At 41.6% G+C, this 60948-nt stretch overlaps 4 protein-coding genes across 5 annotated transcripts; 1 reads left to right on the top strand and 3 right to left on the bottom strand.

Moving 5' to 3' along the window:
- The first annotated feature begins 891 nt into the window (after positions 1-891).
- On the top strand, positions 892-13439 carry LOC106485754 (probable glutamate receptor). Its single transcript, XM_013944204.2, has 10 exons — positions 892-970; positions 4077-4108; positions 5798-5857; positions 6658-6837; positions 7969-8195; positions 9254-9351; positions 9894-10111; positions 10671-10896; positions 11529-11776; positions 12231-13439. The coding sequence occupies exons 1-10, from the start codon at positions 898-900 to the stop codon at positions 12330-12332; spliced, it is 1464 nt and encodes a 487-aa protein (XP_013799658.1). The 5' UTR covers positions 892-897; the 3' UTR covers positions 12333-13439.
- Positions 13440-13725: 286 nt separating this feature from the next.
- On the bottom strand, positions 13726-40211 carry PANK4 (pantothenate kinase 4 (inactive)). Of its 2 annotated transcripts, none has more exons than XM_013944202.2 (19): positions 40047-40211; positions 36189-36271; positions 35053-35261; positions 32715-32898; positions 31857-31949; positions 30291-30444; positions 28789-28970; positions 26931-27012; positions 25644-25744; positions 23589-23744; positions 22494-22606; positions 21920-22007; positions 19808-19959; positions 18176-18231; positions 17619-17668; positions 16171-16278; positions 15633-15733; positions 15105-15173; positions 13726-14521 (listed from the first exon to the last, which is right to left on the bottom strand). In XM_013944202.2, exons 1-19 carry the CDS (start codon positions 40204-40206, stop codon positions 14308-14310), a joined length of 2355 nt encoding a protein of 784 aa, XP_013799656.1. In that variant the 5' UTR covers positions 40207-40211; the 3' UTR covers positions 13726-14307. The 2 variants fall into 2 exon arrangements, with proteins under 2 accessions (XP_013799656.1, XP_013799657.1); XM_013944203.2 differs by lacking the exon at positions 40047-40211 and adding an exon at positions 37625-39655.
- A 1725-nt stretch (positions 40212-41936) lies between these two features.
- LOC136994252 (transcription factor HES-5-like) lies at positions 41937-43887 on the bottom strand. The gene is made up of 3 exons (XM_067311166.1): positions 43654-43887; positions 43354-43519; positions 41937-43247 (listed from the first exon to the last, which is right to left on the bottom strand). Exons 1-3 carry the CDS (start codon positions 43705-43707, stop codon positions 43003-43005), a joined length of 465 nt encoding a protein of 154 aa, XP_067167267.1. The 5' UTR covers positions 43708-43887; the 3' UTR covers positions 41937-43002.
- Positions 43888-51554: 7667 nt separating this feature from the next.
- Positions 51555-52679, bottom strand: LOC106485755 (transcription factor HES-5). The gene is made up of 3 exons (XM_067311165.1): positions 52579-52679; positions 52047-52227; positions 51555-51820 (listed from the first exon to the last, which is right to left on the bottom strand). Exons 1-3 carry the CDS (start codon positions 52642-52644, stop codon positions 51555-51557), a joined length of 513 nt encoding a protein of 170 aa, XP_067167266.1. The 5' UTR covers positions 52645-52679.
- Between the last annotated feature and the right edge of the window lie 8269 nt (positions 52680-60948).

Here is a 60948-nt window from a genome sequence, read left to right as displayed (position 1 = left end):
TAACGGTATGTAATCTGAGTAAAGTATGCTGTTTTTCAGCCTCTCCCCCCGCCTCTATATCTTTGTTCAGTGGAGTAGGAGGCTGAGACAAAAGAGGGCTTCAAAAATAGTTTCTCATGTCTATTGGTGCAGGATGAAACAGCTTTGATTCAGATCTTTTGGTGACAATGAAATGAACACTTCTGCTTCCTGCAACCTTAAAGTGCAATTAGCATTTGTTTTTAAGCCCCCCAAAAGTGACTGTTTCTACACTGGGGTGTGATCTAAAGGAGTATTGCAACTCTGAGTGAAGTCAAAAACACTTGGGCTTCAACAGCAGCTCCTGAATGAGCTTCTTTTATCCAGTGCCTAAACTGGCTACATCTAAACTTAATGTAATAGCACTCTCCTATGGCTCAGAGCACAGGAGCCTATTACTCAGGAGCACTCCACTTCTCTTGTTTCCTTCCCTTCCCCTGCTAACCCATCAGTGTGTGCCTCTTCTGGCCCCTCATTACTGCACACATCTACAGCTGCCTCCTTCCAGAACCTCCAGAGCACACTGAGTGTGGCACCTGAGGAGACCTTGCCTCTCCTTTGTGGAGAGCCGACTGGAAGAGAAACAGTGCAAGAATACCCAGTGGATAAATCCACTTTATAGGTTTGTGGCATCCTTTTTGGTGCAGTGGAATGTTCCCCAGAAACTATTCCTTGGTATTTGTTATGCCTGGTCTCAGAAGTGACTGTGCTTTCACCTGGAGACCTTTGTTTGAATTGGGACTCCTCAGAATGCAGTGCAGAATATTCTAGACATTCTGACAATTTACCCAGCACTAATGAACCATAAAACTGGCTTTAACTACTTGCCTTTCATCTCTAGCAGGAAGTTCCCTCCAGGCACAAGTTATTTCTGCTCCAATGGACAAAGGTCTTCACTTCATGCTCTGTGTGATTATAACCATGCTGCTCCTAAGAGAATCAAGCCACACAGGTGAGAACAACATTAGATCCAGCAATGCTGGCTCCATCCCAATGTGGTTTTGTTCTTCTTTGCAGTGTATTAATTCTTTCATTCTTTAATTGCTAGCGCCTACCGGACTCTGTCTTAGTGCAGGAATTTGGCTTTAGATTTGGTTATTAAGACACCATCAGGAACTACCTTGTTATAACTTGTAATGATGGTTGTGACTCTGTGAGGTTATGAGTGCTGTTACTAGTGTCTTTGTGGTTTTAGTTGTGAACCAGATAACAGTGATCAGTGAGGGTGAAGAAGCTTTGGAACAGGGAGGTTAGATGTCCTTGAACACAATTGTTGTGGTTAAGCTATACTCTTTTAGAGTCTATGGTCCCTTGAATTGCAGCAAGTTAGGCTGATTAACTTGTTCCTGTCGTTAATGATTTCATGTTACTTGTTTAGCCCCTCTGATCATGGTGTGTTTTGGAAGGAGAGGGAATTTAGTGCATTGAATTTGTCAGCTCAGTGAGGCCCCAAGTCTTTTTGCAGCCAAAAGGTAATACTGCATTCCCCCTAAGGTGTCTAGGGGACAGTAGTAGGAGCTTGGCCTGGACTTGTGCACAGTGATCAGCCAACTGGATCACACTTTACTGTCAGTGTGAGGAGTTGGCAGGCTTGCTCTTTTCTCTGGGGATTGCAGCTGCTGTGGGCTAAAGAATAACAAATGCTATTATTTCAATCCTACTGTGGCTTCTGGGTATTTTATTCCTGGAGTCCAAACTCAGGCTAAGGAGTAGCTTGGGCTTACAGAATTATTGGGAGACAGAAATTGGCTCTTTGTTCAGAGGGCTGGTAGAGCACCTTCACTTCCTCTGCTGGCTTACCTGTTGATCTCATCCATGCACCTCCTGTTTAGCTGAAGCTGGTAATTGCATAGCTATGGTAGTGGCTGTTCACCTAGGTTGCTCAGGTTTCATATACTTCAATCTTTTGCTTCAGTGATCATGGTCAAATTCTCTCATACTCTTATCCTGAATGTCCAAGTGTGCTCCAGAATTATAATTCACCTGACCTATTGCCTCTTCTTTTAATTCAGCTAATCCTCCTGGTCAGCAGCTGCAAAAAAGGAAGTATTGGCAAAGGACATCAAGGCAAGTCTACTAGACTAGACAGGGAAAAGGGGGTAGAAAATTGGGATGAGGTGCCCAGTTCTTAACAGTGCTACAAGCTTTTTCACATCATGTCAAACAAGGAGTCATCTCCCATTAAAAGGCTGTTTGTGCTCAGAGTCAGTAGTGTGGCAAACCCCCACGTAGAAGGGGTAAGGACAAGGCTGATTTTTTGCTAGCATAGTTATTTCCTGCAGCCGCAGGCTTTTGGGGGATTTGAGTGGAGGGATGAGCCCCTATTCTTTGTGTTATGTTTTTGTGGGTTTTCACAAAGGATTCTCATGATATGTACTTGGCTTCTGAGCAGTGTCACTGCCATGAACTTTGAGTTAGTGCTGCAACTTGATTACTTATGGTCCTTTCAGGAATTGGTAGTTCTTACAATGGGGCTTTGAACAGCTGCATCCAGTGCCACTGTGGGGGAGCTGAAGCCCTCAGTACAAACTGTTTTCTTCCAAGAGACCCTAGCAGGTCTTCAGAAAGGAGCCAGCTTTTACTGGCTCTGATGAGTTTCCAAAGGCAGACAAGAGAACTCCTTTGTGAAGGTTTCCAGCTCCCACGGAGAGCAGTATTGAAGAGGAAAAAAGCAGGTTTTGTTTCACAATAAAGTAGAGTTCAGCAAAAGACCAGAAAATACAGAACCAAAGAATGAATAATACATAATGAATGATTATGCTATTAGATTTAATGAAAAAACTCTAAAAGCTTTTGCTTGAGGGATTTTGGGCTTTTGCTTTTAGACAGTTAATTCTTTGATTCTAAGGAGTAATATATGCATACGTTCTAGAAAAAACATTCTGGGCAGTTAATGAATTATATATTGACATAATTTTGGTTTTAATTCTGCATCTCAATCATTTTAATATAGCTCTCCTGGAGTTTGGATGGGAAGTGAGGTACTCTCCTGAGTGTTATGAGAAGGGAGGCCGAGGATCAAATAATTTGCCATGACAAGTTATGCATCAGAGCAGTGAATAGAACCAGAAGCATGGTTAACCTCAATAATAATACTTTTACGGGTGAATCATGGAGTTTTTATCCAAAAGGAAGGTATCATTCCCTATGTTTTATAAATTGGAAACTGAGGTACAGAAAGGAGAAGTAATACAGAATAGGTCAGTGGCAGATTTGACAGCAGAGTCCCTGATGTTCTTCACTCCAGTGCTGTCTACAGGACTGTGCTGTCTCTCACCACACTTAAACTCCTTGCCAGTTTGATTTACTCTCTTCGCTGTCTTTTCCTTGATGGGGCACAATGAAAAGGCAACATAAGACAGGCTTCCTGGTCCCTCTTTCTTTAGTGCCGTCACTGTTTTTCCTGGTTTTGGTCATGGTCCTTTTGGAGGCTTTAATTTTCCCTACTCACAGGAGTGAAAAGTCAGGGTACTTAGAATTTTTGGGGGAGGAGTGCAATAGGATGTGGTGGAGAAGGATTTCTGTCTCAGTGGTTGCAAGACAGCCTCCTTTTGCTGCTTTGACAATAGGAACCTGTCATCAGTAGGGGAAGGGAAAAACAAGAAAAGCCAGTAATGGAATTTAACGGTGATGAACCTTTTTCCCTAGGGGTACAGGCAAGGTGTTGCAGGAGTTAGGGGGGAATCTTGGTGTTGTGAAGTAGCAGGACAGCTGGCTTTTCATCCTGTTGGGGGGCAATAAGGGTGCAATTCTCCAGAATCCATTCTTCAATGTATGAGTGAGAGCCATAATAATGGAGTTGCAATTAGAAACTTCCACAGCCTAAATTTTGGCTATGTGTATTTCTGCTTTGGTTTGCTTCACACTAATACTGTTCTGTGAGTGAGGAAACAAACCTGACAAAATTGCTGTGAGTCAACTGCACTATGAGCTTTTGAGTCAAGGATAATCGTTCTGTTTATGGAAATACAACATGAAACGAGTTTATGAAACTTCACTTTTAAGGAGCTGTAAATGTAAGTGTTGCAAGAAGTTGATTTTTGTTGTTGTTTTTTCAGGAACTAGCAAGAATGATGATGCCCTGAGTAAGGTATGTCCAAGTTTATTGGTGCAGAGCTATCAATGAAGGCGTATGTGAGGAAGTCTTGCATTTTAAAATGCTCTAACATGTAAAGAGCTATGATTTTTGAATGTACTTTTCACAGCTATTTCTAAGTCTGTCTGTGTCTCTCTGGATTTTTTTTTTTTTTAACTTGAATTTTTTTTCAATTTTCAAAATTCAGTCATGCCCCAAGGAAGAATCTGCCTTTAGCCCTGGCTTCATGGCTGTAGAATTTAAATCTCAGAATTATTCCTTTGCTTATGATCCGTATAAAATCCTTAGCATTGACAAGACACACAGACACATATGAGCATGCAGAGGTACCATTTTTAGTTCTTAAGATGTGTTTTTGACTCCCCCAAATTTGCATTCAACTTAAAGAGGTATTTGTGGGAGAAACTTCCTCAGACTTTAGAAGAAAGATGGCACATGTCATTTAAAATCTAACCTTCTCTAACATGTAGATGTTCACAAAGGGCAGGATAGTATCTATTCTAAAGATGTTACAATCAAAAATGATGGGTGGCTGGGTCATGGTAGCGTAGGGAGGTGAATGGAATTGTCCAAATGGCCTAGGTAGAAATGGAACTCGCATCTCCTAAATGTCAGCTCATTTCTCAATCTCAAACCATACTGCTGCCTTTCTGATATACTTACAAAAATTGTAGTACATTGTTGAGATTTTTTAAGAACCATTTTGGAACCTTCAATAATTGATAGGGGAAACCAAGCTGAGAGGCTAGGATTTTTTTCACTTTTGTTCTATTCACCCTCTCGGTCAGTGTATGTAGATATTTTAAACAGGTCTGAAAAGAAATGTTGCTGGTACTTTGGCTTTTGTCTAACAGCAAGTTGTGACTCTTCTGACAATAACAATACTGCTTCCAGAACACCCTGCATTAGTTAACTGCTGATCACAGCTTTAAAGATAAAGCTCATCCCTCAAAGTCCTTCCATTCCAAAGAGAGTATTGAGATGTTTGTTCAGCTCATGCCAGAGCTAGAACTTCTTTTGCAGATCTTGTAGTATGCACACAAGCTCTCTCATTCTGTCTAGAAATCTATCTGATGGTTTTAGAAGAAAGGGATACACTTAAAACCAACTAGTCTTACAGAATTAGACAGCTTTACTGATAAAAGTTTGAATTGTTCTGAAGTTGTTCTGATCAGAAACTATCACATGAAGTTGTGTGACTCTGCAAGGTTGGATGAGGCACTCTTTAATCCAGCATTCCATGCAGAAGTGAGTCCGTTTCCTGTCCTCCTCATCTCAGGTTCCCTGATGTTTTGTGTCTCCAGGAATTGCTCCCTAATGAGGCCTTAATTGGCTGCTAGCTGTTTTGTCTGCAACATAAATTAATTTCCTTGGAAGACTGTATGCACTGCGTAATTGAAGAAATGTGGCAACATTTAAAGTGATTTTTATTTGGATAAAGTATGCTGGCAACACACAATCAAATGAAATGCTCATGAGTTGTTAATTACTGTGAGGGAACAGTGATGCATGAAGCAGGTAGAGTAGCAGTGAGATGAATTGTTGCAGATTTCAGGGGCAGATTTATAGCTGGTTTAAAACAAAAGCCCCTGAAGTCAGATAATAATGTAAGCCCCAGCTCAGTGGGGCCTTGTCTGGGACTTTCAAAATCCAGTTATTTCTCCTTCATTTTTTGACCCGCAGGGCACTGACCCAGAAAGGCCAGAAGAGGACCTTCCAACTTTGACTGTCACCACAATCCTGGTAAGGCAGAGTGACATAACACCAAGCGTGGCAGGGAGATAGCTGGGATTATTATACATCCCTTTTCATGTTCCACCCACATATTTGCAGGTGCTTTTTTTGACTTTGACACTGACACCCCTGTTCATCACATACAGTATTTTCAGAGTGCTTGCCCAATAGTGTGGAGGTACAAGCCCTCTGTAGTTTGCAATGGGAGGATTTGAGCACTAGCAAGCTCAGCCCATAAAAGGGGCTGGGAATGCACTTCTGTAAAAGCCTGCTATGTGAAGACAGCCCTCTTTACTCTGTTTAGCTATGTTTAACAGTTGTCATGTTACCTGTAAGTTGTTGTGTCCTACAGTAGAAAGATTTATAATATAAATTAAAGATCAAGCGTGCAGGAGTTAAAAGCAGGCTGTAAGAAAGGAAATGCATTGCCACAAGCACCAAATGAGGAGGACCATTCAGAAGAAGTCTCCACAGTAAATTTTCTGACTTTGCTGTCAAGGTCCTGCACCTGCAGGTGACTCAGCTAATGCTCTGATGGACCAAATGAAATGCATTTGGACTTCTAGACTGAGAAGAGATTATCGGTTGCTTCTCTGGCATGTGGCTTGCAGAATACAGCTCCCCTGCTGGAGGACTAATAGTGACGTGTGACTCCAGTGAATATCTTGTACGTTTGGAAATGTTGTCCCCATGGTAATATGAGGACTGGTCTTTGGGGAGGGTTTGCCGAAAAAACGGTTTGATTTACCATCAGTTGCACTGGAGACTGTTGAGAGTTTGTAGTTCCATATGTTTCCATCTAAATGCAGGAAGATCCCTATGTCATGGTGAGAAGTGCAGACCTGGAGGGATACTGCATTGACTTGCTGAAAGCACTCGCTGCAATGCTTCACTTCAGCTATAAGGTGAAGGTGGTGGGAGACGGGCAGTACGGTGCCATCTCTTCCAAAGGCAACTGGACAGGGATGATTGGCGAGATCATGAGACAGGTAATTTTCAACTTACATGTTTGAGGAACTGCAGCTGTAAGAAGGAAAGAACTGTGCCAGTAGGCTCTTGGGTTTCAGTAGAATTTGCTCAGGGACTATTTGGAGTCATTCTGTCTTTTGCTTAAAACTGATGACTAGCAAGGAGCTTGTAGTTAGTTTTGTCCTACCAGCATGGAAGCTAAGGAACAAAAAGAAAAAAATGCCATAGCCATGGCAAGAATCGTTACAACAAGGCAATCCTGGTGTGGTGCTTGTCCTGTCTCAGAGACTGTCCTGTGTCTCTCTGCAGTCTGAGAGTCTGCACAGACAGCTTAGTTCACTAATGAGCCAAAGCTAATGGCTTCAAGGAAAACTTGCCTTCAATTTAACGATTAGGTGAAATTTGCTTGAGATGAGCTCCATTCCTTACTGATAGGTGAAAGGATGTGGTGGCTTTTGTCTGACAATTTTTAAAAGTCTACATCAGTGTTGATCATAAACCAAAGAGTGTTAACCTTTCGTTACCTTCTTCACATTCCAATAATCTCCCTGCATGAACTGATACAGTTGTTCCAGGAAAAGGGTCACATTTAGGGAGTTTAACCATGGAAATAGGAAAAGCCTGTTGATGATAGGAAAAAGCAGGCCTCTTTCAGAAAGGTAATCCATTAGACTGTTCAAGGAGATTCAAAAATGTGCATCTTATCTGATCATTTGCTGTTCCCTACTGCTAATATTCTGCCATCTGCTGGTAACATTTGATATTAAACCCTCTTTGCTCCTCTGAATTCAGTGTCCAGCTGTCACTCATGTAGTTGCTGCAATCAGAAGGGGCACACCTGTTGTTCTTTTTTTACCAAAACCAATGTGGTTTAGAGTGCACAGCCTCAGCTTATGTGTGTGACACTGCTTGCATGTGTTGTAAGAAACCAGAAGCTCCACATACTAATCAGTACCCTACTGTGAACAATGCAAAACATGGTTATTCTCTTTCACAGAGCTCACTGTCTAAGATGATAGCTCTTTAGTGGGACAGAGAAAGGGGTTTGCAATGTAGATATCTGCCCATTGAGCCTGGGAAGCATTCTATCTGTGTATCTTACAGAAATCAAGTACATTGGATGGGTGATTGTTTTTTTCTCTGTCTTACAGGAAGCAGACATTGCAGTGGCTCCCTTGACAGTCACATCAGCAAGAGAAGAGGTGGTCTCCTTCACCACACCGTTCCTGCAGACTGGGATTGGAATCTTGCTTCGAAAAGATACTGTCTCTCAGGAGATGCCTCTCTTCCACTTCCTGGCTCCCTTCAGTAAGGAGACCTGGACAGGCCTCTTATTTGCTTATGTGCTGACATGCCTCTGCCTCTTTCTTGTTGCCAGGTAAAAACAAATTTTTTTCACAGCCTTTGCTCAAGTCAACTGCTTTCCCAGCTACAAAGAAATCGCAGCTCTGAAGTACCAGTGTTCCCTTTGCATAGATGAACCCTCTGTACAGGTCCAGAACCAGGGCTAATAAAGCTTAAGTCACATCAGATTAGAGACAGTATTAAGAGCAGGATTCCCCCATGGAGAGCACCACAGAATCACAGAACAGTTGGAGTTGGCAGGGACCTCTGGAGATCATCTGATCCAACTCCATCTGCTCAAGCAGAGTCATTTACAGCAGGTTGCCCAGGACCATATCCAGTCAGGTTTTGAATATCTCCAAAGATGGAGACTCCACAGCCTCTCTGGGCAACCTGTTCCAATGTTCAGTGATCAACCCCTCTTACAGTAAAGAAGTGGGACCATGATCTCTTGATGTGCATTATATCCAGGGTTGCTAAAAGGGCTGTGTGTTCACACTTTGACTGTTCTTTCTCACCATCATTAGAGTCAATTTCTTTGCCTTGAAGTATGACCGTGTTTCTATGTGTGGTTTTTCCCTCCTGGTGTGTTTTTATGCACTCTATCCTGCACTGACTTTCATGGAAGAAATTCTCTCTCCTCCCCTCTCTCCTCCCATGGAGCAGGGAAGAGGAGAATCAGCCTTCTCCTCCTGTCTTGATCAGGCTGTATTGCAGCTCACTGCAGCTACAACCTTGAACAGATGCTCTGTTGCTGCTTTTCTAGCTTTAGGCACAGTCATAATAGTATACAGATTTGCTCTAAGGAGCCATCTTCAGCCTGTTATGAAGGAGCAGAGCCATATTATGCAATGGTTCAGAAAAAAGGCATCTGGCAAACCTGTGACAGGAGCCCCCTGAGCCTTAGCTGTTGTGAAGTACTTAAGCCATTGAGCAGGAACACTTTGCATTGCTTAAACTGGAACGCAGGCAAAGGAGGACCTACCAGGGAAGGAAAGGGTATTTCCAGGCTATCTGTACTGTTGCAGTCACACTGCAGGATTTTTTTTTTTTTCCCTGTGTGTCTGGTTTTATCCTGTCATTTTCCCACAGACTGAGCCCCTGTGAGTGGAATGAACCAAAGAATGAAGAAAACCACTTCACCTTCCTAAATAGCTTCTGGTTTGGAGCAGGAGCACTTGCGTTGCAAGGTGAGCTGGGAGGACTGCAATAGATGGGCACTGGGAGTGGTACGTTTCTGTGAGATGATTGCATATCCAGCTCTCATTTGTAACACTGGCATGCTGTGCTGTCGAGCTGGGGTCCTTTTGAAGAAGAAGACATTCTAATTGGGACACTTGGCAGCACCAAAACTCTCAGTTTGGGGAGTCTTTTGATTAGAGCTTGCTAGATGCGTACAGATGGCTGGCTTCAGCTGAGGGCTGGATATTTTTTGCTGTAACAATTGCTCTAGTGGGTGTCAAGATAACCATTGCACTGGTGCTTGAGAGAGCAGACTCTTTGTTTCTGGCTACTGATGTTGCTTCAACTCTGCATGCAGTATTGATGCTGTTCCAACCAGCCACAGTAGGTCTTTTCAGGCTTGTGTACTGCCTAAATATCTGCGGGGCAAGTTTTGCAGTTTGGCCCTTACATAAAAGGCTGAAGTCAGGCTCATGGAGCTAAAGTTTTCGGGCTCTCTCTTACTGTGCATCACCTCCTACACTTTTTATCGACTCCTCTGGTCGTGCAGGTATCACCCCTCGGCCCAAAGCGCTCTCTGTGCGGGTCATTGCTGCCATCTGGTGGCTGTTCACCATAGCCTTGCTGGCTGCTTACATTGCCAACTTCACCGCTCTGCTGAGCTCTGGCAGCGAACAGCTCCCAATCCAGACTTTTGAAGATCTTGTGAAGCAAAGGGAGCTTGAGTTTGGGACACTGGATGGCTCCTCCACCTTCTACTTCTTCAAGGTGCGGAGAATCTAATTGTGAACATACACACATGCCTTACAACTGCTAAACTGCACTCAACTTGTTTAGTTTACCTTTATTGGTTCTTTTACTGCCCTCATCACTGTAGACAGCATCCATTTCCTATTATATTTTAAATAACATGATTGGTATCTGCTGTTTTGTTTACTTTCTTTCACCTTTTCTCAGAGAGAAAAGCATGCAGAGGGCTGTATTTTTATAGTGCATTTTATTTTAAGACAATGGTGCTAGTCTTCAGGGCTTTACTGTGAGCCTTGTGTACCTTGCACAAAAAGATGATTTCTGGACACATTAACTGGATGCCTGTAAAGTTTTTTTTGGGGGGGGGAGGGGGCAATATTTAATATTTATATCACTATAACACTGTATTATAGAGGAAATTTGTGCTAGCTAGATGCTAGTCTTCAGTAGAAAGGGCTCAAAGGGAAATGGTTTAAGCTCTCTTGTTCTCAAAACTGGTTTGCACTCATTGCGCATACATGCATTTTTCAGATATTATTTTACACTTCAGTTTGACACTTGCATTTTTGGGCTGCAGAACTCCAAGAATCCTATCCATCAGCTGATCTATGAATATATGGACAAGAGACGAGACTATGTTTTAGTCAAAACCTACCAGGAAGCAGTTCAACGTGTGATGGAATCAAACTATGCCTTCATTGGTGAATCAATCTCTCAAGACCTTGCAGCAGCCAGGCACTGCAATTTGATCAGGGCCCCTGAAGTTATTGGAGCCAGAGGATTTGGCATTGCCACTACAAAGGGTTAGTCATTGTGCACAACTTCTGTCCCACTTCTTCACTTAGATTTCATGGCCTTGTAGTAGCAGATTGACAGAGCAAAGAGACACAAATTCCTGGCATGGATAAGTCATGAAACTCAGGATATTTTTTCTATGCATTGAGACAATAGAGTATGAGCATATCTGTAACCCTGCTATCCAATGTTTTCATTCGATGGATGAATTATCACTAGTGCTCACTGACTCATACTTTGAACTATAATAGATGCAAAAAATTCCAACTACCATTGGCATCATTGGTTCCTGTAATTTTCCCCCCCTGGGTCCCAGTAATGCAGAAGAGCTCCAAATGTATTTAGCAGGGCAGACTGTTTTGTTTTGTTGTGAGCCTGACTGCTTGTCTTTTTCATAGACATGTCACTCTGTCATTATTTTGCAAGTATTATCATACTTATATGGATAGGATAGGATAGAAATGGTTGCTACATAAGAAAGGCACTTCCCTTATTTCATGGCATTCCGTTTGCAGAATGACCACCTGAAAGGTGAGAAGCTGCATCCTGCCTGGTAGTGTAGCAGGCAGATTGCTAAAAACATTAAAGCAGATGTGGCCTGTCCTATATTCTTCACTCTGTTTCATTCTACTGCTTCCAGCATCCCTATGGACTAAGAAGCTTTCCATTGCTGTCCTCAAACTGCGTGAATCAGGTGATCTTGACTACCTGCGTAACAAGTGGTGGGAGAGCAGCTGCCTTCACAAAAGTCGAGACAGATGGAGTCCTCTGCAACCCCAAGCTCTAGGCGGGCTCTTTCTTACTCTTGCAATTGGCCTTGCATTGGGAGTGATTGCAGCTGTGGTGGAGCTATCAAATAAGAGCAGACATACTGCTGGACACATAAAGGTAGGTGACAGTCATTAGCTTCTATCCTGCTCCTTGCATCCCTTCTGCTTACCATAGGCAAGCTAGGCATCAGTGTCCCTGTGGAAAATGTTGGACTTCTGACCATAGTGATCCTGCTTTTCCTAAGGAAAAGGAGGGTGAGGGGCAGGAAAACTGCCATGTATTTATTTGTTAAAGCGCTGAAATTTCATAGTTTAGAATGTGTGATAGCGAACAGGGTTTAAAAAAAAAAAAAATCCCCCCAAATAAAGTATTAAGTAGAAACATTTACTGTAATTCCTAGGCAGCACCAAGTATGAGCATGTAGGCTGAGTATGTACAGAGGAGAGTAAATCATCAATAACAACTTTATTCTCAAGTATGGCTATTCTTAAGTGTTTGTGCATGGGTTTGAAATGTAGATTCTATCATACAGAACAATTCATCTCTGTGTTCCTCCCCTTTTGTTTTTCAGAAATCTTGTTGCTCCATTTTCACAGAAGAAATGTGCACTCGTTTACGTATAAAAGAAAATACAAGACAAAGCCAAGAGACTTCAGGGAAGGCAAATGCTTAAAGTTTTTTTGTTTAAGGAATGGGCATGTATTAGTTTTCTATCCTATATATTTTATAGGAACTACATCACCATAGAAAGATGTTTTTCTGCAAGTCTAGAATGTTAGTTTCCTAACTACACCCCCCCCACACCCACACCACTTTTGATCAGAATTTAGGGGCTTGGAGGAATCTAAATTGATAAGGGATAGAAGGTAATCTGAGTGCAATAGTTAAAATTAATGGAAGTTAACACCTAGAGAAAATAAAGTTGAGATGGCTAAGGTGCTGGATCCATATTTAGTGTAGAGTTTACTATATAAGTACATGAATGCCTGTAGAAGTGACTTGGAATAGGTTAATATGAAGCCTCTGCTTACTGATTACAGTATGAGGTACATTCTGAAAATTAAAGCTCTCACCTGACTGTTCTAAACAAGAACTGCCTCTTAAATGTTTTAGTTACAAATAGACTGTACTCTTCCCTTCTCCTGGGGGAACACGCTGGTCATTGTGAAGGCCACTTCTGAATCAGAAGAGATAGTTACATAGCAGTTGCATAAACGCCCAGAATGCGGGACTTAACTGCACTCTCTTCAATCACCTAAAACCAGAGAAAAGGAGAACATGGTCCAAGGTACTGGACTTAGAGATGCAAGACCTGGACCTCCTTTCTGAGTAGGCAAGCCATTTAGCCTTTGTCAATTTATGATCATAAGATGAGAAGTTCCCCTGTTTAGCTATAAAGGATAGTTTGTCCTAATTAAGCTGATCAGTAACTTAGGAAAAAGAGAGTCATAGTTAAAATCCAACAGCACTGGAGCATGAAGTTTAGTAATTTGTTGATTAAAAAAAAAAAAAAAAAAGTCCACCAGCAAGAGAAGCAATGAGCACTTTGGATTATTCTTCTCTTGCTGTCAAAGAAGAATCTTTGAAAATCAGGGAGAACAGTTCTCTCAACTGCATATTACACAGTTCTTCAATTAAGCTGTTTTTCATTTGGAATAAATCATGCCAGAGCTGGAATGACTGATGCATGCACATGCTGGTTTGCAAATTAACAGTTAAATCACTGCATTTATGTATTCTACATCTGATGGAAGGGAGAGGAAAAAAAAAAAAAGGCAAATTATTTAGAAGTGGTTTTAACTGCAGTGCATGAACAAAAAAATTCCTACCAGTCCCACCATTAAATAGCTGCAGGTAACAGAAACTAACTTGCCTGTGACAGCAAAATAGCTAGGTATTCCTAAATAAAGCAGTACAGATTCACTTTGAGGGTAATTTAGATATACTAAATTACTCGGCAGTGATTAGAACTTAAGAGGGTCTAGGTGCAGAATGCTTTCCTCCCCCCATCCTTGATTGATTGTTAATAAACAGTGGAAGTAGTAAAAGTTAGGAGTTCTTCCAAATGTTGGTAAACTAGCATTGTTCAGATATTTACCATGCTCTCAGATCATGACAGTTCTATTTTAAATACAGCTTAAGCAACATTTGTTAGGTTAGAAAGTGGACCAATCCTTTAACCGAATTAACTGCAAAGAGTATGAAACAATTTAGATAGATAGCTTTAAAAGCTAACATGGCAAATGCAACATCAAATTCTTTCAGCACTTTAAAAACTATTTGGTACAGGCCATGTCATTGCTGGCAGAGTAGGCAGAGATGTATAAAAGGTTTCATTGACATTTAAATATATTTCTATATGAATGTCTCACAGAACAAAAAATAAAGTATTTTCATCACAAATACTGCAGCATTAAAATAAACACTTACCAAAATAAACAATGAGTGATATACATATATATATTTGAATGTGTATACTATATAATGAATCATATTGTTGCTTTTTAAGTCACAAAAGCACAATATAAATACGGAATTTCCTGTGAACTCTTTTCCCTGTTGTAATAAAAATACATTCTTTACAGTTAAAGTAAAACTAGTGCAAGTCCATTCTGCTGCTCCTGTTCACACAGTTTGCCAGAACTGTATCATTTACATGGCACTTCATACTTAAAAATGACACTGAAAATTTTCCCTCCAAGACGATCAGCAAGCCAGGAGTTTTTGATAACAGCAAGCTTGAGGCTCTCGCACTTCAATGCCGCATAATAATTTGTGTGGATAGCACGACCCATGCCTTCAATGATAACCAAGTCCGTCTCCCGTTCTCTGACCAGCACAGCCAAACCTTTATCCAGGCGGCTGAAATGAGAGGTTTGACTTAGAAATAGTCATCCTTTTACACGCGAAAATGAAAGACAGGCTGTTCTAAGGGCTTTATCATTTATAGAAAATGTGGTGGAATATGGAATTTCTGATGGAATTACTGATGTAACAGCAGCACTTAAACTGAAGAAAACAGGCTTCAAATGTAACTTTAAAAACCTTCATTAAATGTATGCAGAAATGGGATTTCCCACAAAACACAGGTAAGTTTTGCTTTCAGTAGAGAAACTTAAATAAAACTAAATAGGCTAACAACATGAAACACTCTTTATAGTCGAGTTCTTGGTCTCGTGCAGGATTTCACCTCATCATAACTAAGCTGCTCATGAAAGTGACAATGTGCAATTGCTGAAAACCAAAATTATAAGTAAGATGTAGAACAACCAGTAAAGCTTGATCAATATTACAATTCTGTAACTGCAGACTGAGCAACTCTAATAGTTTTGTGGAAGTGATTCATACCAGGACATATCAGGAAGGGCAGCCGAGATACTCCAGAGTACCTGGGCAACCTTTATCTGATGGAGACAAATAACAAATTGGTACTTTGCCAATATACCTTAGATCTAGACATGGAGAACTTGAACCTGTCTGGACCAACAGCAGCTTCTCTTCCCTCAAGGCAGATCTTTATTTAAACAAACAAACAAACAAACAAACAAACAACAACAGTTACATTGCTACCCCAACAGGGTCATGGAAATCTGGTAACAAGCCAGACAGTTCAGACAGTGAATATTTAAGTGTTCTTGCAAAGTCGTCTTTTCCTGCCAGGACTTCTCCCAGAAACATTTAGTGTTTTCTTGAGTAACAGGATTTAGTCAGCTACTTATCCTCTACAGGATATAGAGGTTACCAGGGAAAGCAAAGTCAAGAAAAATAATATGCTTCTAATTATGAAAGTTCAAGAAAGAGTTGATTTCTAAATGTTTCACCTTAATGAAAACAACAGTAAATCAGCCCGCAGATCTTACTTTCAGGTTGTGTATTTCAGACACAAACAATTAAATACAAACTACATATGTAACAAGGAACTTGCTTTTTCTGTCTATGTATGATACACAATGAAGACCAGTTATATACTTACTGAATGACAGGATCCATTGCTGCTATTCTCTCAGTAACAATCAGGGATTCACTGTAGGTAACATCATTTAGGGCAGGGCCAGAGTTACAAGCCAATATAACCTGAAGCAAAATGTCAAAATATTCCCCTGATTAATGCAGGCCAAGTATGGCATTAGAGCTGCTTGTTTAAAATCACCATCTTTATTTCCTGATTTATTTTACATGAGCAGACAAGAGAAGAGAAAGGCTGGAGGCCCAAACCACATTTTCCCTGAGTTAACCAGTTATTTCATATCTTTTGAAATTATAGGCCTTTGTTTAGCAAGTTTAAGTCTTACAAAGGCTCCCTTTTCTTGTTAGCTTTCACGGACTACTCAAAATTAGACTGTGGAGTCCCAAGGATTTGGGGCCAAACCCTGAAGCTCATTGACTTAAATGGGATTATTTCCAAATTAGATGCTAGACTGGCCAAGTGAATTGCTGATAGGTATTTAGCAAACCCTTCACCAATTACAAAAGATCTATTACATATTGCATGCACAATGGAAATCACTTACCTCTGTCCCTCTAGAGAGGAGCTCTCTGACAAAGGGAAAGACTCCTAAAATTATGTCTATGCCACTGTTATCTGCGAAAATTAAGGCACATTTATGAGGAGGCCCCTCCTGTAAGAGAAAACCAGTGCATTCAGGATTAAGTTCACAGTTCATTTCAGTGAATAATTTGTGTTGTCTAAAGCCTTTAATTACTTTCCTCCATTTGAGAAAGATCTTTCAAACTACATTGCTAAATTAAACCTAAAACTGCCAACTAACAACATGCCAAATTCCACCAGCTGTGAACAGGAACTTACTTCAGAGGCTTCTGAATAGCAGGTAGCTAGGCCTATATTCCTACTGTTTGGGGGCTAGATTATGGCTAGCATCTTGTTACTCTATGCAGCTGTTAGCTGAAGAAGCTGAAGTGCTCTAAAATAGAAGCAGCAGCAGCAGCAGCAGCAGCAGGGGACAGCTGTCTAGGTCTTACATGAACTGGTTGGTTATCAGGGTAAGTCTACCTTTGTGGCTGGGTCAAGGTAGCATGCTGTATGGTGAAAGGGATTGCGCCTTCTACCAGGAAAAGGCAGGATGGACTGCTGGGGGCAGTGACATCCTAAAATGACAAGGCAGTTTCTATTCTCCATTCACCTTTTAATTTGTTCCAAATCTGATGCTATGAAACTCAGTTCACTACTAGCAGAAGCATATTCATAGTGAACAGGGCTTAGTTCCTATCAAAAATTCCCGTCAGGATAGTGCTTGAACCTCCTTAATTACCACTGGTACACAAGATGCATTTGACTAGAAATTAGCTGATAAAAATCATTACAAGTATTACATCTTAAAGAAAAAGAAATTATTAAAGCATACCAAGCTTTTTCAGTACCATTTCCTACAAATTTTCAGACCTATAAAACAATCAAAAACTTTAACCTTTTCTATGAACCTTGATTAAATAGTAATAGACATCTCACAGACCAAAAAAAGCTTTGCTAATTGACAAGTTAATTATCTTCAGGAAGCTCCTAAATTAATGTAGTTTTGAGATTGGCTACGCAGATGGAGGAACAACCTAAAAAATACATTTGCGCCCAAGCTGTCAGAATTGTGGGTCTAACTGCATAGAAATAAGTGCCCTTATAAAGAAGGGACACAATATGGTTATGTTGGAAGAGCTTTGAAAGCAGCCCAGTTCCAAATGCTGCAGTTCCTGAGGGAATTGAGCTGAGGAGCTTAGCAAGTAATGAAATGCTGGACTAATTCCTTTTATTCCTTTCATTCTGGTACGGCTGCTGAATTATTGGTAGTGTGTTACTAGAATTCATTTTGAATTGCCTGAACAAAGTTCTAACGGTTAAATACATTAGTCATAAAACAACATTATTAATCTTGCACTCTTTTTTTAAAAAAAGTAATGTATTATGTCTTTAATTATTCAATGGTTAGTAAAAATAGTACAGCCGTACCTTCAGTCGCTCTAGCCATTGACTGTAGGAATCTTCTAACCACGGACGTTCTGTGTCACAGACAAAACTGTGTTAGCATTATTTTTTAGACAAACAGTCATTCTGTACACTATGGGGAAAAAAAGCATGGGGAGGGTATTTTTTGTTTTTTATAGATGCTTAAGCATTAAAGCATCTGAGCTCAGGTTCCGAATGCTAAACCTGCATATTCAAAGATGTCCTAAGCTCCTAATTACGGGAATAGCTCAGTTACAGCAGTCTTGAAGTGAAATTTTTATAATAAAGTAATGGAATCATGTAAGATACTTATCATAACTGATCCTAGGAGGGCTGATGTTGTACCTCAGGGGACATTATCTCCTTGACAGGATTAGCACAATTATTAAAAATAGCAAGCATGGCAAGATATTTTGAGTATCTGGGTGGCTAAGACTTAGGAGAGTGATTTTCAGATTTCAGTTCTTTTGGAACACAAAGAGCAACATTTCAGTGAAACTCTGCAACCTTTATTTCAGGTGACCCTAGCAAGTACTAATAACAAATATATTTCCCTATACCTTGCAGTTTTGACTTGGCTTCTTCAAATCCAAACTGTGGCTCAGATTCCAGAACACTGTATCAGAAGAGAAATAAACAGTACACAGTTAAGGCAGCTTTATCGCATATAAATGTATCGTTCAATCATTTCTTTAGCAGATGGCCAGCAATTTTATTGCATCAGGTGTAGTGCAGAGTGTGGATAAGCCCAATGACTGAACACACGATACTTTTTATGTTTATGTTAAAAAGAAAAGGCTCAGATGTACATTGAACCAGAGAGTTTTTATGCCAAAATAAAAAAGTTTCAACATACAACTGTTTGCAGGCACTAAACGGTAGGCAAAAAAAGAAACCTTTTTGATCTGCAGGCCACCATAAATGTAGTCATGGTCTGAAATATCTGCATGGTAAAACAGTGCTTTACAAAGTCTAATTTGAAGACTGGACTATAGAAGTTTTTTTAAAGCTGTACCTATGTGGGGGGAAAAAAAGGTATTAAAATAACTAGATATGGATGTTAAAAGGTACTGCTACTGGCAACATGTATTACAAAGTAGCCTCGAACAGTTAGGTGGTAATGCAGGAAGACATAAGGAGATGGCTGGATTCTTAGCTGTCAGTTAAAATATTACACCATGCTGTTTTGCTTCATGAAATAAATAGACTATTCCTCTGGCATTCTGTGAACAACGCTTGCCAATCAAGTCCCATAAAAGATAAAGTTTCCTGGACCTACTATTAAGTGACATTTCACTTAGGCTGTATCTCTTAGCTCCTCCTTGAAGGGAGGGAGAGACACACTTTCCAAGAGCGGCAACTACGCTAACTACCCTTACTGCTGTCAGTTCAAGGTTCTGTGGTTGTGGGCAACATCAGAAGCAATGCAAGTTTAAAAATGCCCGTCTAACCTTCAATCATCTCATGTTGAATGGACCTTTGTTGATTTAATCAGAAGGAAAACGCCTCAAATAAAAGCATAGAAAGGGAAAGTGCTGAATGTCAGCTTCAAAACAGCACCCCTCCCCCACACCCTTGGATCTATATTAGCAGCCTGCAAAAAAGAAAGTGGGAGTTCTAGAGCTGAAAAATCAAAAATATTTCAAGACTATTGGTATTCATATCCTTAAATAAATTCATGACTGCTGACAGGATCTATAAGGAAAAAAAATTCTCCAAATGGTAATAAAAAAAAAAGTATGTTAATCAAAAGCAATATTTAGTCATTATAGGAGACCACCCAACTTACCACATTACATATTCAGGGGGTTTAAGTTATCAAGACAACTGTGGGTTACAAAGAGTAGCATATTTTCTATATTACAGGAACATAGTATCAGATTAAATAGAACACATACCCAAAAGCAGTGCTAATAACAATGTCTGCTACAAGCAAAGCAGCCAAACTGTTGAATATTAAATGCTGTGCCACTTAATTCAAACATTCACATTAACATGTTTTCCAAGTTTAAAGGGTGGAAATATGAAATTTGCTGCACCACAACAATGCTTGTAAATAGACAACCAGCAATGGATGAAGGTGAAATACAAACTACAATTAAAGTTAGATTGGTGCACTTATTTATTTTTTTTAAAAACAATGGGATATTCTGTGTCTTAAAAAGGGTGCTTTTAAAACATTTAACACCTACTCTGAGACCGCTTTTGCTCCCCAGTCAAAGACATTCCCCGCAAGAAGTCCTTTCACCAGAGCAAACTGTCTCTCCTCCCAGCCTAATGAATCCAAAGATTCGATTACGCTTTGAAAACATTTTAAGGCTATGCCATTTTCTTTCTGCTTTACCTGTAAAAAAGACACGAAACATTGGATTTACAGATGAAAAATTCTTACCCATCATTGGTTGTCTCAGTCCCAAGACCACCTCCAAGCATTCTCCTCTAGGTTCATGGCCTCTAATGGACCAACAAGTTACTGTTATCAGCATGCTTAGGATCAACAAGAATTTTTTTTTTCCCTGGGATTCTAACAGAAAGCTTCATTATTAATAGGATATATTCTATAGCTTAAGAATTACTTTTCTAAATAAATCAGAGGTGCAACAGATTTTGGGCAGCCTGGAAAACGGGGAGTGGACCCAAGAAAAACAACTTCAGTAGTAACACGATCTATCAAAAAGCAGATAATTAGCATGAGGAGGCTTACCACTAGCATTGTGCAAAAACTGGAGAAGGGTGGGTTGGGTTTTTTTTGTTGTTTTGGGGCAGTGGGTTTTCTTTTTGTGCCATCAAGAGGTTCATCATCCCAGAAGCTTAAAATCTTTCAGTTTTTTCCTCCCCTTCTACCTCCAGTAAGATCAATACTACATAACTAGTCCATTGAAAAATTTAAAGATGATGTAAAGGTGGTACTCAATATGATTACCAAGACCTTATCTTGGCAATATCTTGTTTGAATTATAAAAAAGCAAACACAAATAAAACCCACCTCTCACCCATTTTTTTGTCTTGTTCTTAGAAGTGAATGTAACATTTGACACCACAGATCCAAAACAGCAGGGAGAAGCTTCTATGTATTTTTCAAAATATGTCAATAGTCAAAAAAAAGTCTCCAACCAGACGCTGGCAGTTATCATTTGCATGTTCACACTGAAAAGTGGCAAGGATCAGGCCTACAGGAAGTTATTTTTGAGAACTATTGACTTCAAATACCCTCTCCCCCAACCCTGCTACATATAAACCACAGGGAGGAGTAAACAGCTGCACAACAGCAAGAAACATTTTTAAAAATAAAAGTTAGACATTATGTATTTACATACACCTCAACCCAACTTAGCTAAGTATGTGAATGATTACAAAAGCAATCAAGAATCCTTTCTTAGCACAGCAGGAAATTAATCCAGAGACAATAGCTAGTTTAAGGAGAGACTGCCTCAGCAAGAAACAGAAGGGGTGGAGGAGGGTTTTTTTCGGGCCTTTTGGAGGGGTAAAGGGGAAAGAACACAAACACGCTATGCATGAGCCTCCCCCCTTCCTTTAAAAACAAAAACAACCACCCTACCCCACCACGGACGCACTTCAAGGTAATTAAAAGTACGGAAATGCAAGTTCACAGCATTGGTGACTTTTGCTTGCTGCTGTTGAGACTGTTAACTGCTCTAAGTGTTTTTTGCAATTGTCTGCACTTACATGCTTACTGGAAAGTACATAAGTAGCTACACATAGCTTTCTTTAAATTTGAAAACGGCTTCTACCCCATGAAAACAATTACAAGAAAGAGAGCGAAAAAAACATTCTTAAAAATCTGCCAGACTGCAGTAGTAGCCTAGGTATAGGGGAAGTAGACTGACAGTCCTCAAGACAGAAATTCTCAGGTCACTGGTAAGGTACTCCTTGCCCAGGAGAAGCACAGGCTTCTCCATGTAGCCTTCTCTGCTATAAACGGAAGGAAGCACCTCCTCACTGAAGGAGCAAGTTACAATAGTATCTGGTGACAGACATGAGACACTCATCAGGAAAGGGACTGGCAGCATCAATTCACTTCTGAAAAGTTCCCAAAAGGTTAGCACTATCCTCACCTCGAGGGGGACGAGCATTTCAGAGGTCAAAGGCTCCATATCCCATTAGCTATTGCTGTTCCTCCTCAGAGCAGCAACCACCAACTGAGTAATAATGTTGCAAGACAGCCAGTTACTTATCTCCCCCCCATAAGCCATTACTTATACAAAGTTTCAGAGTATTAAGAAAAAAAAAAAAAAAGTCTTGAACTTACATGTTGTCCACCCTGTAAAGCAAGAACAACTTACCTTTGAGTAGGGATCTGGAAAATTGAATTCATTTAAACAGTGTTCCCTTGTATCCAAGAGACTTCTAACTGTTAAGGTACCATATGCACTTTAAAAAGGGAGAGGGAAAAAGAAGGTTAACTACTTCAGACAACAGAGAAAAATTATTTTCCCCCCTCTTTTCTCCCAACTTAGGATGAGTTCCAACAAGCCATAGCATGTCACTTATGCACATTAGATAAAAGTCTTTATACGCCACATGCACTTAATACTGGTTTTAAGTGGTAAACATACTAAACAGGTTATTTAAATAGAGAGAAGGCAAATGTTCGGAGCACCAAAGATGCTAGATACTTGAATTAGTATGTTACCATTTTTAAAAATTGTAGGCTATTGATCATTTTTCTGTTGAGATGGAATTTTTTTTTAGTTAAATTCTAATATAGGAGATCCCAAAGTTCTGTTCATAGAGGACCTGATATTTGGACCATCAACTTGCTGTAGCCTCCAGGCTAGTTAGCTTTTAGTTATCTTTCAGTTTGCTCTGCTCAGTAAAAGCAGCCAGTGCTGAAAACAGGAAAATAAAGACCCTTACAAAGGCTGCTGCCTGAGTGTCTGGAGCTTATTCCAGTATTTCTGTCGGAACTTTTCAGCTCTCTCAGACGCATCAATAGAGTCTGGTTGACTGGCTGCAGCACGCTTTGCTACCTGGTAGAGAAATGAGGCAAGACTGAAATTACTAAATGAATTCTTCCTCCATGTAACTAATTGGAAGTTCAGTCTGAAAAATATCTGCTATATTGTTCAGTGTCTGCATACTAGCTAGTCCTTTCTACACAGTATCTTCCATCTTTCCTCTTCTCTAGCCACCAAAGAACAATTCTAAGTATCTCCTCCCCTCCCAAAAGATTTGAAGTTTATTTTCAACACTGTGCTTTCAGAAATGAAGCACAAGTTCTAACTACTTGGAGGGAGAGAGGGGAAGAAAAGCAGAAAAAATTAAAAAAGAAAGAAAAAAGGAGAAAGTTTACATAACAGAAATTAAAACAGTCCACATTAAACCCTTGTTTCTTTTTTTTCTTTATTATGGTAAGGTCAAGTTAATAGGTTGCCCCTGTGTTTTTCCCAGCCCTTCTCCTCCCCCCACACAAAGTCATGGATTTTCTGATTTGGATTTGCTTACTAAGTATACATAGCTCTTAAGTGCTAGCATGCACTGTCTGACTTGGGAAAACACAATCAGTTACTTAGTGTAAAAAAGAAATAATTCAGGTCTGATTAAATCATGCTTTTTGGATGCAAAAGTGTCTCTAGGTCAGCAAGACTGTTCCCAAGAGCAGAAAACGATAGAAGTATCTTTGACCATTGCCTTTTTGGCCTTTCATTGTGTAATCATCATGCTCACCAGCTCTGCAAAGAGAAATGACATGTGGTGTTTAAGAGATGCTTTGGAAACACCTCAAAAACAAGCCACAAGAGAAGAGCATTTCTGTCTCTGAAGATACCACAGATCTAGGAGACTTGGATAAATTCAGATGCCTCTGTTAAAAGGGGAAGATGAACTGTACTTGCATACAATAGGTTTGACACATGCAGGTATATTTTGCAGGCTAAACACATCAGTTCACAGAAAACTTATTCACTAAATCTTTGCATCATTCAAACACATGACTGCATTGCAACAACTTACCCCATCCAAAGCCTCTTCAAAGCAAGTTAGCCAGTATTTTCTGGCCATGGCATCATCTGTGAGGTCAACAGTATCTGGAATATAGGTGGATGGGTCCTTCAGCAGTGGCAGGTTAACAAGTGGTCTCTCCAACCTATCCATTTCGAACATGTCAAACTAGATGAAAAATTGGAAGAAGAGTTTGTTAGAATTTATTCAGAAATTGATCCATTGCAAATTAAACTAGTAAAAGGTCTGCTGAAGTCCACCCATAACTAAAACTGATGGATTTGTAGACAACTGCATTAGAGTTTATGCTATTATAAATAACACACTCCCCTGCACGGATTATTTATCCTGCCCACCTCACAGAGGTTATCACTGCCTCATAGCAAGCTTTCATTATCTTCCTTCCCTGCCTCCCCTCTAGTGCAGAATCTGCTGTTATCAGGTTCAAAGACAGGAGTGAAAGAGCTGAGCACAGGCTTTGTTCAGAAAGGAATGTTGCTACACTGCTTTACAGCTTCATTTTGTGCTCCTGATTATGTCTCCAAAATTTTGCTTGTACCTCGTGAAAACAAGCTTTAGGACCAAATTTCTAAGGATAAAGACTAAATGGATGCAAAATATGCATAGTTACACAGCTCTGTATATATGATGTGCCTTATTTCCTGCATCTCTTCAAAAAAAAATTGTGCATGTATATCTTTATATGTTATACAGTTATTTGCTCACATGGCATTTGTAAACACAGAATGTTCCAGTAAAGTTCAGACTAAGTAAAGATCAAAACCTACAGTGTGACAAAACCTTGTGTAAATAAACCAAAGCAGTTGCTAAATAAAGATAGCCTTCAGTATTAATTTCAGTGCTGAAGACTGGACTTTTCTAAACTATGATTTCTGCAAAGAGATTTCACTTTATACAAATAAAGTGAGTGCCAAGCAATGTAAGAATTCAAAATGAAGCAGCTGTGGACAGTATGCTACATCTGGTTTAAGATGCCTGTACAAATGCCTACATGAAAAATCTTTTCACAGATTAAAGTGTTGACAAACAAGAGGAGATCATTACATTTGCACTTTTTTTTTTATCTGTCCTATTTTATGAGTAAGAACTAAAGATCACAGTATTATTTTTTTGGTCATACTTGTAATCCACAATTTCATTACAATAATTCATTTAAGTTACAGCAAACCTTAAAATTAGATTTTTTCGTATATAGACAAAACTCACAAATTTCATTATTTGCACGTCAGAGTGATTAATCGGTTGGTCTAGGAAAACATTCAGTAAGAGTTCTAGTAACCAACAGAAAACAACTCACTGAAAACACTGAAAACTGTGAACTTTACTCACTGAAATCTGTGAGCAGATAAACCAGTGATGGAAGAAATTAAAAATAAAATAAAATAAAACAGAAAAAAACTCCCCAAACATACTTGACGTGAAAAACACTGCCCAGCAAAAACAATAGTGAAATGAAGACACTGAGCGCCACTATTCTAGCTTTTTTTCGAAAGCACTTCAGGAGATGCAGTATTGGAATATTTTATGAACCTTAATGTATTTTCTGATTGTCTGTTGTATGCTAGTTTCACTGTGAAATTGGAATTACTGTACTGCCAGTATATCTGAGATGGATGCGCTCATGCTCTGTTCAGTTTTATAGTTCTCCCCTCACAGAAGATAAATAAATACTACTTAAAGACAGAGGAAGATCAGATTCAGAATTCTGTGGCACAAAATTTCAGCTGTAGCAAAACCCAGATATTTCAGAGAAAGGGTAGGAGAAGAACATTTCCTCCTTTTGTGAGGCAAAACAAGACAAAGCAGAAGCCACAATCTCTATTTATGAGACACCAAAAAAAGAACTGATCCACATTTTAAGAACGTGGGATGACTTATATGAAATTATCAAACCTTCACACACAACCTAAGACACCATATTAGTCATTCCTTTTGGTAAGTAGCATAGTCCCGGGGCAAGACGCAACTAGCTTGAGAATAATCATCTAGGTTCCTATCTTCATCACTAAGGGAGGGCACTTAATTCTAGAAAATACAACAACGTACCGTACCACTCCTTGTTCTCTGCATGGGGAAAACATCAGGCGATGTACTCATAAGACCAGAACTCCCAGCATAATTCTCTCCCCAGCTATACTGATTTGGATCTAGGAAAGAGAGAGAGAGAGAGAGACATAATCTGAAAATACAACCGGAAATACTCCCATGAGTGATTCTAGAGACAGCATCCCTTCAGAGAAGCTGCTTCACTGCAAAAGCCATTTTTCCTTGTGTCTTTATAAATAAAGACTACTTTTCCCTCTACCCTCCACAGGAGTGTTTTTACTACTCAGTAGATTACCTAGCTCAAAAGAGCTTCATACTAAACTGAATGAGACACAAGACAATTAAAGTTCTAAAATCATTCTATTTTTTACCCCCTTTCCTTATTATTAAGTGCTATAAAGAGCAGGATGTCTTCAAAGCACTACAGCTGGTTAGTTTTTCTATCACTATCATAGAGACCATTTCTTATTTCCAAATCTAGATCCATTATTAACACAATACACTACAAAAATCTTAATCAAAGTACATGATATGTTTTGTATAAACACTAGAGTTACTTCTAGAAATTTCTTTCATTTGAAAGAATGTCAGTCAATTTCCTGATGTACAGTACATGCTACAAAAGCAACATGCCTTCAGGGGCACTGGATTAATTCCTTAGTAACTGGTTCCTTGCCAAAATCCCTAAATTGGGTATGAAATTAAATCCATTGTTCTGAAGTGCATTTGATATTTACTAAAATTAAGTAGCATTAATAAATCTCACTATTGGTTCCGCTGTAACTAATGCACTGAATGGCTTGCTTGTATAGCAACAAGACAAAAAAAGTTATATAAAAGGCAGAATTCAACCAAAGCAACCTATACCCACAAAATGCTAGAAAGAAGTGTCTCATTGTTCATAAATACCTGTGAGGCTTTCCACTCTCAAATCAATATAGTTTTGAGATACCATTCTTCTTAAGCACATTAACTGAATTCAGAAGCTGGCCTCTTTGAAGAAGAAAGTTTTCAGAACCCCAAATTTAGAGGTACAGCTGCTCTTTGCAAAAATGCGGAAAAGAAAATAGCCAAATCCTCCAGGCTTATCAAAGGAGAGCAGGAGAACAGTGAGAAATTAAGATGTCCTTGCCAGAATATATAAAAGCAAAGCCCAGCATTTGTGTTTTTAGTGCCAAATGTATTTATTTAGGCAACAATTCACATGCAGCCTCTTAAGAGAAGCTTGGACATTACACTGACATTTCAGAACACAGCATATACAGAACATAGCAATGCTGTACTTACTGTCTTGTTCAGCTCCTTTTAAAAATGCCCCAATGGCTCCCAGGTAGCCTTCATGTCTCAGGAACAATGCCTGAACCTCTCCCTGCCACAATATGAAACATTGCAATTGGATGGTCCCTGATGGCTAACATGCACTTCTTTGTCACTAGTTTTACACTTAAATTTAATAGAAAAGACTAGAATATAGTAGTATTCATTTGTGCTACATTCTAACACATTCAGTAACTTCAGTGATGCGGCAAAAATGGTGTTCCTGAAACACAACTTCAGGACGTACTGCTTACACACATCACTGCACAGTTATAAGACAGCTGGGAAAAAACACATGCAGAAGTGGTGCGTATTCTAAGCCTGTGCAGCCACAGAAGCATAAGGAAGCCAGTACTTCACTAGAAAGACCACCACATCATTCCATGAATATTCAACTCCTCTTGCTTGAAATGGCTGGAAATACAAGGTCATCTGATTTCTAGGTCTTCAACATAAATGTGTGCCACTGTGCATCCAACACATTCAAGCCATTAGTCATTTCCTTTATCTCATTACACTGCTATTTAACATTCAACAATATACAGACACCCTGTATATTATCCATAGGCAAGCATTCCCCCCATCAAATTGCTAATAAAATACAAGAAAGCTAGGGAGAACAGAAACATCCCCCATCCTAGCAGCGGGGTCCTTTAGCTTGCCTAGGCAAGGCTGGGCGAGACACTGTCTTTTCTAAAGAAAAGTCAGCTATGTCTAGAACAGTAAATGTAAGAAAACTTAATGCTCGGGTTACCTAAAGTAAAAGATCAACTAGAGCTCTCAGAAATTTTGCATAGACTGAACCACTGATAAAGCTGTGCTTACAAGAATCTAAAGCTGTAGTTTTGTAATAGTTTTCTTGAAACCCAGCCAAGTTTTAAAGAAAGGGACTGCAATGGTGAGACAAAGGAAAATAAAAGCAGCATACAGAAGTCTCCTGGCTGAAGCACTGAGATGAAAAAAAATCATCTAGATATCCATATACCATCAGTTCTGTAAGACTACAATATAAATTGTAAAGGTGCAGGAACTAACCTACCTCTAACAAGCACTAAGTGAGCTTTTGGGCTTGATGACATTTCTACCGAAAAAACTTTAATTTTTGCCACAGCTTCAAAACCAAGAAAGAATTACAGTTTGCATTTTTTGTTTTGTTTTGTTTTTAAACACTGATATTAACTGCTAACTATCTCAGCAGAACAATCCCACATTGCACAGCCTGGGGGAGGAAAGAAATAGATGAGAGTCAGCAAGAGGAATTGAATAACAATGGAAGCTATCTAGGAAGATAGTGAAAATTCATTATATGACAGCTAAAGGAGAGCCTGTCAATCAAAAAAAAAACAACAAAAAAGGAATGGAGAGAGAGAGAGACAGGACAGGTGCGTGCGTGGGAGAGAGGGGGCGGGCAGGGCAGGCAGTGCAGGCGGGCGGGCGAGAGGGCGCAAGAGGGGCAGGCAGGGCAGGCAGGCGGGCGAGAGGGCGCAAGAGAGAGAGAGAGGAGCAGGGTGGGCACACGTGTGAGAGCAATAGAGAGCAAGAGAGAGAGCGAGAGGTAGGGTGGGTGCATGCGTGTGTGTGTGTGTGAGAGAGAGAGGGAGAGGGAGAGAGAGGCAGGGAGGGCACAGGCAAGCGAGAGGCAGAACTCCCAGGCCATTCATATTTATTTTATCCCTCCCGCAATCAATCTTTGTAGCTGTGCCTATGTAAACAGCAGCCCTTTAAGCTTACTTAATTTGCTAATCCATTTATTTTAGTCTCTGAATTGCCAACGAAAAGATACCTAAATGCATGACTTTGCTATTAGGAAATTCTCTGCTTTCTTTACCTTGGAGAAGAAGTTGATGCTGTAGGTTATTGTGCGCATGGTAACAGGGTGACCCCGAATAAAGAATCCTCCAAAATATATTTTATCTAAGTTATGGAGTTTGGCATAGAGGCAGGCAAGTTGGCCAATGTCGTTGCTGATCATATGTAGTAAACTTTTTGCCATATCTTCTTTGGAAAATTCTTAAACAAAGGAAATAGTAAGCGAAATTAAATACAGTTGAAGAATGCTCAAAGAGACAATATTTTTCTAACAGGTGGCCTACAGCTGGCAAAAAAATACCTTGAGTAGATTCAACGATTTCTTCAACTAGCAATAAAAGGGATGAATTCAATTACACAACTTAAGAGAACAAAAAATTCAGCCCTCCCTTTTACTACTAGCTCTCTGCTCTAGGGATCAGTCTACCTGGCTTTATGATAAAGTCAGACAGCTTTTATATATACAAATATATAAATTTTTTTCCTGTGATGCTTCATAATTAGTAGGAATTCTAAAGCATCACAGGAAAAGGATGGAGAGAGCTCTTTATGCTTGACCAGTTTCTTTATACATGTAAGAAGTGTTACCCCAAAGATCTTTTATTAAAGACACACAAGCCAAAAAACACCCTTCAAATAACAAGCAAGGCGAAAATCTATTTGACTGAAGGTACCGTGGAAAAAAAAATGCACTGAGCCTCTGTGAAAGAATGCTAGAGAAAAACCTTGTTGAAAGGCCAACCTCGCATGAACTCCTTTTCTTCTCTCTAGGAACCATGGATGACAAGTCATCTTGACCTGAGATGCACTTCAAGCACTTTAATAATTTGGAATTTTATTATTTGCAATATTATAATAAAAACAAACAAACAAACAAACAAAATCACTACACCAAGTATCCAGCATGCCATATGTCCTTTCCTGGACCAAAGAAAGCCACATTATTTCCCACATGAATGAATTAACGTTGGCTTAACTAGGTAGCTATTTCACTTTCCCTAGGTTTACATAATCCCAAACTGAAAATTTGAATGCCTGCTTGTAAGACAGTATTATATAAATATTTTTAAATCAATAAAATATTGTATGGGCAAGATCAATAAACTACTGTGCAGATAAAACACGTGCAGGCAAGATCATGAAAAACAGATTATGGTAGTTTCAAGGCAATATTAGATTTGGTGGTTATTTGTCAACTCTAGCTGCTTGGAGACCATTACCAACCTTTGATTTCCAAGGGTCAGAGGAGATGGTTGCATTTCTTCTCCCCATTAGCTTCAAAGCAGAACTCTAAATAACCAGAGCAACTCAGGCAGTGCTTCATGTTCCCTCCCAGTCCAACATACATAACACAGGGAAATGGGTATGGCAAGATATGTTTATGCTGATGAAGTTGGCAACTACATTTCCATCCTTTAAGTGTTAGCAGGAAGCTCTCAAAAGAAGGAAATCCCTGCTGACCGGCAATAAAAAGTATTAACTGTATAGTAAATCTCGAGTAGATCTTTTCTGTACTGGTACCTTTATCTGCTGTAGTAGATTTCCCGAAGCTGCTAGCTATTAGATTGCCGCTTAGCCCCAGGGTCTGGTAGGCCCCTCCATACACATCTTTCACCAGCATGTCTACATTTGTGTGCTGTCCCTTTGAAGCAAGCTGCAGCAATTCATCAAATTTCTGAGGAAGAGAAGCAAACAGTGTTACTCCAAGTTTTCTGGATGGCCAGAGAACTTTGTCCATAAACCCAGACTTCTGCAGCATCTTTATTGAAAATAAATGAGGGGTTTGGCTTGTTTTAGAAACATCCTCACCAGCAAAAGACATATTATTTCTAGTGACAAAGACTTACCCGGAGTCCGTATCTTAATCAGATGGACTGATCTTGGAGCTCCTTTAACCACGAAATGCACAGCCAGTGCTCTAAAAACTAGACCTCATATAGTTATCTGCAAACAGTTTTCTAAATTTCCCCAGAAAACTAGAGATGGAGCGCAAGACTGATCTTCTTGTCTCTTTTGCAGTACTTTGGAGAACTGAAAACCATCTGGCAGAATGCAGCTATCCAAGACTAGCAGAGCATAAAATAAGACAAAATTCACCAAGTTCTGCCCTGCATACAACCCCAGTGAAAAGTTAGAACATGAAATTAGGTTATAGAGGCATAAATAAAAAGAAGTTGATCCAACATCACCAAAAAGCTTGGATTTCATAATACTTCAAAAAGTACTCCTAGTTATATTTCTTCTCATACAGATTAGCACATACAGAATTCTAGTCAGGAGCCTTATGCACCTCTTGGAATGAAGTAAGAAACACAGTAACTAAGAACAAGTAGAACTATGTCTTGAGGCATATGAAAAAAGTGTCCAAAATTCAACAGACTAAGCTGTAGAAATGCATTAATGTCACTGAAAATAAACTTGCACGTAACCTGCATTCTCCCAATACTGACTAATAATTGGTCTCTCTCTGTTTTGCTTCTGCAGGTACTACAGCAGGAATTAGGTGGGCAATTCATGTTGAAACAGCACAGAAAATTAACAGGCCACTTGGAGCAAGCTGTTCTCTGAATTATATCCAGTTTTAAGAGAGAAAAAAAGAGTTCATCTCTTCCTATAAGCTTGTCCTTGATGACCACCTCCACAACTCCAAGTAGGATTAGTATTTTGTCACTGACAAGCATCTTTTTTTTGTCCATGTATTCTAGTAGTGTCTTTTTGCATTTCAAATTTGCTTGCCTTTATGCATTAATACCATAGAAAATATGAGCATAACTCAGGGACTCAGCCTAGTTATCTAACAGTCTAGGAGCATAAGCACTTAGTGGAGAGTACTAAAACCACCCCAAACATCACAAAACTGCCTGGTTTGTTTTTGCACAAGGGCAGCAGTTCTTCAAATACAAGATAAAAAACCCACAGGAGATGGACACAGTTTTGTTCATCTTCAAGCAGCCTAATTTAGCTTCCTGGTCTCCCATACAAACATCACTTAAAATCATTATTTCTCCCTATTGAAAGGGTATGGTATTGCACCATTTTGAGCTTCCTCTCAGCATCTCATTTATTCTCATTCCCCTTGAAAGATACCTTTGTTTTTGTGAGCAGTGCTCCAAGACCCCAGAAGGTTCCGCCTCCAATTGAGCTCCCTCCAATCCATTCAAATTTGTCTTCTGTTTCTACCTGTCAATAAAGGCAGATTTTGCTTAGAAAGTCCTATTGTAACTATAAACACACAGTTAAACATGACAACACTTTTTTTTTAAGCAGGGGGATTGGTGCAGGCAGAACTATTTAACTGTGTAAACAGCAGGTGAGAAGTTCTCCAGAGGTATTCCACAAACTTAAAATCCTAAGAGCTTTCTGCTCTATGTAGAAATCACTTTCCCAGCATCTGCCGTGAGGAGAGAGATTTGCTTACAGGTCCAAGACAATACTTCCCATTCCCTTCCATTCATATCAAATAAACATATGTGCAGTGCTGCTACTCTCCAACACAGAAATAGCAACCTCTATGGCAAAGTTCTGTTAGGTTTAGCTGCTCCAAGCTTTTGTCACTAATGGCTAAAGCTTAATTTTCAACTGAACACCACAAATAGCTTTCAAAATCTCTGTATTTATTTCTAGGCCAACATCTTAAATATGGACATTAAATCTGATCCCCTAAACAGTATAGCAAAAACCCCCACTCTGCTCTGAGAGCCTTTGTCCTCTGCAGTTAATGCAGCAACTTCTCTAAACACTGAATTAAATCCGATTGAAGTGAGATTGTAGGAGTCAATGGAAAAGCATTTAACTCATTAAAAAACTGATCAAAAAAAAAATCATGATTTCCTTTTCTAAACTTTGTATGTCCCTTGAGAAAAAGCAATTATAAACCTAAAATAGTAAGATGTTTCAGATCACCTTTATCAAATTTGATGAGAAAACATTTTAGCAACCACTCACCTTCACTATAGAAACCCCAGAGCCAATATTGACTAGTAAATACGGGAAAATATTTGGGTGGTTTGTCTGAAATCGAAATTCTGTATCTGAATCTTTCTGGTATGCAAACACTTCATGTGGTATGTTCTTTAGCACAAAGTTGCATCCTTTAATTAGGCAGGTCATTACATCTTCTTTATCTACTCTGAAGAGAGGTGAAAGAGAAAAAAAATAAAATAAAATTCACAGTCCTAGGGATGAGTAACTGTACTTTTAGACATTAGTTTTTAAAAACTTCACAAACAAGAGCTAGTAAGCCACACCACATGGCAAAAGTCCAGATCTCTTAAACGATGAGGCCCAGATCTGCATATGTTCCGATGTCCAATTTCCATGCCAGAACAGACGGTCGAAAGTCAGACTGTACTTGCACAGTAACTTTGATCTACATTAATCATGCTGTCATTAAAAATAATTGTGCTCCCCAGTTTGCTTGTTTCCACTGCCTCCCTAGTGCCAGCACCAGTATATATGCACCCACACATATATAAATCAGTAGGAAAGGAAACTTATCTGGAAATTAACTGAACAAAACAGTGTTCTATCGCTCTTCCCTTCTCTCCTCCAAAAAGGCCATCTCAACATTTCAGCACTCATTTATGACAGATTAAAATGACTGCAAGGAGCCTACTGCTGAGATTACCAAACACAGGAGAAAAGGAGACACCTCATAAGAATAATAGAATTCACAACAGTACATATCCTGAGTAGGGAGGCTAGGGACATGATACATAGCCCATGTAAGATGCAAGCTGTAGTTCAGTCAGCGAACACTTTATGGCTTCTGTAAACTTCTGTATCTTATGTATTGTTACTGAAATTATGTATGCTAAATTTCTTGAATGAAATATCAGAAGTAGAAGCCCTTTTGAAAACACATAAGCAAAGTACAAATGTACATCTCGATTAACACAGAACACTAAGATGTCAGGGAGGAGAAGCTGCTGCTTCTTTCTGGGCCTGTGGATCTATTAAGTACGAAATTCTTTACCCATTAAAAAACAGATGCACCACAAGAGTAAGGGGAGAAATGCCTCCTGGTCTTGATTAACAAAAACTTAGTAAGAGCCAATAAGGCAATGATGTAGGCTGGTTTGGGAAAAAAAAAAAAAAAAAAAGTTAATAGAACCCTACCTATCAGAAAAAGAGAGTAATTTGAAAAGGCAATATAAAGGGAGATGGCCATAGTACTTTAAAAACTGAGGATGGTGCTCTTTAGAATTACAGCACACGAGAAGTCTTGAAGTTTTTGCCAACGATATCAGGTAGTGTTTTATTTTGGTGTAAATGAGAGATATGTTTATCTAAACTTACAGTAGCTTTTTGGCACACGCCTTTTGATATAGGTGCTTGAATGGTAAAAAAATTAGGCTGTAAATTCACGGGACTGTCCCTTCATTCTCCTGCAAGGCTATGTTTCTACAGGAGGTTTAGGCAGGAGCTATGCAATGAATTACTGTATCATATCAATTACTCATTTCTGGACATGCACGGAAAAGCATCAGGAGCTTTTAGAACTGTAACTTGAGAAGCTGGGCAACTGTAGATATTAAGTACATCCAGGATAAAAATTGTTTACCAACAGGATTTTGTTTTTTAATACTAAAGTCTTCCTTTCATGAACTTAATCCTAGACTTTTAAGTAGACAGATCAAGTCTCATAAAAGAAATGCCTGATTACAGTAACCGAATTAAAATTTCTCAGTTAAAATCCCTGTTAGTAATGAATTTACTAATTACTGTAGTTCAAATATTACTGCACTTTATAACCACTGTAGGTTTTGCCTAGTGGCACCTCTGCCCTTGTGGTTCAACAGCATGTCCAAAGCACATTACTGACAACTGGGATACCACTGCTGAAATGCTGTAGCTTGTGAGGTGAAAAGTGAAAAGGTTTATCATAATCATGATGCACAGCAGTTTAAGCTAAAAAGAAGTGGGTGCAAGTTAAACCTTTCATAGAAAAAGCTGTGATAATACCATACTTTTTCTATTACTGCCTTTCTGCTGGAACCTGCATTCCTTTCCATTGGCTCTGCTCCCGGACCTCTACTATGCTAGTTCATAATCTTTGTGCAACTTATGTTCACTAACAAGACAGTCCAGCCTGATCTGACCCAGATGAATGTACACATTCTCTGGCTCCATTTTTGCTATGTAGGTGGCTACTGCTGGCAGAAGAACGAAGTGGAAAACAAGGTTAACATTAAGTTAATCTATAAAAACTGACTATGATGAAGAATCACTTTTACAAAGAAGAAATACACTCCCATAATTAAGTTTTAACAGTTCCACTTACTTCAACCCCAACTTCTTCTCAATAAGATCTTTAAATTTATAGGCGCCACCACCTGTAGCTTTGATTACTTTTGTCTCTGTATTGACTAGATGGTCTTTGATGAAATCTAGGCAGGTTTCAATATAAGTGTTTTCAAATTTAATGAAGTGAAGTCGAGCTGTAATCTCCTCCTGAACTGATATTTCATATAAAGGTTCATGTTCTATGTCCTTAAAAAAAAAAAAAAAAAAGTATAGATTTCATTATTTAAAATCCTTCCCTGAGAAATAAGGGTATATGCTAAACAACTGAATACTTGTGCTTCCTTTGCCTTGAAACTGTGTTAAGGCTACCACAGCATAACATCCCAAGCTGCTTTCAAAGAAGAATGCCATTCCAATAAATCCTAATATTCCTTAAGAAGCCAAGAATATAATCAATTCCCTCCCATGCATTAGACATATGTGAGAAATGTCAATGTGTGAAACAAAGTTATGCTTACACAGGAGGGTGGTTATTTATGTTTTTTAAACCTAAGTGTCATACCAATCTGTCTATAAAATAACTATTTCAAACATCAGCTGTAGCAATCCAGGCAATTTGAACACCCAGAACCTATAGGAGGAGGTGAGGAACATAACTGAGTTTTCCCATGTATGGACTGCACAACTTAGAAATATTGCTACTAGTCTTTCAGTGAAGAGAACACCTATGATGCATATATCATGTGAATTTGGATCTAGAGCTATATAAAGCTTGCAAAGCAAAAGCAATTGCCAGACCCAAGGTGAAGATTAGTTTCCCCTGGAATACACCAAAAGGTTATTAACAGGAGCCAAACACTCTTCCAAGCTGCAGTATAAATGCTTTGGGATAGTCTTAAGTATGTCAGTATGTATTAGAATGTGTGTTTAAAATAAACATTTTAGTTGTGACAACTTATTTCAGAATCATAGATGTTACAGAAGGTCATATTTAAACTATGAGCAAGTTGTAGCCAAAGTTCTATAAAGAGCAGGGTACTATAATAGTATAATGGAAGTTTTATTTGGTAGCTGTGAAAAGCCAGTCCAGTAATTCAGACTTTCTGGGTTTGGCTGTATCTTTGCTCAAAGTCATTCGTATGCAACTGATACATCATATAATGCAATTCTTACCTTTCCAGAATGATCAAAGGATCTCACTCTTGCTACTTTATGCTGTACAGTTGAATAATAAGCCAACTTGGTTAATGAGCCACCTATTAACAAAAAGATCACAAGTTATGATTCATGCCTCACCTTAACTTATGTAAAACATAGTTAGGGCAAACAATCTAACACAGTTCTTGGTTTTAAGACCTTCTCAGCTAAAGACAAATATAATTAAGCTAAGCACGTAAAGCAGTGACCCAAAGAACCCTTGTCAGGAAATTGATTTGACATGGCTAACTCCAAATGCACTAAAGATGAACTTATGCCCAAGTGATGTGGGGATGACTGAAGACAAGCAGAAGTGAAAGAAACAAGAGTTCTTAGTCAGCTAGTCCACTAATGTGTTTACCCACTCTATAGGTAACTAAGAGTTGAAGGACTGGAGGGAAAGAATGTGCATTAGTGTAGTGCTTACGCCAGCCACAGCTAGTTATCTTGTTTGAAAATTTTTTATGGAAAACACCAAATCTGATGCTTATAAAAGGATTTTATGAGTAGGTTTGCCGTGATTGAGCAAGGCATGCCCTATGCACAATCAACAAGTGTTTCACCAGGAACACTTAAGTAAATATATTCCTAACTCAGTTTCAAGGACAAGCTACAAATTCAAAGCTCCTTAAAGGATGAATTTAAGTACTGAGTAACTCTACTACAAAATTATGCTTCGCTTTAGGGCAAACAACATTTAAAATTAAGCTTCCAGCAGAAAACTTAAGACACGTATACATTTTCACAAATTCTTCAAAGGCTAAACTAAGATCCTTTAACAGATAACAAAAAAAGCAAATGATGACACCAACTTTGACCATAGGATTTAATTTTGCCTGTATGTGAACTGAGAAGAACTTGATTTAACTAAGACTTCCTTAAACATACCAGTTAGCAAAAATTACCAACACCCAAGTCCCAGCAGACCAACCCCATCAGCCTCTTCTCTTCAGGCTATGAGTATGCTTATGTCAGGACAAAGCTTTCAATACTCATCTTGAAACAGTACATAGTCACTTGCCCTAAATATGCTATCTTTGCACCTGATCTGCAAAAGTGAATTTAGGAAGCTAGACTAATTTCACTAACTTATTTTCCTTAGGAAATAAATCTGCTGGCACATTTGGTACCTTTGATATCTTGAATCAAGTAGAGATTTGATTCTGAAAGCAGGGGACTGTCAAAGACCCTGCTTTTTATTTTGTAAAACTAGTTTTGTTTTTTTTTCCTCCAATCTCTGAAGAACACTTCAATGTCTCCTGTTCTAAAGTATCAGTTTGGTTCATAAAACTCTAAGCTGCTTCGGCTGTTAGAGAAAATCTTAAGAAATAGAAAACAGGAATCTATTTTAAGTCATATTAAAAAGTAATTTGGGCTACAAACTACAACCTTATCCATATAAGAAAAGTTACCTTTAACTTTGCATCCATATGTTGCCTTCTCAGAACATGAATACAAGGCAGTCAGAAGGTCCATATCTTTCTGTGCTTCAGTTCTACTATATAGTTGAATTCAAATCTGCATGCATTAATTGCCTCTTGCCAAAGATTTGGCGTATTACCTCCTTTCAGTAAATTTGCAATGCATCTCGCAGAACATGCAGCATATAAAACAGGATGCAATTATGACCAGCTACTCAGTTAAAACCAAAGTCCCAACAGTAAGTAAAAAGTTGGCAAAGTCATAACATACTACCTAAGCTCAGTGGTTCTAAACTCTGCTGCCTTACAGACAAGTGTAATCCAGAAACGCAGTGTAGGCAAGTGAAAAGTAAAGCAATAGGCACCAGATAATTTTATATATATAACAGTACTGTCATCTCTTCAATAATGCTCAAATAAAGATGAAAATTTTTGCAATGTTTAGGGGAGAAATATGAGGCTTCCATCAGGAATTTTAAGCTAAATCTGCCTGAGGCTGGTTGCAAATGATCACTGACAGACATTTATAGAAACAAAAGCAATAAAGTATTCCTCACCTCAGATATTTGTTTCAGTGCACCAGCCAATACATTAAAGTTTCTAGTAAACAAAATTCAAACTCTGCTATGTTCTGCTGGTTCATTGTTTAAAGATTTTTTTTTTTTAAAAGCTTCTTTCCAAACCTCTAAGTAGAGGAATCACCAAACTTGTCCTGAAATGTAATAGTGTTTGTACAACACCTATAATACTAAATGCAGGTGCTTCAGCAGTTAATTTATCATCAGATAAATGGTATGTAAAGTATGCATCCATTTAGCTACGCTTTACACTTTCTCCACTCCCTCCCCCAGTTTTTTGACTTAAAAGTCCATTCAGGACACCAGCTGAGACATATAACCAAGGTTTATAATTAATCCTACAGCTCTAATTCCACTCTGACCCACTGAAAGGACTAAGTCTAACTCTCATTTTCACAAACATGAAATAAGCGACTACCTTCTGAAGGAGCTAAGTATACTTGTGATATAATAACAAGGTTATATATTATGGTGCATATAGTCCTCCTTACACACAGTAAGTCCATACCACCCAACAGAGCAAACTGGACCAGAGGACTAAAGGAAGCTTGCACCGGGATGATCATATGGCACAGTGATGTGCCAATATAGCAGCCAGTGTTGAATGCAAAGAACTGTTGATCTGGGTTCTTACCAAGTAGTTTCACTGACCTACTAATTGCAAAACAGGAGCAAAATGTGTGAACTGCCATTTTTGGTTTCACTGATCCCCCTAGCAGAATGAGCGCTCATCTTTGCACAGCTTGAAGTATCATCAACTGGCTTTGCTCAGATATGGGAACACATTCAGTCGCATCCTAAAACGGCTCACTAGACGAGCATAACTCTCTGCTGGGGGGCCGTGGCACTCAGCTCTCACTTTCTGATGTGCATTACTGTATCCACCCCTTAGTGCAGGCCGTTGGCCCCCCAGGTCTGCCACATTCTCAGGTCCAGGCATAGGACACAGGGTCTTTCTGCACATGACTGCAGCAAGCAAGCCTAGCTTGCTGCTGCTATAGCCCCCCCACCCAGCTCAAACCCACTCCTCTCCTCTGCAGCCACTCTGCTCTGCCAGAGCAGGGCAAGCAGCAGCCTTGCCCTAGCCCCGTTTCTTCTCTGAGGCCTGCTTCAGGGGCACGGAGGAGCCCACGCCGCACACCGCTCTCCTGCGCCCCAGGCCCTCACCGCGGCCAGCAACAAGGCTCAGCCGCGGGGCCGGGGCCGGGGGCTCCGCGGGGCTCCTCCCCGGCTGGGCCTAGCCCCGCGGCGTCGCCCTCTCGCCCGGGGCGCTGTCCAGCTCCGGGGAGGCGCGGCTGCCGCCTCAAGGCCCCACTGAGAGGGGAGCCGCCCCTGCTCGCGGGCACTGCGTCTTCTCTAGCAGCAGCAGCAGCCCCTCGCGGGCATGGCAGCCCTCTACCCCACCGCCTCGCTCTCCCTGCGGCCGCCTCGGCCCCATGGGATTTTCTCTCCCCTCGTCGCCGCCAAGGGCAGCCCCGGGCTGTTTCTAATCTACTTACCTCAGCGGCCCGTTAACAGCCGCGAGCGGCATGTTGGGGCTTGTAGTGCCGCTCCCCGCCTCCGCCTTGCCACCGCAGGGTTGCGGGACTTCCAGTCCCGCCGTGCCCCGCGCCGCTATTCCGCCGCGGCGCCTGCCGGGAGCTGTAGTGAGTCTCTAGCACCCCGCGCAGGGTCGAGGCGCCCCAAGGGACTGCATTTCCCAGCGTGCCCCGCACTCCAGCAGGCTGCCAGTCCCCGACGAGTCCCCTCAGCGGGCGAGAGCCGCCGCCGCCCGTCCCTCGGCCGTCGCCCCCTCCCTCCTTGCCTCCTCCGCCCCGCGATTCACGCCCGGTTACCGATGTCTATGGCGAAACGCTTGGCGTTCTCCAGATTGCGAAAGATTTCGTCAGGCGGAAGGGTGATGCTCTTGTCCAGGCTGCCGTGACCGCCGCTACCTCGCCCGCCCCGCTCCGCCATTTTGATCGCAACCCACTCTTTGCTTGGCCTCATCGGCATGCAAATGTATGCGCATATATTTACATACTAATAAGGCCAGCGCATAGATTATGCGAATGAGGCGGGAGCAGGGGGCGGTGGCCGCCGGGCAGGTGAGGGAAACTCCTGTGGGGAGTGCGCGTGTGTGCGCGCGCGCGGGGGCGTGAGTAGGTGAGTGCGCGTGCGCGCTTGTGTGCGCGTGCGCGCGCGCGCGCGAGAGGAGGTGAGTGTGCGCGCACGTGTGTGTGTTCGTGGGAGTAGGTGAGGGCGTGTGTGTGTGCGCGCGCATTTGTGTGTGTATCTGAGTGCGACTGTGAGTGCATTTACAAGTGCCTCGGTGAGGGTGTGTGAGTGTGTCTGTGTGAGACTGTGTGAATGGGGGTGTGTATGTGACTGCAAGTGCATGTTTGTGTGTGAGTGCATTTGTGAGTCTGTGTGTGTGTGTGACCGTGTGAGCATGTGAGGGTGTGTGTGAGTGCCTGTGCGTGTGCATGTGTGAGTGTGCGAGAGCGCAAAGCCCTTCCTTGGCTCTTCTTTTTGCATGCTTCCGTGACTTCTTGGGGCCCACCAGGCAGCACAGCGCGGCTCGCTGCTGCAGCAGCAGGGTGCACAGCTGAATGTCACACCACAAATATGACTGGAAATGTGAATGGTATTTCCAAGTGGGAAAAAAAGAGGTTGGCTGCAAGTCACCCCAGAAATGCAGTGCAGAGAGTTCGAGTAGCACTTGGGTGCTCGCTGATGAGGGCTGACCGACGGTCTTGTGTCTCTGCCCGTGGTGCAATCCTGCAAGCCTAGCTTCCTGCTTAGCTCCTTTTGTCGTTCTGCATCTCTGATACGCAGCACTTCAATGAGAAGGAGCAGCAGCAGGTTTGTGTGGAGCAAAAATAAATACAGGCGATAGAAGAAGTGTTGTCAGATCTAGGAGCTCACAGGTGTCAACCTACTGCTGAGCAAAGCATTACCTTTTGATTAAAAATACGTACTGCATGCGTAGGGTTTATTTTTCCCATCAGTGCGTTTTATAGAACTCTGTAGGCAGAGGTCACTCAACATGTCACACGTGGAGAAATGAGACCCAGATGGGTGAAAAGACGTTGCCAAAGTTATACAATACCTGACAGAGGCAGCAAGAGAACTGTTTTATAGTTCCGTGCTCTAGCAGTTGGACTGCATCCCACCTGCCAAGAGGCTTTAAAGTCTGTGATCCCCTAAGAGTCTTTCTGTTATTCCTGCAACTACCAAGGGCAACACTGCTTTTAACATCTGTTGTGTTGTCTCATGTCCCATATATGCATATGCATATATATATACACACACACAAGTGCACTGAGCAGCTATAAATATCTCCCCTTTAGATGGAAAACTGTAGATTTAAATTCTCTGCATTTCAGGCATTTTAGTGGCTCAGCTACATGTCGTGGGAACATGAAATATAGCATGAAGTGCCTTAACAAACTTCATCTATTAACCAAAGTGTTTTCTGTGTTTGGGACTGAGCCATAAAATTTCCTGAGTTCACCTTTGCTGTGGCCTTTCTTGGCAAGTTCCTTGGCTCTAAATTTCCAAAGAATTTGTGGTTTGAGGTGCCACAAGTTTTATCTCGTGTGGAGAGAGCTAGGGTGTGATATTTTGAGCTGTGTAATTCTCTGCTTCGGAGAACACTGTTGCAGGGATTTCAAACTGGGCAAAAAACAGATGAGGCAATTAGACACTAATTCTGAATACCTTTTTTCTTTTACTGCAATCTCTGTCTTATGTCCTCTAGTCCACAAGATGAGGGCAAACCGTGCACCCCAGGGACATCAGCTATGCAAACTACTCAAGAAAGAATAACTTGCTGGATTTATTAACTATATTTTTATTTATTTTGTTCTGTTAAAAGTTTCTGCAACTTCTGAAGTTCAAGATAATTTCTGACATAGGTTATACAATAGGTGCAGCTCACATATAACATGTCACAGCATCCTCCAAGGACAATAGTGAATTTACATTCTTCCCTAGTGGTGGGGTACCAAAACAATAAATATAATTTGTACACCTGCCTTTCATAAAAGACTTTGATAAATATTTCTTGTAAAATCAACAGCACAGGCCGTAACTTTCTTTCCTACAAGGATATAAAATGAGCTGTTGCCTTTATAAAAGGCATACACATCCTGAACCTCACAAACAACACTCAGCTTTGCGAGCAAGACATCCTGAGGAATTTCCTCTACATAGTTTGGGTTACAGTTTAACCTTTTTCTGAGCACATTCAGTACAATCTACAAATATTATAGAACCCACTATGGCACCCATAGAAGAGCTAGATTCCCAAATGTGTCCAGTTAGACTGGCTGCTCTGCTTGAGACACCTTGGGCCCCTGTGGCTACAGCTGCAACCTTGCAGTACAGGTGTGGATAGTTTAGGACAGTCAGGAGTCTCAAGTGGGGCAGGCCAGACGAAAGGGCTCCTACTGAATGGACACCTTTGAAAATGCTAGTCTGAACATCTTAGAAGTCACTGCTTTCTAAACAGACGTACATATACAACCTCACCAAGGTTAAGAACAATCAGTGTTCCTCTCTGAACAACTCTCAGTCAGCCTAGCAAGAGGATTATGTCACACATTCTAAAAGAATAACTTTCTCTCCATGTGGTAGGAACATTTCTCTCCTGGAAGAAGGGACACAGACATCCAAGCAAAATGATTCTCTGTAAAAGGAAAACATTCTTCCCTACTCGTGAGAGGAGTGAGGGGACTTCTACAGAAAGTCACAAGCTCCTCTGGAATACAAGCATATGTGCAGAAACACAGCAAGAGTACTCCTGGCCTACCAAGGCCTCCAGAGGTTGCAGGAGGGTTTCAGTGCTGCTTGTTTTGCAGAGGGCTGGTGGGTGGAAGTGAGCACAGAAGGTGAACCAGAGTCCTTGGGTATTGCTTGTGACCTCTGGAAATGGCAGAGCAGTTTCATTTGAGTTTCTGTGTTTGCTGAATGAAGAGACAGGAATTGCAGAGCTTCTTTGAGGCACCAGGCATAGCCCTCGCTATAATCCTGCTGTAGGCTTTTGGAAGATGCTGAAAGAGCAAAAGAGAAGTGTTAGGCAGACCCAGGCTGGAGTAACAGCCTAACAGTAATGGCAGCAAACGTGAATTACTCAGATCCCGAGGGGGTTGTACTCACCTTGGCTGTATTTCAGGTAGCTGACAGTCATTTCCAGGATGTCAGCTTTCTCCAGCTTGGAGTTGGGCTGGTGTCTCTGGAACTCCTTCTCCAAGAGCAGTTTCAGCTGCTCGATGCTGCTGTTAATCCGGTCACGACGCAGTTTCTCTACGATCGGCTTCCTGAGCTGTAACACAAAGCAGGAAGAGGACAGTTAGGAACAGGACATTCTCCTTCCCATCTCTATTAACCTTCTGCTAAAGAGACTCAGCCCTCCTCAGCTATTTGCCCTTGCAGTCACAGGGAGTGATGGATACTTACTCTGTTCTTTTCTTTGGGTGTTAGGATTTCCAGGGAGAGAGCATTGGGTGCCATTATCCACGTGTTCAGTGCTGGTGTTGATTCAGAGCTTGCAAGTTAGCCGCTGGTGAAGAGAGCTGAGAGCTCCTCTATTTATACACAGTAGCTGCATAGAAATGTATGGGTCCTGAGCTACTTGGAGTTTCCCACAGCTGATAGCCAATCCATGCATGCCCTGGGACAATAGAGAAAGCATCTATTACAGCATGGTAAATTGACTGTGAATTGCCTGGGGATAATGCCCTGCTCCCAAAGGAGCAGGTGGACTGGAGAGTGTGTGACACAATAGGGCTTGGTCTCATGGTGCTGGGGTAAGAACGTGGGAAAGTGTTTGCCATCATTATAATCAAACTTCTGCCTGAAGCTGGGAACGTCAACATCTCAATATGCTGCCTTTTCCCAGGCTGTGGGGAAATTAAGCACAGAAGACAGATCTCAGGAAGAGAAATTGTCTGTCCCCATGACCAGAAAAGAGTGTGAAAAGGAAAAGATGCAGAATGAGAGGGACTAAACCCTTTCACTGACATTAAGCCATGCTTAGATGAATACAGCATCAGATAATTTTCAGGCAACTAGTGATTAAAATCAAGAGGAAAAACCCTTAAAACAATCTGCTCTGAGATGTAGCTTGAAATATTTTCCTCTCCATTTGTTTAAATACTTACGTGACTCTTTTTTGCTTTCGTCTGGGTCATCTAGGCCCTCTGATGTCAGCCTGTGATGTGTATTGATTATGATGCCTTTCCCAAACTTTCTCTATTTAATCTCATGCCACTTTCCAAGCCATTGCAAACAACACCTCACTGTTCTCTTGGTCCTGAGCATCCAAGTAAAACACCTGGATATATTCTCCCTTTACAAACAGACAACTGAAAGCCAGTGAGAAGGTGGTTCCTATCTATTACTTTGCTTGCATTATCCCATTTGTAGAATGGGAATACAGGTGCTAGGATATCCTGTGACTCCATTCTATCTGGGCCTTTCTCTGTGTATTTGACGTGTATTGCACTGAATGCAGGTAATAAAGTAGAAAGGACCAGTTTGGATTCAGGGCTAATGCTAATTTTTGGAGATGTTTTTCCAGGCTGTTCTAGGTTGCCTGCTCAAGTCTACTGCCCCCCAAACACGATCCAGTACTTAGCTGGTCTCCTTTAGGATCCGTCAGTCAGGAATGTGAGGCCTTGTATTGACAAATTTCCCAGTTACGCTTTATGGTACATGTGTCTGAACTGTAGTTTATAGAGCACTATTGGCTTAAGGGGAGTCCTGGACAAACATAACTTTCTTTTTTCCTTAATACATTTTCTATGGTCAGAAGCTAGCTCCAAGGACAGGGAGTAAATCTAGATCACCACTAACAGGCTGGCATGTTGGGAATGTTAGTTTTTTGAGTATCTGTTTCTCAGTACTATATTTATGAAAGCCCTACCTAGTTCCTGTGACAGCCTTTCAAAAATGAAAAGGAAATCTTTCATTTCACTGTGTCAGCTGGGATCAGCTTGTCTCACCTGCCCTCAGCATCCCTCTCTATAAGCCAAGGCCAAAGCCTTTATCTGTGGGTTCATGGATAGCAACATGTTCCGGGCCCACCGGGTTGTTGCAAGGACAATATGTTGCATGAAAGGATATGATTCTGCAAAGTTTATAACTAGTTATTAAAATGGAGCTTACAAAGCCCTTTTTAACTCCTGGCAGTGAGTTTCATAGGTCAGCCATTCTCCCCTCCTTCTTTTCCAGCCCAAAGACATTTTACATTTAGATGGCTCATTTAGGGTGTAACAATTTTAACTGTTAATGGTTGTCAAAAACCTATAACTGAGCAGAGTGCATGAGTCCTATTGAAAAACTGTTCCCTGAATTATTTTGTCAGCTTGGAATTGGCAGTATTACTTGCATCCCAGGCAGTCCCTGGCTGTACATACTGGTACTTTATTGGACCTTGAAGTCAAGCACAGGACTTGTGCATCTGTCTCAGGGAGCACATCAGATGAAACGGACAGCAAGTCCTGCCACTCACCGGATGGGAAGAGATATGTCTGCAGCAGCAAAGGGCATGGTGAAGTGGGAGAAAAGCTTTAACCCAATTTTCAGTTCTGGAAATACAACATGAGTGGTTTTAAACACTGCCATCCCATCGCCGGCACAATGTTCCTGGACTCCGAAGGGCTAAACCCGCTCTCACTGATTAAAGCATTATCCCTTCCTTCAAGTGCTGGGCAGATGGTGCAGCAGGCATTAGCTTTCTGCTGAGGAGCCGCAGAGGCACACTTCTTTTGTCAACAGTTTAACACTGTGAATGGGATGATGTGTGGGAAACCCTCAGAACTGTGGACTCACACCATCTGATGTGAATAGTAAACCAGGCAAGCTGCCTTGCAGTGTGTGCACAAAACAACAGCCGTCTGGGCTTACAAACTCCCAGCTTCTCTTCCTCTGTCTCACCAGTTGAAAAGATAGCAAATCTTCAGCTCCTCCCTTGCCCGCTTCACCTACGCTCTCTATACTGTTAATGAATAAAAGAGAAACAAATCATTATTTTCCAGTTTGCTTCGACTGCCTTATTGAGGCCTAAAAACATAATGGCAACAAGATATTTCTCAACTAATGTTTCAGGATACTGAATTCTCGAGGTTAAGGCTGCCCCTAGAATGCAGTCTTTATGGAAGTGGGTGCAGTATGCATTCTCTGTAAGAACTTCAGTGAGGGAAAACAACCCTGTGCTGTAGGCAATTCTGTTGCGCCTTATTAAAAAGTCTGTAACTAGTTTGTTCGGTTTTGGCTCTTTTGAAATAGAGCTGTCAGAGCAATAGTCTGTCCCACTGAAACACGTTTCTGATCCAAATCCAATCCTTGTCACTGTCCTTCACATTTGTGGGAGGAGTTTGTGACTCTCACTGACTGTCCTACAGTGCCAGAGGAAAGACTGATTGTCTGAGGCTCTGAATTGGTGGTTTCCTTGTTTCTGGAATGAAGTATTAAAAGAAGCAAGTCACTAAATTTGCCAAACATTTAGAGTTGACTACATGATGTGTCACAAACATTTGCTTTGAGTTGAGGGGTGACCTCAAAGGATCCGGTAAAGGTAACTAACCAACCCCAAGACTGTAACCAGCAGGCTTGCATTCATTATAGTCCATAAATCAAAACAGCTGGAAGAACTCTAGCCTTGGAAATTGATACTGAGCTGTGGAGCTCTCTGCCTGTGGATTGTAGGTGGTGGTCTCAGTCCAGGTACAGACTTACTGCACACGCTGCTATCACAAAAGCTATTGCTACTGGTAATACTAATTGGCAGCTTTCTTCACCCATCTGATACTTAGCTTTCTGTGGACGTGGACCCAGTGTGTTGTGATGTGGCTAATGGGTCTGGAGGAAGGTGGACTGTCAGATAGAGTACAGGAAACCAGCATTTCGCTGTCTCAGTTCTGTAGACTTAAAAAACAGCGCTCATATGCATCTAGGGCTGCACACAACTTGATGGCTTAAAGCTTTCCTTTCTATGTCACTTTTAAAACATTTTTATTTTAGACCATTTCCTACATTTATTTCAGCCTGTCTTGCAAATACTCTGGATGGTGTTTTTAAAGAAATAATTATGATTTTATTTTTTCTCTGCCTTCCTTAAATGGTTTAAAATCTATCTGACAACCTCTCTTGGGACACCTATTTAGTGTCAAAGACCATAGCATTCCCAAGTTTTAAAAGGCCTCAGATAATACTGATTGATCAATGTGCTCCTTGGGAAAATAGCTCTCCAGATGGTCTATCGGGACAGGAATTGCTGGACATCACAATGTGGAGCCAAAGAGCGTCACTAATGTGGGTTGTTGTGAGGCACACTTCCTTTGTGCTCCATTTGAATGTCATAAATAGGGAAGAAAGTGTGGGAAACTCTGAGAAACTCAGGCCCACACTCTGAGGTTAATAGGGGCTTTGTCAGGAGAGTATTCCTGGGCTGTGGGATCAGCATAATAAACATCATCTTCCCTAAGGGTGGGAATGTGATGGAGCAGGGGAGAGTCACCCCAAGGGAGAGAGCAGCATAGGAAGCTTTGCATCCAATTATTATAAGTGATAATAATTAATAAATTGTAAACATAACCTTTGCTTTGCTAAGACTGGTGAAACTGGAGGTCTGGATTTTAGCTCACAAGTAATTGGTGAGTCAAAACCCACAGGGGTAGGTTTTTGGCTGGCCCAAACCAGAAGTGCTGCACTTGCACCAGCCATGGATCTGACTGCCTGGAGCAAATGGGAGGCTTTCTAGTGGGATCTGGATTCTCCTCTCCACCAAGAAAGCAGGACCTTACTGTTTCTCTCCCTTACACCAATTCTGCAAACAGTAGGTCTGAATCTCATGTACGCTAACAGCTAAGCATAATCAACTCCCCCACTATAACCAGAGTAATGTAACATGGCCCCAGTGTAAACAAGAATCAGACCCTGAGGTCTGAATGTCAGCAGCAGTGTCTGTCTGGATTTATGCCAAAAATGGCTGGCAGGGGTCCTGGGCTTTACGGCCTGACTGTGATCTCGCATGAGTTGTCTTTTTTTTTGCCTTGTTCCTCTTTTAGCTTAGAACTAGGGGGACTGGCTTCAGATCTAACTGTCTTCGAAGTGTGTGGGGCTCTTCTTTGGGTTCCTTTCCTCTTTTCCTTTTACTTGGTGAATTTTAAACAAACTGCTGATGCTGCAATTATAATATTAGCAAGGTTCTGCAGCATAGTTTACGTCGGCTGTAATACACTAGGTGCATAAGATACCTGCCCTCGTAATAGCAGCAGACTTCCCCATGCCATTATGCAGTGCATGGCTCTACTCCTTGTCTCTGTGGTGTATAGTCAGAAGAAAGTGTGCTTTGGGGCAGACTGCATTTCTACTGAGTCTGAACTGCCCCAAAAGAATTTGTTCCCCCCATCTGTATACTACATTAATTAGGTTTGAGTTAAAAATACATAGACATGGATGAACAGCTTGAATTTCACTAGAATTCAGAAGCGTGCACTAGTTGACAAAGACAAGTTGAGTGCAGCAAGGTGGAGTGGCTTTTTCCTGATCGCTAAGCAACCACTAAATCTACAGATATCTCCTCTGAATTATTTAGTAGGAAGTTAGGAAGAGCTAATCTATCTGCAGCATTGGGATCAGCCCCTGGCGAATTGCAGAACTGTACAAAATCTTAAATGTATTGCATTCCCAGTCAGATGAAGAGCACTCAAACAGCTTGTGCATTCAGGGTGCTATAATAACCAAAGGGATCCATGTAACCTCAGTGAGGTAGAGCATAAGGTTCTTGAGCCGGCTGGCTGGCTGGCTTTTTGGTCCTTTCCATATGTATAACAAAGGATTTCACCATAAGTCACGTGAAGATTGGCCAGGAGCAGCCAGGACCGTTTGAATCAAGTTTGTTCTTGCCAGCTAAGCAGATCTGAGTTTGTTTAGTGCTTAGCTAAGGAGCTGTTTGACAGGACCGGATGTATTAGGTTTCTTTGGGTTTAAGGGAAAAAGCATATGCTAGAAATGAAGTTTTTCAAGTGTACTTCTCCTAGGGAATCTGAAGGGAAGGGGGGTGGCTGATCAGAGGTGTTTCATGCTATTAATATATCTCTGAAAGAATGAGAGGTGTCTCTGTCATATATGCAAATCAATGTGTTATTGTGGTTAGATAATAATAATATTGTGAACTGATTGTGCAGATTTATTTTACTTTGAAAAGAAAGGAGAGTAAAAGGTGAATCATCCTCACGGACCAAGGAATGGGAACTCTTCAAGGGAAAACTGAGTGAGTATGATTGATTGTGGAAAATGCTGTGTTTTGGAGAGACTGTTGGTGATTAAGGTGCTCCAAGGCTGGCTTTAGGATTCCCCTTTTGTGCTCTTCTTCCTGCCTCCAAAAATGCCTTCTGAATCCTTTTTTCTCTGTTTATTTCTTTGCAAGCTCTCTGTGTGTAGCTGGGCAGTAGAAGGACAAGCATGTTCCTCTACTGCAGCTGCTAATTTTCCTCACATCGTCGGAGTGTGGCTGACTTAATCCTCAGGAGAGGGCAACATGGGGCCTGTATGGTAGAGAACTGGCAAGCAGCCTAACAGGGCTAGGGCTGAGACTGCACACGGGTGCTTCAATGCCTCTCGTTGCGAATCGCGGGAAGGCCAGCATTTGCTTCGCTTGTGCCACTCAGCCAGTGCAAGCACGGTAGGCAGGCTGCTATAAATCTCCATTTAAGAGGATATGTTGGATTTGTTTTCTAAGTTGAAATGGTGCAAAAAAATCAAGGGAGAGTTGTTTAAAAGATACCTGACAGCAAGACCATCTCTGCAACAGGCTGGGTAGAAAAAACTCTAAAGCCTGGTGGAGTGTGGCTGAACATCTCTGAGGAAAATTAGCCACAGGTAGAAATATCTGACGTGCTGTGAAGGCATAACACTCCTACTATCTGGCATTTAGCATCTTTTTATATATAGGCAAAAGAGCTTTACAAAGGGTAAGGCAATATTACTATCCAGCTCTTACAGATGGGGGAGAGATCTGCTTTGCATCACTCAGCAGACTGGTAGCAGAGTTAGGAACAGACAGTTCCAAGGTGCAAGCTGTATTCACTGGTGATCATCTTTGTGTTTTGGACACTTAGGCGGATGTCAGAGAGAGAGAATAAAAAATTCCAAGAAAAGAAGATAATTGAGAAATAGTAGTTGTCGGGCAAATTAACGGGGGAGAGAGGGAAATAAACTGGCTGTGAAACTGGTGATTTGCTGAAGTCCGAATAGGTTGCTGTTAAATATCTGGGGTCACACCACTCAGTATTTCTCTTAATTTCACCCCTATTTTTACTTTTGGTAGCTTTTCCAAGGGTTACTATTTTGCAGTATCTCAAATCCCATTCTGCCAAATGGAATTCACAAATATGAAACTATGCACTGGGATGAAGGCTCAGAAACATGACATCTCTTGATAGCTTCCCCACTGCAGAAGTCCACATGCAACACTTAACCCAGAAGTATTATTCATTTTATTCATTTCATACAAAAGCATTAATGACTAAGAACATTTTTATGGACTCGTACGGTGAAGAAGCCAAAGTTGAACATCACGCAGGATGGATACATCGCAACTTTATAAAAGCTTTTTAAGCTCTTCAGCATGTTTAGTGAATGACTGTACAGTACTCATTGCCTCCCCTCCTCTCCCTTTTCCTTAAGATGTATCAAAAGTACTTCCTTTACAAAAGGCATCAGTTATCCCTCAACTGAGAGCAGCACATGCTGGACATTAAGAGAATTTTCCTACAGTAATCTGTTATCATAATAACTTTCTGTAAGAAGGTATACTAAAAATAGGACAGGAACTTTAGAAGAATCAGCATTTCCGAATAACATCTTTCACTTAAAAGGTAAAAGGCTCAATGCTCTCTTTATGATACAAAATACATCCTCCAAAATGCCCCTTCTTTAGAAAGGTCAATACATTATCTAGAGACAAAAGAGCACTTGAACCAGTGACCCAGGGAGTCAGTTGAAAGTTTTCCATTGACAGCCACAGCCACAGGCTCGACAGCCTTGTCAAGCAAAAGTGTGATGGAAGCCAAAGGACATTTGCTTTCTAAATCCCCACAGGACTTGGTCCTCCCTTTGGCTAGGAGCCACCCATAAGAGCAGCAACTTTGCTGCAAGATACAAACGAAATCCTTCACTATGAAGGGAAACTAATTAGTGACCCTCATTTCTCATGACAGAAAAACAATAACCTCCCCCCTCCCACCTTTGGAAAGCTATGTTTCCTACTTTAAAGAGGAACTAGTATATCAGAGGTCCCTCTAGTTTTTGTAGCAAAACACACAGTAATAAAGCAAAGTCCATTAGCAGGTCTACCATGGTCTCCAGATGGTAGGAGCAGCAGCCACAGTTTTCTGGGCAGGGTGCTTTCTGGCAAACAGACAGGGCGACAGAGGTAGACTACGTGGAGCAGAAGAGTACATGACATCTGGACCCATCTGAACTTTGCAGAAATGCTTGATTAGCTGGGCCTGAGTTTCCTTCTTAGGTTCATAGTAGGACAGAAAATGCAGAGCTTCCTTGAGACACCTCAGGTATCCACTGTTAAAGTCCTGCTCTGGATTCTTGTGAATGAATGCTAGACAGGAAAGAAGGAAGCAAATCCAATGGGTTAATGTCATGACCAAATCGTGGGGCTGTGAGAATTTGTGTGTAAGGTTTCTTTCAAGAGCCTGATCCAGTAGAGCCTTGCTTAGACCTGGTGTGTTATATCCCTTGCATCCCTCAAGGGCCAGGGCTATGCAGGAGAGCAAAGGCATGCGGGAACAGGCTCTTAATGGTGTGTACTCATGCTCTGCACTCACTTTGGTCCTGCAGCTGGCTCTGCTGTTTCAGGTAGCTGACAGTCACTTCCAGGATGTCGGCTTTCTCCAGCTTGGAGTTGGGCTGGAGTCTCTGGAACTCCTTCTCCAAGAGCAGTTTCAGCTGCTCGATGCTGCTGTTAATCCGATCACGGCGCATCTTTTCCACCACTGGCTTCCTGAGCTGTAAAAGAGACATAGCAGTTTGTTAGGGATGTGTGGAGAGCTGACCTACTCTCCCATTCTGACACATGCCCCTATACACGCAGATGTTCAAAGATGCTTTCCTTTGATAGGAGAGCTTTGAGATACTGCCCACCCAACTTCATTTTTTTAAATCTATGTATTCTCCTTTATCTCTCTTTAATCTATTTGTCTTCTCCCAGATCACTTTTTCCCTTCTCTCAATTTTTTCTGTGTAATATTTGTTTGGTAGAGGCAGACAACTGACATTTTTGTATCAGGTGTACTAGGAGGCTTATTGCATAGAGCCCAGACCAGCCTTTCAGCCTTTTCTGACAAGGGCTCTACTTACTTTATTCTTTTCTTTTGGCAGCAGTTTCTCCTCCATGTAGATCATGAGAGTGTTGCTGGGAGCCATTCTTAGTGCTCTCAATCCTGGGCACAGACCTCCAGGCTGGGATCCTATGCTGAGTATAAGACTATGCTCTGACTGTTACTGACAGCCTCTACTTATACGTCACAGAGTTTCATAAGATATGTGAGTCTCAGGATTGCTGGTGTTTCCCACAGTCGTCCAGCCAATCCAGGCACACACTTGAACAATAGGGGAAGCATCTATTAGTGCATGGTACATTGATTGCAAATGCCCTGGAGAGAATGACCTTCTGCCCAAACCAACTGGTGGAGTGTGCAGTGTGGCTCTGCAGGGCTGCCCAGGGATCTGGGAAAACACTGACCCTACAGCTGGTTGTCTGTCTGGATCACATTTGTGGTGCAGAGGAGGCACACTTTTGGGGGAAGGTGGGAAAAGAAGGAGGGGAACATTGTAAGGGTTAAAATCAATAGCATCAGGGACATCTCTCTACTCTTTCTAGAGCGGGCACTTTACAGCCAGCCTCCCAGCTCCACTTTACCATGGCACGTGTGTGTGTGTGTGTGTGTGTGTGTGTGTGTGTGTGTGTGTGTGTTTGTGCTTGTTCATACAGTTCTTACAGTTTTCCCAGCAATAATGGGTGAGCCAAAGAGTTATCAGTGTGAAATGGCAGGTTGGTTTGCATGTCAATTCTAAATGCTGTGGAGAATCTACAGTCAGAGCTGCAGGATGGTGGATAGCCATTCTGGTTTGGGCCAGCCAAAGACCTACCCCTGTGGGCTTTGATTCACAAGCAGGGAATGGGAAGTAAATGGAAATTGTAACCTCAGCTTGCCTCTTTCCTGTTTACGCTAAACACACTGGGATCCGTGAGCCAGTTGCACCAGTGCTGTCCCGCTGCCTTCATTCAGGACACATATGTACCTGCCAGAAGAACTGGGCCCATGCCAAGTCACCCCTGTGGATCTTTCTTTTCTGTTTTCTACCCTCTCTCTTTCATACAGAAATTTTCAAGTGTGGTGGTTGAGATGGCCTGAAGAATAGCACCAGATTCAACTCAGCAGTCCCAGGCATTGGGAAGGCCAGAGGCAGGTCAGGAAAGGGATTTAGCAGCTGAGGCCCATCATCAGACCTCAGCAAGGAAGTTAGTTCTGCTTCTCTCCCGAGATTTCCAGCACACCCTGTTCTCATCTGACCTAGGGGAATCACACTGTCCCACTGCAGACTGGACTTTCTGGTAGGTAGTTTGCAGAACATAAGATCTAGGAGACCCTATCATTACCTCTCTGTGCAACCATTAGCATGTCATCCCCACTCAGTTTCCTCATCTGGAAAATGGGGGGTAAAGATGCTTGCCTGTATTTGCATGAAAATTTCACTTAAAATGTTATTTCTTTTGTGTTAAAGGAAGGAAAAAGAATGAAGCTGTGTGGACACTTCAGATCTGTTCTGATTTTGTCTGACTGGAAAAATGTCTGTCCAGATTCAGTCCTTAAGGCAGCACTGAAAATAACCCAGAATCTATCTCAGAAAAAAATGTGCTGCTTCCTGCCTTCTGAAAGTCTGGCCTATTTCTTAGCAGATCAACAGATCTTAACAGATGTAAGTGTTTCTTAAGCAGAGGCTTCCTTGTTTTCTCCCAGGGTGCTCTTGGTGCATGGAAGCATGGCTAAGGAGCTGGAAATGGAGATGGTGGAGGGAAGTGTGCAGTGAGGTAAGAAAGCCAAAGACCATTTCTTTCTTTGAAATCCTGAAGTGAAGCCTGAGTTTAATGGGCAATTGACGGGAAGAAGGGGGGTTTCACTAAAATAGCCAGCTTCATGGTTTTCATTATGTGGGCCTAAATGGACTTAGCTTTTTGTTAAGGGCAGATGTTGTTTTCAGAGCCCTTTATTCCCTGTGCTATGGGAAAACCAGCAGATAAGTCTCTTTCCTTGCAAGGGAGTGGTGATGGCAGAACTTGAAGCTAGGAGCTGACAGGTAGACATGTACCAAGCTGGTTAAAGAGACTCTTGGGTGTCAGAGAGCATCTTTTTCCCAACTTCTGAGAAGTAGCCCTGACCTTTATTGCTGTATTATAACAGCTAGCCAGATGGTCTTTTGGGAGTTGGATTCTTTCCCTTTAATTCATTCAGGTTCAAGCACCGTCACTAATGTTGTGAGTAGCTGCAAGGCACACTTCTATTGTCCCAACAAGAAATGTTATCAATAGGGGAAAAGTATGGGAAACTCAGAGAAATTCAAACCCACACAGCCTGCTGCTAATAACTCCTTTGTGTAGCCTGCACTTCTGTCAAGGCACCATGAACTCACTGGCTTTTTCACCGAGTGAAACTGAGAGGCGCTTGGTTTACCATGCAGCAAGGAGTTTTTCAGAGATCTGTGTTTACTAAGGGAAAGGGGCATTGCGGGGCAAGGGGGAAGAGACATGGGGAATACTGAGCTCGGCTGCACCACTGGCTGACTTAGGGACTGCTGGCTAGTCTATTTGTTTTGCTGTGTCTCAGTTTGCTCTTCTGGGAAATGAGAGTGGTACTGATAAACTCTCTCATGGACCCCTGCTAGAATCAAGAGCTGAGCCTGTGCCTTTGGCATGGGGTAGGGACGGGGCTGATGTGGCTCTCGTGTCTTTCTGGCATTGGTGGAAGAGGTGCCACTTGGAGATCCTGCTGAACATCTCTGAGAAGAAGTGGAGAAGGAACAGCTCTGGGGATAGTACTTCTCTGCAGGTGGAAATCCTAAGGGTGGCCTCTTCTCACTGTCTTGGGGAGGAGGAGAGTCATCTACAGCAATCTGTGAGTCTGTCAGAGATGCTTCTTCCCTGGGGATACCCCTCTGTCATCACAGCTGCCTGGGAAGCAGGGAGCTGGCAGGACCTGTCCCATGTGCAACCTGACCTTTAGTGGGCTTTGGTTTCTTCCTCAGGCCAGCCCATGGTTAGCATCCTTGGGAAGGCTTGTTTACACAGGAAAAATGAAAGGGTTTCTAGGACCAAGCTGGCTTTGATCTAATCTGTACAGGCAATGTGCTAGTGGCAGTATCATCGAGGAAGACAGTAGCAATGAGAACACAACATCTCAAGCAGGCTTTTGTTGCAATGAGCTATGCTGATACATCTTTGGTAAAATTGTTATCCCTGAATGCTGGATGAAACTATTGGGTCTGTCTGTTGTGCTGCACTCACAACTTACTGTTACTGGCTGGACACATCCTAATGTTTAAGCTCCCTAGATTTTAGCACTACAGGTTCAAATCCCTGCAGTATTACCACATCACTTGCTCTTCTCAAGAATCATGTGATTCACTCTGTGGAGGTTTCTTGGAGAAGGTATGAAGAGACAGGGTGCTGTCTATTTGAGGTGACACTTAATGACCCTTTGACACTTTTTTATTTATGACAACTGCTTACTTTGGTGTCATAGATGAAGATCCTTCCTCCCAAAGCCTGCAGGTGCATATAACCCTGCCTTTGTATTCTGCTCAGGGCATTTCAGTGATACGACATTCTACACAGTAGATGACAGTTTAAAAATGGTCTGGCATGGAAGACAATATATACAGACTTAAAAAGACTTTGCAGATTTCTCTTGCAAAACTTGCTACTTCTTCCACTCTCACAAGCCAAGTTTAATTCTGCTCTCTGAACCAACAGAGTGAAAGTATAGTGAAATCTGCCCCTTTCAGGGGAAAAGGTTGCGTTGTTATTAGACCTATTATGTAAAATATTTCATGAATTATCATTAGCATAGCACTATTTTGCCTTCTTTAGACATTAGAACCCTGGCAAAAAAGACCTTTTATTACTGTAAAGTACATTATTTACAAGTTTAACTTTGTTTCATTTAGGTTTTCTTTAGATCCAGAATCCTTAATACATTGTCATTCCCAGGTGCTTAAGGGAAGGAAAGCAGACTTTGATTATTAAGGGACATACGAGACACTATGATCCTCCTTTTCAGGGCTGTTAGAGGCAAAAGAAATTTCTGTAGCTGCTTGCATGGGTGACCCTGAAATAGTCATGCACCAGTGACACAGTCTTCCTACAGCAAGTGTTACAAATAATTAAAAATTAAAAAGAATTTATTATTTTTCTGCCTAGCTGAAATTCCCACAAGTCACCTCTCAGCATATTCCAGGGTGCACAAGAGGGATTTATTATTTCCTGGAATATTGACTCTGAAAGGTCTGGGGATTACAGCTGCTTTGCACATGAATAGCTGGAGTGTGTTGTACAAAAGACATGGTCTGTGGGATAATGGGGTTGGATGTGGGAAAGTGCTGACCCTGGGAGAGAGCAGGCTGGTGCCTGATGGCAGGAATCAATTATGACTCAAAGGAACACATTGCCCTGGGAGCAGGGGTTTGCCAGAGCCACCATGTTAATGTGTTTACCACCGTACCCCTTCAAAAACCCCAAAAAGACAGTCACAGAAAATATCCTTTTTCTCCGGCACTTTTAAGTGGTTTGCATGACAGGGCCGTACTGCCAGCCCCAAGGACTGAATTCCTGTAGGCATCCATAGACACGTAGGCAGCAGCAGGGTAAATTTTCCTCCAGGCTGGCAAAGGGTCGCATATGGAGCATGTGAGTGCATGTTCTGCCCAAGTTTAATGCAAGGATTATGCGGGCAAGGCCACTCTTGCATATTTTGTGCATGACACCTATCCTCCTGCCTCTGTCAGGGAACTCAGCTACATCTTGCTCTACATTTATGTTAATCAGTGCCCTGTTAGCTGTGGTCTCAGTAACGTAAGTATTCCCCATCTCAGCAACAGGGCTGAGACCCCAGCATTTGTCTTGCATATGCCACCAAACAGTTTTGAGACTCTAAAGCACCCCAGATAGTGATGACTTCAGTGGGAGCACAAACTCCCAAAAAGCGCTTTGAAATACCCAGACCCTATCAGTCGATCACCTTCTCAGCCCTGGCCAAGGAAGGAGAACAGCTTTTGACTACGACTGGATGGAGCAGAGAGCCTGCTAAGTTCATGCACTTCCTTCATCATTTTTTTGGAAGCTGGGGATACTCAGTTTTTACAATGGGCTCAGCATCTCTGAGGATCTGGCATCATTGCCAGCCTTTCAAATGTCAAAATTTCAGCTTCAAGAAACCATGAAATGGGCTGAGAGTCATAGACATTTATGAAAAACATTTTGATGTTTCTTATCAAAAGAAAAGTATTCTGACAGATATTTTATTTGTTTTTTGATTGTTGAGCATTTGGACTATGTTTGGATCACACTATTAATTTTGTCTTTTTAAAATCATGCTGCTTGGAGGTGGTCTTATTGAAGGCTGTAAGTATTGCAAGTCTCATGATAAAAATCACAAGACTTACCAAACAGTGTTGGCAAGCATTTTGAGAAGAAGTTATCCTTCAGAGAGAATATTTCAGATGACCAGGTTTAGAATCAGAAGGGCTATTGCTAAAGCTGGTGCCCAACAACAGCTTGCTGCCAAGATGGGAATGAGACGTTCATGACAGATAGGAAGGTAGCCATCTCCCCCCTTACAGGAGCAACAGTGAATGTATCAGATATTAAATTACTCAGCCTTAGCTGGGGTGGGGGATGATAGTCCCAGACCTTCCTGGCATCCTGTGAGCCTGATTTGATTGTTTCTGACCTTGGGAACAAGTTTGTTTGTAACCTGAAGCTGATTCTTCCCTATGCCTCAATGAATTCCCCCCACCTTCCCCACACGCCCCCCCAGCATGACTTCCCCCCTCCCTTGAGCCCAGGCTGAGTTTTGGGATGTGAGCTCCTGGCTGCCTGTGCTTTCTCATGCTCGGTGGCTGTCAGTCACCATGCTGGGGAGCACAATGGACGTGTGTCTGCTGAAAGTGTCTTGGGGCTCAGTGTCAGATCCCACCCTGCTGGACAGGTGGGTTTTGCAGGGTGGAGGAACATCTTTGACATGTTCAACTGGCACAAGAATGAAGATATCATGTCTGCTAAAAGCAGGCAGCTGCCTTGCCAAAAGGGTTTTTCAAAAGCTAGATAACATAACCCTGAGCCAGGCAAAGGACTAGCACAAGGACGCATACAGTGAACTGAAAGCTTTGGTCCACGCATGGCATACAAGGCAGAGCTGGATCCCTCACCACTATGCCATAGGGTAGCATCTGGCACATTGTCAGATGTCAGAATTGAGGGAATCTAATGCAAGAAGCGGAGACAGACTCTTTAAAGAAAACAGTCTAGGAGAAGATTAAGAGTGGGACCAGGACCCCCAGAACATCACCTAATAGTTGATAGCATAAACGGTGCCCTATAATCTTTTGCAACACCAGATACTGGGAATCAGGCACAAAGTCCCCAGGAGCTGCCATCAGGAAACTGTGCAGACACCTTTTGCATACAGCCAACAATCAGCCCCCAACTCTGTGGCTGCAGATAGCACTGGATTTGGTAACTAAAGCAACACAGATCCTTACATTTCTAAGTCACTCGTTTTATCCAGGCCAGGTCTCTAGGGCCAGAAATTGCCTCGTAATCTCAGAGCAGTTTCTGACAGAGAGTTCATGTCTTCAGGGCACACTGCACCTTCTCCTCGGAGGAGTTCCAGGTTTAGAATAACCGGAACTGCTGCGAGGCAGCTGATCGAAATGAGATGGTGCCGACAGATCTGCACGAGGACCGAGGACAGCTGCAGCTTAAGACTGAGGTCTTAGTGGGTCTCCAGGAGCACGAATAAAGCCTTTGCTTTACTTTTGCATCTGCTTATCTAAATGGTGCCTGGCTGCAAGTGTAATGGCAGGTACTCTGAATTCTCCCACAAGCTAGGGAGCTGGCTCCTTTTCGGAGATGACAAAGTTAATTAAAACCAAAGTGGGTGCTGAGAATCTTTGCAAACCAGATATTTCAAATGGGCCACTTGGAAATAGGAGCACTGCAACCAACAGGCCATTTGAAATATTTTGGTTTTTTCCTCTCTGCCTCATCCTCTTCCTCTGTAAAACCTTGATAATCATACCGTTATCTCACAGAGGAGGTCGCTGAGAATTCATTAGCTGGTATTTGTAAAGCACTTTGAAAATGCAAAGCCAGTGTATTATTCCTGGTCCTCTGGATGCTTTCCACATTATTAAAATCAGGATTTCAGAAAGGCTTATAGGGGATCAAAACAGCATCCCAAACTTGAAAGGAAGCAAGACTGTTAAACCATCAGCTGTCCCCTCCCCCTCCAGCCAGATGTTAAGCCCTAAAGAACTGAAGTGGCACAAGGAATTACTTTCCCAAGTTCCCCCAGCTGGGCGGACAGGCCTTGATCAATGGTTTTTGCCACAGTTAGTGCTATGCAGATGGTCTACCCGGAGCAAGGTTTCTATGAAGTACAAAGGGAAGTCAAACACCATTTCTAATTCAGCTTGTAGCATGGCACACTTCCTTTATCCTCTGCCTGAATGTAGTGAATAAGAGAGCAGTGTGGGAAACTCGAAGGAACTCCAAACTCACACAGCCTGAGGGTCTGTAAGACACTCCTGTCCTCAAACCACATCTGCCTGTGACAGAGAGGAGGAGAAAGAGTGACAGAACCAAAAATCAGATTTTAAAAACCTGCACAAGAGGAAAATAAAGGCCAGGTGAAAGGAAAAAAGTGAAAGAAGCTATGCAGACAAATAAAAATCATGACAGGCTCAAGCAGGGAGCTGCCAAGCAGCTGAATGAGGAACATCTAGGAGGAACTGACAGAGAAACGAGCTGCAGAAGCAGAATCTTTCTCAACAACCAGTAAGGCCAAAGAAAGTTGCCCCAGAGAAGGCTGCAGAGGTGCTTTCCGAGCCACGTACTCTGCTTTGCCCCTTGAATTCTCCAGACTACTTTAAAATGTCCCCAGGAAACAGGGCCCCTTGACAAGTGCTTGTGCACTTACATAAACTAGTGCAACTAGCGAAGCTTGTCCAGTGCTAATGTGCCCTGGCATGTTAATCTGATTTGCTGTTTGTTGTGGCTTAAACATGGAGTTTCATTACAGGACTTTTCTCCTGCCAGCTTGGAGATCCTCTGCTGCAGATGAGGTATTACCACAGTTCAGCTTGGCCCAGAAGAATAATGTGATTTTTCCCAGGACCATGCAGGCAGTCACTGGCAGATCCCAAGAGACTCTGCTGCCATGTGTCACTTGATACGCAGACACCACATATTCCAGGCTGGTCAATACCTCTGTCCCACTGTTTTTTAGCAAAGGCCGGCCTGCTCAGATATGCTGGCAAACATTACAGGTTATTGCCAATAATGGGACAGCAAGATATTGACTCTGTCTCCATGTGTCAGTCAGTGGGCTTGTTTCCACAAGCAAACTTGGAAGCGTCAGGCTTTGAAACTCTATCAGTGCAGGCCCCTTT

This window comes from Apteryx mantelli, chromosome 26 (genome assembly GCF_036417845.1).
Source record: "Apteryx mantelli isolate bAptMan1 chromosome 26, bAptMan1.hap1, whole genome shotgun sequence".
Lineage (NCBI taxonomy): Eukaryota > Metazoa > Chordata > Aves > Apterygiformes > Apterygidae > Apteryx > Apteryx mantelli.
This window is presented reverse-complemented; position numbering and strand designations above follow the sequence as displayed.

Excerpts from the sequence above, each read along its gene's own strand:
- LOC106485754 (XM_013944204.2), top strand. The coding sequence starts at position 898 with ATGGACAAAGGTCTTCACTTCATGCTCTGTGTGATTATAACCATGCTG. Across the intron at positions 6,838-7,968 it reads TTGGCGAGATCATGAGACAG|GAAGCAGACATTGCAGTGGC; the intron begins GTAATTTTCAAC and ends TCTGTCTTACAG. Across the intron at positions 11,777-12,230 it reads ATACTGCTGGACACATAAAG|AAATCTTGTTGCTCCATTTT; the intron begins GTAGGTGACAGT and ends TTTGTTTTTCAG.
- PANK4 (XM_013944202.2), bottom strand. The coding sequence starts at position 40,206 with ATGCCGATGAGGCCAAGCAAAGAGTGGGTTGCGATCAAAATGGCGGAG. Across the intron at positions 35,262-36,188 it reads CCTTTGATCATTCTGGAAAG|GACATAGAACATGAACCTTT; the intron begins GTAAGAATTGCA and ends TTTTTTTTTAAG. Across the intron at positions 14,522-15,104 it reads TCTCCATGTCTAGATCTAAG|CCGCCTGGATAAAGGTTTGG; the intron begins GTATATTGGCAA and ends CTCTCATTTCAG.
- LOC136994252 (XM_067311166.1), bottom strand. The coding sequence starts at position 43,707 with ATGGCACCCAATGCTCTCTCCCTGGAAATCCTAACACCCAAAGAAAAG. Across the intron at positions 43,520-43,653 it reads CACCCAAAGAAAAGAACAGA|CTCAGGAAGCCGATCGTAGA; the intron begins GTAAGTATCCAT and ends TTTGTGTTACAG. Across the intron at positions 43,248-43,353 it reads CTACCTGAAATACAGCCAAG|CATCTTCCAAAAGCCTACAG; the intron begins GTGAGTACAACC and ends TTGCTCTTTCAG.
- LOC106485755 (XM_067311165.1), bottom strand. The coding sequence starts at position 52,644 with ATGGCTCCCAGCAACACTCTCATGATCTACATGGAGGAGAAACTGCTG. Across the intron at positions 52,228-52,578 it reads TGCCAAAAGAAAAGAATAAA|CTCAGGAAGCCAGTGGTGGA; the intron begins GTAAGTAGAGCC and ends TCTCTTTTACAG. Across the intron at positions 51,821-52,046 it reads GAGCCAGCTGCAGGACCAAA|CATTCATTCACAAGAATCCA; the intron begins GTGAGTGCAGAG and ends TTTCCTGTCTAG.